This window comes from Pleuronectes platessa, chromosome 1 (genome assembly GCF_947347685.1).
Source record: "Pleuronectes platessa chromosome 1, fPlePla1.1, whole genome shotgun sequence".
NCBI classification, from domain to species: domain Eukaryota; kingdom Metazoa; phylum Chordata; class Actinopteri; order Pleuronectiformes; family Pleuronectidae; genus Pleuronectes; species Pleuronectes platessa.
Window position 1 is genome coordinate 378,572 of NC_070626.1, and position 72,089 is coordinate 450,660.

Below are 72,089 nucleotides of genomic sequence, written 5' to 3' on the forward strand. Positions count from 1 at the left end.
GCGCACATCCTGCTGCGCAGATAAATAAAAAAAATATTAAAAACAAATTACAATTTTTTTTTTTAAATCAAATTAATAAAAAAACTGTCCTTGCACATCCTGTGGGGCGCAAATTCTGTGGGGCGCACATCCTGCGGCGCATATCCTGCTGCGCAAATAAATAAAAATTAAATTAAAAAAAATTTACAATTTTTTTTTTTTTAAATCAAATTAATAAAAAAAATGTGCTTGCATATCCTGTGGAGCGCAAATTCTGTGGGGCGCACATCCTGCGGCGCACATCCTGCTGCGCACATAAATAAAAATAATATTAAAAACAAATTACAATTTTTTTTTTAAATCAAATTAATAAAAAAACTGTCCTTGCACATCCTGTGGGGCGCAAATTCTGTGGGGCGCACATCCTGCGGCAAACATCCTGCTGCGCACATACATAAAAATAATATTAAAACATTTTTACAAAAAAAAATATTTAAATCAAATTAATAAAAAAACTGTGCTTGTACATCCTGTGGGGCGCAAATTCTGTGGGGCGCACATCCTGTGGCGCACATCCAGCTGTGCAAATTAATAAAAATAATATTAAAAACAATTTACAATTATTTTATGTTAAATCAAATTAATAAAAAAACTGTGCTTGTACATCCTGTGGGGCGCAAATTCTGTGGGGCGCACATCCTGCGGCTTACATCCTGCTGCGCACATAAATAAAAATAATATTAAAACATTTTTACAAAAAAAAATATTTAAATCAAATTAATAAAAAAAACTGTGCTTGCATATCCTGTGGGGCGCACATCCTGTGGGGCGCACATCCTGCGGCGCACAGAAATAAAAATAATATTAAAACATTTTTACAAAAAAAAATATTTAAATCAAATTAATAAAAAAACTGTCCTTGCACATCCTGTGGGGCGCAAATTCTCTGGGGCGCACATCCTGCGGCGCACAGAAATAAAAATAATATTAAAACATTTTTACAAAAAAAAATATTTAAATCAAATTAATAAAAAAACTGTCCTTGCACATCCTGTGGGGCGTAAATTCTGTGGGGCGCACATCCTGCGGCGCACATCCTGCTGCGCACATAAATAAAAATAATATTAAAAACAAATTACAATTTTCTTTTTTTTAAATCAAATTAATAAAAAAACTGTCCTTGCACATCCTATTGGGCGTCAATTCTGTGCGGCGCACATCCTGTGGCGCACATCCAGCTGCGCACATAAATAAAAAAATATTAAAAACAAATTACAATTTTTTTTTTTAAATCAAATTAATAAAAAAACTGTCCTTGCACATCCTGTGGGGCGCAAATTCTGTGGGGCGCACATCCTGCGGCGCACATCCTGCTGCGCACATAAATAAAAATAATATTAAAACATTTTTACAAAAAAAATATTTAAATCAAATTAATAAAAAAACTGTCCTTGCACATCCTGTGGGGCGCAAATTCTGTGGGGCGCACATCCTGCGGCGCAAATCCTGCTGCGCACATGAATAAAAATAATATTAAAACATTTTTACAAAAAAAAATATTTAAATCAAATTAATAAAAAAACTGTGCTTGCACATCCTTTGGGGCGCAAATTCTGTGGGGCGCACATCCTGCTGCGCACATAAATAAAAATAATATTAAAACATTTTTACAAAAAAAAATATTTAAATCAAATTAATAAAAAAACTGTGCTTGCACATCCTGTGGGGCGCAAATTATGTGGGGCGCACATCCTGCGGCACACATCCTGCTGCGCACATGAATAAAAATAATATTAAAACATTTTTACAAAAAAAAATATTTAAATAAAATTAATAAAAAAACTGTGCTTGCACATCCTGTGGGGCGCAAATTCTGTGGGGCGCACATCCTGCGGCGCAAATCCTGCTGCGCACATGAATAAAAATAATATTAAAACATTTTTACAAAAAAAAATATTTAAATCAAATTAATAAAAAAACTGTGCTTGCACATCCTTTGGGTTGCAAATTCTGTGGGGCGCACATCCTGCTGCGCACATAAATAAAAATAATATTAAAACATTTTTACAAAAAAAAATATTTAAATCAAATTAATAAAAAAACTGTGCTTGCACATCCTGTGGGGCGCAAATTATGTGGGGCGCACATCCTGCGGCACACATCCTGCTGCGCACATGAATAAAAATAATATTAAAACATTTTTACAAAAAAAAATATTTAAATAAAATTAATAAAAAAACTGTGCTTGCACATCCTGTGGGGCGCAAATTCTGTGGGGCGCACATCCTGCTGCGCACATAAATAAAAATAATATTAAAAACAAATTACAATTTGTTTTTTTTAAATCAAATTAATAAAAAAACTGTGCTTGCACATCCTGTGGGGCGCAAATTCTGTGGGGCGCACATCCTGCGGCGCACATCCTGCTGCGCACATAAATAAAAATAATATTGAAACACATTTTTACAAAAAAAAATATTTAAATCAAATTAATAAAAAAACTGTGCTTGCACATCCTATGGGGCGCAAATTCTGTGGGGCGCACATCCTGCTGCGCACATAAATAAAAATAATATTAAAAACAAATTACAATTTTTTTTTAAATCAAATTAATAAAAAAACTGTCCTTGCACATCCTGTGGGGCGCAAATTCTGTGGGGCGCACATCCTGCGGCGCACATCCTGCTGCGCACATAAATAAAAATAATATTAAAAACAAATTACAATTTTTTTTTTTTAAATCAAATTAATAAAAAAACTGTCCTTGCACATACTGTGGGGCGCAAATTATGTGGGGCGCACATCCTGCGGCGCACATCCTGCTGCGCACATAAATAAAAATAATATTAAAAACAATTTACAATTTTTTTTTTTTAAATCAAATTAATAAAAAAACTGTGCTTGCACATCCTGTGGGGCGCAAATTCTGTGGGGCGCACATCCTGCAGCGCACATCCTGCTGCGCACATAAATCAAAATAATATTAAAACGTTTTTACAAAAAAAAATATTTAAATCAAATTAATAAACAAACTGTGCTTGCACATCCTGTGGGGCGCACATCCTGCGGCGCACATCCTGCTGCGCACATAAATAAAAATAATATTAAAAACAAATTACAATTTTTTTTTTAAATCAAATTAATAAAAAAACTGTCCTTGCACATCCTGTGGGGCGCAAATTCTGTGGGGCGCACATCCTGCGGCGCAAATCCTGCTGCGCACAAGAATAAAAATAATATTAAAACATTTTTACAAAAAAAAATATTTAAATCAAATTAATAAAAAAACTGTGCTTGCACATCCTGTGGGGCGCAAATTCTGTGGGGCGCACATCCTGCGGCGCAAATTCTGCTGCGCACAAGAATAAAAATAATATTAAAACATTTTTACAAAAAAAAATATTTAAATCAAATTAATAAAAAAACTGTGCTTGCACATCCTGTGGGGCGCAAATTCTGTGGGGCGCACATCCTGCGGCGCACATCCTGCTGCGCACATAAATAAAAATAATATTAAAAACAAATTACAATTTGTTTTTTTTAAATCAAATTAATAAAAAAACTGTGCTTGCACATCCTGTGGGGCGCAAATTCTGTGGGGCGCACATCCTGCGGCGCACATCCTGCTGCGCACATAAATAAAAATAATATTGAAACACATTTTTACAAAAAAAAATATTTAAATCAAATTAATAAAAAAACTGTGCTTGCACATCCTATGGGGCGCAAATTCTGTGGGGCGCACATCCTGCGGCGCACATCCTGCTGCGCACATAAATAAAAATAATATTAAAAACAAATTACAATTTTTTTTTAAATCAAATTAATAAAAAAACTGTCCTTGCACATCCTGTGGGGCGCAAATTCTGTGGGGCGCACATCCTGCGGCGCACATCCTGCTGCGCACATAAATAAAAATAATATTAAAAACAAATTACAATTTTTTTTTTTTAAATCAAATTAATAAAAAAACTGTCCTTGCACATACTGTGGGGCGCAAATTATGTGGGGCGCACATCCTGCGGCGCACATCCTGCTGCGCACATAAATAAAAATAATATTAAAAACAATTTACAATTTTTTTTTTTTAAATCAAATTAATAAAAAAACTGTGCTTGCACATCCTGTGGGGCGCAAATTCTGTGGGGCGCACATCCTGCAGCGCACATCCTGCTGCGCACATAAATCAAAATAATATTAAAACGTTTTTACAAAAAAAAATATTTAAATCAAATTAATAAACAAACTGTGCTTGCACATCCTGTGGGGCGCACATCCTGCGGCGCACATCCTGCTGCGCACATAAATAAAAATAATATTAAAAACAAATTACAATTTTTTTTTTAAATCAAATTAATAAAAAAACTGTCCTTGCACATCCTGTGGGGCGCAAATTCTGTGGGGCGCACATCCTGCGGCGCAAATCCTGCTGCGCACAAGAATAAAAATAATATTAAAACATTTTTACAAAAAAAAATATTTAAATCAAATTAATAAAAAAACTGTGCTTGCACATCCTGTGGGGCGCAAATTCTGTGGGGCGCACATCCTGCGGCGCACATCCTGCTGCGCACATAAATAAAAATAATATTAAAAACAAATTACAATTTTTTTTTTAAATCAAATTAATAAAAAAACTGTCCTTGCACATCCTGTGGGGCGCAAATTCTGTGGGGCGCACATCCTGCGGCGCAAATTCTGCTGCGCACAAGAATAAAAATAATATTAAAACATTTTTACAAAAAAAAATATTTAAATCAAATTAATAAAAAAACTGTGCTTGCACATCCTGTGGGGCGCAAATTCTGTGGGGCGCACATCCTGCGGCGCACATCCTGCTGCGCACATAAATAAAAATAATATTAAAAACAAATTACAATTTGTTTTTTTTAAATCAAATTAATAAAAAAACTGTGCTTGCACATCCTGTGGGGCGCAAATTCTGTGGGGCGCACATCCTGCGGCGCACATCCTGCTGCGCACATAAATAAAAATAATATTGAAACATTTTTACAAAAAAAAATGTTTAAATCAAATTAATAAAAAAACTGTGCTTGCACATCCTATGGGGCGCAAATTCTGTGGGGCGCACATCCTGCGGCGCACATCCTGCTGCGCACATAAATAAAAATAATATTAAAAACAAATTACAATTTTTTTTTAAATCAAATTAATAAAAAAACTGTCCTTGCACATCCTGTGGGGCGCAAATTCTGTGGGGCGCACATCCTGCGGCGCACATCCTGCTGCGCACATAAATAAAAATAATATTAAAACATTTTTACAAAAAAATTTTTTTAAATCAAATTAATAAAAAAACTGTGCTTGCACATCCTGTGGGGCGCAAATTCTGTGGGGCGCACATCCTGCTGCGCACATAAATAAAAATAATATTAAAAACAAATTACAATTTTTAATTTTAAATCAAATTAATAAAAAAACTGTCCTTGCACATCCTGTGGGGCGCAAATTCTGTGGGGCGCACATCCTGCTGCGCACATAAATAAAAATAATATTAAAAACAAATTACAATTTTTAATTTTAAATCAAATTAATAAAAAAACTGTCCTTGCACATCCTGTGGGGCGCAAATTCTGTGGGGCGCACATCCTGCGGCGCAAATCCTGCTGCGCACATGAATAAAAATAATATTAAAACATTTTTACAAAAAAAAAAATTTAAATCAAATTAATAAAAAAACTGTGCTTGCACATCCTGTGGGGCGCAAATTCTGTGGGGTGCACATCCTGCGGCGCACATCCTGCTGCGCACATAAATAAAAATAATATTAAAACATTTTTACAAAAAAAAAGCTGTGCTTGCACATCCTGTGGGGCGCAAATTCTGTGGGGCGCACATCCTGCGGCGCACATCCTGCTGCGCACATAAATAAAAATAATATTAAAAACAATTTACAATTTTTTTTTTTTAAATCAAATTAATAAACAAACTGTGCTTGCACATCCTGTGGGGCGCAAATTATGTGGGGCGCACATCCTTTGGCGCACATCCTGCTGCGCACATAAATAAAAAGAATATTAAAAACAAATTACAATTTTTTTTTTTAATCAAATTAATAAAAAAACTGTCCTTGCACATCCTGTGGGGCGCAAATTCTGTGGGGCGCACATCCTGCGGCGCAAATCCTGCTGCGCACATGAATAAAAATAATATTAAAACATTTTTACAAAAAAAAATATTTAAATCAAATTAATAAAAAAACTGTGCTTGCACATCCTGTGGGGCGCAAATTATGTGGGGCGCACATCCTGCGGCACACATCCTGCTGCGCACATGAATAAAAATAATATTAAAACAGTTTTACAAAAAAAAATATTTAAATCAAATTAATAAAAAAACTGTGCTTGCACATCCTGTGGGGCGAAAATTCTGTGGGGCGCACATCCTGCGGCGCACATCCTGCTGCGCACATAAATAAAAATAATATTAAAAACAAATTACAATTTTTTTTTAAATCAAATTAATAAAAAAACTGTCCTTGCACATCCTGTGGGGCGCAAATTCTGTGGGGCGCACATCCTGCGGCACAAATCCTTCTGCGCACAAGAATAAAATAATATTAAAACATTTTTAGAAAAAAAAATATTTAAATCAAATTAATAAAAAAACTGTGCTTGCACATCCTGTGGGGCGCAAATTCTGTGGGGCGCACATCCTGCTGCGCACATGAATAAAAATAATATTAACACATTTTTGCAAAAAAAAATATTTAAATCAAATTAATAAAAAAACTGTGCTTGCACATCCAGTGGGGCTCAAATTCTGTGGGGCGCACATCCTGCGGCGCAAATCCTGCTGCACACAAGAATAAAAATAATATTAAAACATTTTTACAAAAAAAAATATTTAAATCAAATTAATAAAAAAAAAAAGCTTGCACATCCTGTGGGGCGCAAATTATGTGGGGCGCACATCCTGCGGCACACATCCTGCTGCGCACATGAATAAAATCATATTAAAACATTTTTAGAAAAAAAAATATTTAAATCAAATTAATAAAAAAACTGTCCATGCACATCCTGTGGGGCGCAAATTAAGTGGGGCGCACATCCTGCGGCGCACATCCTGCTGCGCACATAAATAAAAATAATATTAAAACATTTTTACAAAAAAAAATATTTAAATCGAATTAATAAAAAAACTGTGCTTGCACATCCTGTGGGGCGCAAATTCTGTGGGGCGCACATCCTGCGGCGCACATCCTGCTGCGCACATAAATGAAAATAATATTAAAACATTTTTACAAAAAAAAATATTTAAATCAAATTAATAAAAAAACTGTGCTTGCATATCCTGTGGGGCGCAAATTCTGTGGGGCGCACATCCTGCGGCGCACATCCTGCTGCGCACATAAATGAAACTAATATTAAAACATTTTTACAAAAAAAATATTTACATCAAATTAATAAAAAAACTGTGCCTGCACATCCTGTGGGGCGCAAATTATGTGGGGCGCACATCCACCAGCGCACATCCTGCTGCGCACATAAATCAAAATAATATTAAAACATTTTTACAACAATTTTTTTTTAAATCAAATTAATAAAAAAACTGTGCTTGCACATCCTGTGGGGCGCAAATTCTGTGGGGCGCACATCCTGCGGCGCACATCCTGCTGCGCACATGAATAAAAATAATATTAAAACATTTTTACAAAAAAATATATTTAAATCAAATTAATAAAAAAACTTTGCTTGCACATCCTGTGGGGCGCAAATTCTGTTGGGCGCACATCCTGCGGCGCACATCCTGCTGCGCACATAAATGAAAATAATATTAAAACATTTTTACAAAAAAAAATATTTAAATCAAATTAATAAAAAAACTGTGCTTGCATATCCTGTGGGGCGCAAATTCTGTGGGGCGCACGTCCTGCGGCGCACATCCTGCTGCGCACATAAATAAAAATAATATTAAAAACAAATTACAATTTTTTTTTTTTAAATCAAATTAATAAAAAAACTGTGCTTGCACATCCTGTGGGGCGCAAATTCTGTGGGGCGCACATTCTGCGGCGCACATCCTGCTGCGCACATGAATAAAAATAATATTAAAACATTTTTACAAAAAAATATATTTAAATCAAATTAATAAAAACACTGTGCTTGCACATCCTGTGGGGCGCAAATTATGTGGGGCGCACATCCACCAGCGCACATCCTGCTGCGCACATAAATCAAAATAATATTAAAACATTTTTACAACAATTTTTTTTTAAATCAAATTAATAAAAAAACTGTGCTTGCACATCCTGTGGGGCGCAAATTATGTGGGGCGCACATCCACCAGCGCACATCCTGCTGCGCACATAAATCAAAATAATATTAAAACATTTTTACAACAATTTTTTTTTAAATCAAATTAATAAAAAAACTGTGCTTGCACATCCTGTGGGGCGCAAATTCTGTGGGGCGCACATCCTGCGGCGCACATCCTGCTGCGCACATGAATAAAAATAATATTAAAACATTTTTACAAAAAAATATATTTAAATCAAATTAATAAAAAAACTTTGCTTGCACATCCTGTGGGGCGCAAATTCTGTTGGGCGCACATCCTGCGGCGCACATCCTGCTGCGCACATAAATGAAAATAATATTAAAACATTTTTACAAAAAAAAATATTTAAATCAAATTAATAAAAAAACTGTGCTTGCATATCCTGTGGGGCGCAAATTCTGTGGGGCGCACGTCCTGCGGCGCACATCCTGCTGCGCACATAAATAAAAATAATATTAAAAACAAATTACAATTTTTTTTTTTTAAATCAAATTAATAAAAAAACTGTGCTTGAACATCCTGTGGGGCACAAATTCTGTGGGGCGCACATCCTGCGGCGCACATCCTGCTGCGCACATAAATAAAAATAATATTAAAAACAAATTACAATTTTTATTTAAAAATCAAATTAATAAACAAACTGTGCTTGCACATCCTGTGGGGCGCATACTCTGTGAGGCGCACATCCTGCGGCGCACATCCTGCTGCGCACATAAATAAAAATAATATTAAAACATTTTTACAAAAAAAAATATTTAAATCAAATTAATAAAAAAACTGTCCTTGCACATCCTGTGGGGCGCAAATTCTGTGGGGTGCACATCCTGCGGCGCAAATCCTGCTGCGCACAAGAATAAAAATAATATTAAAACATTTTTACAAAAAAAAATATTTAAATCAAATTAATAAAAAAAATGTGCTTGCACATCCTGTGGGGCGCAAATTCTGTGGGGCGCATATCCTGCTGCGCACATAAATAAAAATAATATTAAAAACAAATTACAATTTTTTTTTTAAATCAAATTAATAAAAAAACTGTCCTTGCACATCCTTTGGAGCGCAAATTTTGTGGGGCGCACATCCTGCGGCGCAAATCCTGCTGCTCACATGAATAAAAATAATATTAACACATTTTTACAAAAAAAAATATTTAAATCAAATTAATAAAAAAATTGTGCTTGCACATCCTGTGGGGCGCAAATTCTGTGGGGCGCACATCCTGCGGCGCACATCCTGCTGCGCACATAAATAAAAATAATATTAAAAACAAATTACAATTTTTTTTTTTTAAATCAAATTAATAAAAAAACTGTCCTTGCACATCCTGTGGGGCGCACATCCTGCGGCGCACATCCTGCTGCGCACATAAATAAAAATAATATTAAAAAAAATTTACAATTTTTTTTTTTTAAATCAAATTAATAAAAAAACTGTGTTTGCACATCCTGTGGGAAGCAAATTCTGTGGGGCGCAAATCCTGCGGCGCACATCCTGCTGCGCACATGAATAAAAATAATATTGAAACATTTTTACAAAAAAATATATTTACATCAAATTAATAAAAAAACTGTGCTTGCACATCCTGTGGGGCGCAAATTCTGTGGGGCGCACATCCTGCGGCGCACATCCTGCTGCGCACATAAATGAAAATAATATTAAAACATTTTTACAAAAAAAAATATTTAAATCAAATTAATAAAAAAACTGTGCTTGCACATCCTGTGGGGCGCAAATTCTGTGGGGCGCACATCCTGCGGCGCACATCCTGCTGCGCACATAAATAAAAATAATATTAAAAACAAATTACAATTTTTTTTTTTAAATCAAATTAATAAAAAGACTGTGCTTGCACATCCTGTGGGGCGCAAATTCTGTGGGGCGCACATCCTGTGGCGCACATCCTGCTGCGCACATGAATAAAAGTAATATTAAAACATTTTTACAAAAAAATATATTTAAATCAAATTAATAAAAAAACTTTTCTTGCACATCCTGTGGGGCGCAAATTCTGTGGGGCGCACATCCTGCTGCGCACATAAATAAAAATAATATTAAAAACAATTTACAATTTTTTTTTTTAAATCAAATTTATAAAAAAACTGTGCTTGAACATCCTGTGGGGCGCACATCCTGTGGCGCACATCCTGCTGCGCTCATAAATACAAATAATATTAAAAAAGTTTTTACAAAAAAAAATATTTAAATCAAATTATTAAAAAAACTGTGCTTGAACATCCTGTGGGGCACAAATTCTGTGGGGCGCACATCCTGTGGCGCACATCCTGCTGCGCACATAAATAAAAATAATATTAAAAACAAATTACAATTTTTTTTTAAAAATCAAATTAATAAACAAACTGTGCTTGCACATCCTGTGGGGCGCATACTCTGTGAGGCGCACATCCTGCGGCGCACATCCTGCTGCGCACATAAATAAAAATAATATTAAAACATTTTTACAAAAAAAAATATTTAAATCAAATTAATAAAAAAACTGTCCTTGCACATCCTGTGGGGCGCAAATTCTGTGGGGTGCACATCCTGCGGCGCAAATCCTGCTGCGCACAAGAATAAAAATAATATTAAAACATTTTTACAAAAAAAAATATTTAAATCAAATTAATAAAAAAAATGTGCTTGCACATCCTGTGGGGCGCAAATTCTGTGGGGCGCATATCCTGCTGCGCACATAAATAAAAATAATATTAAAAACAAATTACAATTTTTTTTTTAAATCAAATTAATAAAAAAACTGTCCTTGCACATCCTTTGGAGCGCAAATTTTGTGGGGCGCACATCCTGCGGCGCAAATCCTGCTGCTCACATGAATAAAAATAATATTAACACATTTTTACAAAAAAAAATATTTAAATCAAATTAATAAAAAAATTGTGCTTGCACATCCTGTGGGGCGCAAATTCTGTGGGGCGCACATCCTGCGGCGCACATCCTGCTGCGCACATAAATAAAAATAATATTAAAACATTTTTACAAAAAAAATATTTAAATCAAATTAATAAAAAAACTGTGCTTGCACATCCTGTGGGGCGCAAATTCTGTGGGGCGCACATCCTGCGGCGCACATCCTGCTGCGCACATAAATAAAAATAATATTAAAACATTTTTACAAAAAAAATATTTAAATCAAATTAATAAAAAAACTGTCCTTGCACATCCTGTGGGGCGCAAATTCTGTGGGGTGCACATCCTGCGGCGCAAATCCTGCTGCGCACAAGAATAAAAATAATATTAAAACATTTTTACAAAAAAAAATATTTAAATCAAATTAATAAAAAAAATGTGCTTGCACATCCTGTGGGGCGCAAATTCTGTGGGGCGCATATCCTGCTGCGCACATAAATAAAAATAATATTAAAAACAAATTACAATTTTTTTTTTAAATCAAATTAATAAAAAAACTGTCCTTGCACATCCTTTGGAGCGCAAATTTTGTGGGGCGCACATCCTGCGGCGCAAATCCTGCTGCTCACATGAATAAAAATAATATTAACACATTTTTACAAAAAAAAATATTTAAATCAAATTAATAAAAAAATTGTGCTTGCACATCCTGTGGGGCGCAAATTCTGTGGGGCGCACATCCTGCGGCGCACATCCTGCTGCGCACATAAATAAAAATAATATTAAAACATTTTTACAAAAAAAATATTTAAATCAAATTAATAAAAAAACTGTGCTTGCACATCCTGTGGGGCGCAAATTCTGTGGGGCGCACATCCTGCGGTGCACATCCTGCTGCGCACATAAATCAAAATAATATTAAAACATTTTTACAAAAAATTTGTTTTAAATCAAATTAATAAAAAAACTGTGCTTGCATATCCTGTGGGGCGCAAATTCTGTGGGGCGCACATCCTGCGGCGCACATCCTGCTGCGCACATAAATGAAAATAATATTAAAACATTTTTACAAAAAAAATATTTACATCAAATTAATAAAAAAACTGTGCTTGCACATCCTGTGGGGCGCAAATTATGTGGGGTGCACATCATGCGGCGCACATCCTGCTGCGCACATAAATAAAAATAATATTAAAACATTTTTACAGAAAAAAATATTTAAATAAATCCTGTGGGGCGCAAATTATGTGGGGCGCACAGACTGCGGCGCACATCCTGCTGCGCACATAGATAAAAATAATATTAAAACATCTTTACAAAAAAAATATTTAAAACAATTAATAAAAAAACTGTGCTTGCTCATCCTGTGGGGCGCAAATTATGTGGGGCGCACATCCACCAGCGCACATCCTGCTGCGCACATAAATCAAAATAATATTAAAACATTTTTACAACAATTTTTTTTTAAATCAAATTAATAAAAAAACTGTGCTTGCACATCCTGTGGGGCGCAAATTATGTGGGGCGCACATCCACCAGCGCACATCCTGCTGCGCACATAAATCAAAATAATATTAAAACATTTTTACAACAATTTTTTTTTAAATCAAATTAATAAAAAAACTGTGCTTGCACATCCTGTGGGGCGCAAATTCTGTGGGGCGCACATCCTGCGGCGCACATCCTGCTGCGCACATGAATAAAAATAATATTAAAACATTTTTACAAAAAAATATATTTAAATCAAATTAATAAAAAAACTTTGCTTGCACATCCTGTGGGGCGCAAATTCTGTTGGGCGCACATCATGCGGCACACATCCTGCGGTACACATCCTGCTGCGCAAATAAATAAAAATAAAATTAAAAAAAATTTACAATTTTTTTTTTTAAATCAAATTAATAAAAAAACTGTGCTTGCACATCCTGTGGGGCGCAAATTATGTGGGGCGCACATCCTGCGGCGCACATCCTGCTGTGCACATGAATAAAAATAATATTAAAACATTTTTACAGAAAAATATAGTTAAATCAAATTAATAAATAAACTGTGCTTGCACATCCTGTGGGGCGCAAATTATGTAGGGCGCACATCCTGCGGCGCACATCCTGCTGCGCACATAAATAAAAATAATATTAAAACATTTTTACAAAAAAAATATTTAAATATAACTAATAAAAAACCTTGCTTGCACATACCTGTGGGGCGCAAATTATGTGGGGCGCACATTCTGCGGCGCACATCCTGCTGGGCACATAAATAAAAATAATATTAAAAACAATTTACAATTTTTTTTTTAAATCAAATTAATAAAAAAACTGTGCTTGCACATCCTGTGGGGCGCAAATTCTGTGGGGCGCACATGAATAAAAATAATATTAAAACATTTTTACAAAAAAAATATTTAAATCAAATTAATAAAAAAACTGTGCTTGCACATCCTGTGGGGCGCAAATTCTGTGGGGCGCACATCCTGCGGCGCACATCCTGCTGCGCACATAAATAAAAATAATATTAAAAACAAATTACAATTTTTTTAAAAAATCAAATTAATAAAAAAACTGTCCTTGCACATCCTGTGGGGCGCAAATTATGTGGGGCGCACATCCTGCGGCGCACATCCTGCTAAGCACATAAATAAAAATAATATTAAAAACAATTTACAATTTTTTTTTTTTAAATCAAATTAATAAAAAAACTGTGCTTGCACATCCTGTGGGGCGCAAATTCTGTGGGGCGCACATCCTGTGGCGCACATCCTGCTAAGCACATAAATAAAAATAATATTAAAACATTTTTACAAAAAAAAATATTTAAATATAACTAATAAAAAACCTTGCTTGCACATCCTGTGGGGCGCAAATTATTTGGGGCGCACATCCTGCAGCGCACATCCTGCTGCGCAAATAAATAAAAATAAAATTAAAAAAAATTTACAATTTTTTTTTTTTAAATCAAATTAATAAAAAAACTGTCCATGCACATCCTGTGGGGCGCAAATTCTGTGGGGCGCACATCCTGCGGCGCACATCCTGCTGCGCACATAAATCAAAATAATATTAAAACATTTTTACAAAAAAAATATTTACATCAAATTAATAAAAAAACTGTGCTTGCACATCCTGTGGGGCGCAAATTCTGTGGGGCGCACATCCTGCGGCGCACATCCTGCTGCGCACATAAATGAAAATAATATTAAAACATTTTTACAAAAAAAAATATTTAAATCAAATTAATAAAAAAACTGTGCTTGCATATCCTGTGGGGCGCAAATTCTGTGGGGCGCACATCCTGCGGCGCACATCCTGCTGCGCACATAAATAAAAATAATATTAAAAACAAATTACAATTTTTTTTTTTTAAATCAAATTAATAAAAAAACTGTCCTTGCACATCCTGTGGGGCGCACATCCTGCGGCGCACATCCTGCTGCGCACATAAATAAAAATAATATTAAAAACAAATTACAATTTTTTTTTTTTAAATCAAATTAATAAAAAAACTGTCCTTGCACATCCTGTGGGGCGCAAATTCTGTGGGGCGCACATCCTGCGGCGCACATCCTGCTGCGCACATGAATAAAAATAATATTAAAATATTTTTACAAAAAAATATATTTAAATCAAAATAATAAAAAAAATGTGCTTGCACATCCTGTGGGGCGCAAATTCTGTGGGGCGCACATCCTGCGGCGCACATCCTGCTGCGCACATAAATGAAAATAATATTAAAAAAAATTTACAATTTTTTTTTTTTAAATCAAATTAATAAAAAAACTGTGCTTGCACATCCTGTGGGGCGCAAATTCTGTGGGGCGCACATCCTGCTGCGCACATAAATAAAAATAATATTAAAACATTTTTACAATAAAATATATTTAAATCAAATTAATAAAAAAACTTTGCTTGCACATCCTGTGGGGCGCAAATTCTGTGGGGCGCACATCCTGCGGCGCACATCCTGCTGCGCACATAAATGAAAATAATATTAAAACATTTTTACAAAAAAAAATATTTAAATCAAATTAATAAAAAAACTGTGCTTGCACATCCTGTGGGGCGCAAATTCTGTGGGGCGCACATCCTGCGGCGCACATCCTGCTGCGCACATAAATAAAAATAATATTAAAACATTTTTACAAAAAAAAATATTTAAATCAAATTAATAAAAAAACTGTGCTTGCACATCCTGTGGGGCGCAAATTCTGTGGGGCGCACATCCTGCGGCGCACATCCTGCTGCGCACATAAATCAAAATAATATTAAAACATTTTTACAAAAATTTTTTTTTAAATCAAATTAATAAAAAACTGTGCTTGCACATCCTGTGGGGCGCAAATTCTGTGGGGCGCACATCCTGCGGCGCACATCCTGCTGCGCACATAAATAAAAATAATATTAAAAACAAATTACAATTTTTTTTTTTAAATCAAATTAATAAAAAAACTGTCCTTGCACATCCTGTGGGGCGCAAATTCTGTGGGGCGCACATCCTGTGGCGCACATCCTGCTGCGCACATAAATAAAAATAATATTAAAACATTTTTACAAAAAAAAATATTTAAATCAGATTTATAAAAAAACTGTGCTTGCACTTCCTGTGGGGCGCAAATTATGTGGGGCGCACATCCTGCGGCGCACATCCTGCTGCGCACATAAATCAAAATAATATTAAAACATTTTTACAAAAAAAAATATTTAAATCAGATTTATAAAAAAACTGTGCTTGCACTTCCTGTGGGGCGCAAATTATGTGGGGCGCACATCCTGCGGCGCACATCCTGCTGCGCACATAAATCAAAATAATATTAAAACATTTTTACAAAAAAATTTTTTTAAATCAAATTAATAAAAAAACTGTGCTTGCACATCCTGTGGGGCGCAAATTCTGTGGGGCGCACATCCTGCGGCGCAAATCCTGCTGCGCACATAAATAAAAATAATATTAAAAAAAATTTACAATTTTTTTTTTTTAAATCAAATTAATAAAAAAACTGTGCTTGCACATCCTGTGGGGCGCAAATTCTGTGGGGCGCACATCCTGCGGCACACATCCTGCTGCGCACATAAATGAAAATAATATTAAAACATTTTTACAAAAAAAAATATTTAAATCAAATTAATAAAAAAACTGTGCTTGCACATCCTGTGGGGCGCAAATTCTGTGGGGCGCACATCCTGCGGCGCACATCCTGCTGCGCACATAAATAAAAATAATATTAAAAACAAATTACAATTTTTTTTTTTTAAATCAAATTAATAAAAAAACTGTCCTTGCACATCCTGTGGGGCGCACATCCTGCGGCGCACATCCTGCTGCGCACATAAATCAAAATAATATTAAAACATTTTTACAAAAAAAAATATTTAAATCAAATTAATAAAAAAACTGTGCTTGCACATCCTGTGGGGCGCAAATTCTGTTGGGCGCACATCCTGCGGCGCAGATCCTGCTGCGCACATAAATAAAAATAATATTAAAAACAAATTACAATTTTTTTTTTTTAAATCAAATTAATAAAAAAACTGTGCTTGCACATCCTGTGGGGCGCAAATTCTGTGGGGCGCACATCCTGCGGCAGACATCCTGCTGCGCACATAAATCAAAATAATATTAAAACATTTTTACAAAAATTTTTTTTTAAATCAAATTAATAAAAAAACTGTGCTTGCACATCCTGTGGGGCGCAAATTCTGTGGGGCGCACATCCTGTGGCGCACATCCTGCTAAGCACATAAATAAAAATAATATTAAAACATTTTTACAAAAAAAAATATTTAAATATAACTAATAAAAAACCTTGCTTGCACATCCTGTGGGGCGCAAATTATTTGGGGCGCACATCCTGCAGCGCACATCCTGCTGCGCAAATAAATAAAAATAAAATTAAAAAAAATTTACAATTTTTTTTTTTTAAATCAAATTAATAAAAAAACTGTGCTTGCACATCCTGTGGGGCGCAAATTCTGCGGGGCGCACATCCTGCTGCGCACATGAATAAAAATAATATTAAAAACAAATTACAATTTTTTTTTTAAAATCGAATTAATAAAAAAACTGTCCTTGCACATCCTGTGGGGCGCAAATTCTGTGGGGCGCACATCCTGCTGCGCACATAAATAAAAATAATATTAAAACATTTTTACAAAAAAAAATATTTAAATCAAATTAATAAAAAAACTGTGCTTGCACATCCTGTGGGGCGAAAATTCTGTGGGGCGCACATCCTGCGGCACACATCCTGCTGCGCACATAAATAAAAATAATATTGAAACAAATTTACAAGTTTTTTTTTTTAAATCAAATTAATAAAAAAACTGTGCTTGCACATCCTGTGGGGCGCAAATTATGTGGGGCGCACATCCTGCGGCGCACATCCTGCTGTGCACATGAATAAAAATAATATTAAAACATTTTTACAGAAAAATATAGTTAAATCAAATTAATAAAAAAACTGTGCTTGCATATCCTGTGGGGCGCAAATTCTGTGGGGCGCACATCCTGCGGCGCACATCCTGCTGCGCACATAAATAAAAATAATATTAAAAACAAATTACAATTTTTTTTTTTTAAATCAAATTAATAAAAAAACTGTGCTTGCACATCCTGTGGGGCGCAAATTCTGTGGGGCGCACATCCTGCGGCGCACATCCTGCTGCGCACATGAATAAAAGTAATATTAAAACATTTTTACAAAAAAATATATTTAAATCAAATTAATAAAAAAACTTTGCTTGCACATCCTGTGGGGCGCAAATTCTGTGGGGCGCACATCCTGCGGCGCACATCCTGCTGCGCACATAAATAAAAATAATATTGAAAACAAATTACAATTTTTTTTTTTTAAATCAAATTAATAAAAAAACTGTGCTTGCACATCCTGTGGGGCACAAATTCTGTGGGGCGCACATCCTGCGGCGCACATCCTGCTGCGCACATAAATAAAAATAATATTAAAAACAAATTACAATTTTTTTTTTTTAAATCAAATTAATAAAAAAACTGTGCTTGCACATCCTGTGGGGCGCAAATTCTGTTGGGCGCACATCCTGCGGCGCACATCCTGCTGCGCACATAAATAAAAATAATATTAAAAACAAATTACAATTTTTTTTTTTTAAATCAAATTAATAAAAAAACTGTGCTTGCACATCCTGTGGGGCGCAAATTTTGTGGGCTGCACATCCTGCGGCAGACATCCTGCTGCGCACATAAATCAAAATAATATTAAAAACAAATTACAATTTTTTTTTTTTAAATCAAATTAATAAAAAAACTGTGCTTGCACATCCTGTGGGGCGCAAATTCTGTGGGGCGCACATCCTGCTGCGCACATAAATAAAAATAATATTAAAACATTTTTACAACAATTTTTTTTTAAATCAAATTAATAAAAAAACTGTGCTTGCACATCCTGTGGGGCGCAAATTCTGTGGGGCGCACATCCTGCGGCGCACATCCTGCTGCGCACATAAATAAAAGTAATATTAAAAAAAAATTACAATTTTTTTTTTTAAATCAAATTAATAAAAAAACTGTCCTTGCACATCCTGTGGGGCGCACATCCTGCGGCGCACATCCTGCTGCGCACATAAATAAAAATAATATTAAAACATTTTTACAAAAAAAAATATTTAAATCAAATTAATAAAAAAACTGTGCTTGCATATCCTGTGGGGCGCAAATTCTGTGGGGCGCACATCCTGCGGCGCACATCCTGCTGCGCACATAAATAAAAATAATATTAAAAACAAATTACAATTTTTTTTTTTAAATCAAATTAATAAAAAAACTGTCCTTGCACATCCTGTGGGGCGCAAATCCTGCGGCGCACATCCTGCTGCGCACATAAATCAAAATAATATTAAAACATTTTTACAAAAAAAAATATTTAAATCAAATTAATAAAAAAACTGTGCTTGCACATCCTGTGGGGCGCAAATTCTGTGGGGCGCACATCCTGCGGCGCACATCCTGCTGCGCACATAAATCAAAATAATATTAAAACATTTTTACAAAAAATTTGTTTTAAAACTAAATCAATAAAAAAACTGTGCTTGCACATCCTGTGAGCGCAAATTCTGTGGGGCGCACATCCTGCGGCGCACATCCTGCTGCGCACATGAATAAAAGTAATATTAAAACATTTTTACAAAAAAATATATTTAAATCAAATTAATAAAAAAACTTTGCTTGCACATCCTGTGGGGCGCAAATTCTGTGGGGCGCACATCCTGCGGCGCACATCCTGCTGCGCACATAAATAAAAATAATATTAAAAACAAATTACAATTTTTTTTTTTAAATCAAATTAATAAAAAAACTGTCCTTGCACATCCTGTGGGGCGCAAATTCTGTGGGGCGCACATCCTGCGGCAGACATCCTGCTGCGCACATAAATCAAAATAATATTAAAACATTTTTACAAAAAATTTTTTTTAAATCAAATTAATAAAAAAACTGTGCTTGCACATCCTGTGTGGCGCAAATTCTGTTGGGTGCACATCCTGCGGCGCACATCCTGCTGCGCACATAAATGAAAATAATATTAAAACATTTTTACAAAAAAAAATATTTAAATCAAATTAATAAAAAAACTGTGCTTGCATATCCTGTGGGGCGCAAATTCTGTGGGGCGCACATCCTGCGGCGCACATCCTGCTGCGCACATAAATAAAAATAATATTAAAAACAAATTACAATTTTTTTTTTTTAAATCAAATTAATAAAAAAACTGTGCTTGCACATCCTGTGGGGCGCAAATTTTGTGGGCTGCACATCCTGCGGCAGACATCCTGCTGCGCACATAAATCAAAATAATATTAAAACATTTTTACAAAAAATTTTTTTTAAATCAAATTAATAAAAAAACTGTGCTTGCACATCCTGTGGGGCGCAAATTCTGTGGGGCGCACATCCTGCTGCGCACATAAATAAAAATAATATTAAAACATTTTTACAACAATTTTTTTTAAATCAAATTAATAAAAAAACTGTGCTTGCACATCCTGTTGGGCGCAAATTCTGTGGGGCGCACATCCTGCGGCGCACATCCTGCTGCGCACATAAATAAAAGTAATATTAAAAAAAAATTACAATTTTTTTTTTTAAATCAAATTAATAAAAAAACTGTCCTTGCACATCCTGTGGGGCGCACATCCTGCGGCGCACATCCTGCTGCGCACATAAATCAAAATAACATTAAAACATTTTTACAAAAAATTTGTTTTAAAACTAAATCAATAAAAAAACTGTGCTTGCACATCCTGTGAGCGCAAATTCTGTGGGGCGCACATCCTGCGGCGCACATCCTGCTGCGCACATGAATAAAAGTAATATTAAAACATTTTTACAAAAAAATATATTTAAATCAAATTAATAAAAAAACTTTGCTTGCACATCCTGTGGGGCGCAAATTCTGTGGGGCGCACATCCTGCGGCGCACATCCTGCTGCGCACATAAATAAAAATAATATTAAAAACAAATTACAATTTTTTTTTTTAAATCAAATTAATAAAAAAACTGTCCTTGCACATCCTGTGGGGCGCAAATTCTGTGGGGCGCACATCCTGCGGCGCAAATCCTGCTGCGCACATAAATAAAAATAATACTAAAACATTTTTTTCAAAAAAAAATATTTAAATCAAATTAATAAAAAAACTGTGCTTGCACATTCTGTGGGGCGCAAATTCTGTGGGGCACACATCCTGCGGCGCACATCCTGCTGCGCACATAAATCAAAATAATATTAAAACATTTTTACAAAAAATTTTTTTTAAATCAAATTAATAAAAAAACTGTGCTTGCACATCCTGTGGGGCGCAAATTCTGTGGGGCGCACATCCTGCGGCGCACATCCTGCTGCGCACATGAATAAAAATAATATTAAAACATTTTTACAAAAAAATATATTTAAATCAAATTAATAAAAAAACTGTGCTTGCACATCCTGTGGGGCGCAAATTCTGTGGGGCGCACATCCTGCGGCGCACATCCTGCTGCGCACATAAATGAAAATAATATTAAAACATTTTTACAAAAAAAAATGTTTAAATCAAATTAATAAAAAAACTGTGCTTGCACATCCTGTGGGGCGCAAATTCTGTGGGGCGCACATCCTGCGGCGCACATCCTGCTGCGCACATAAGTCAAAATAATATTAAAACATTTTTACAAAAAAATTTTTTTAAATCAAATTAATAAAAAAACTGTGCTTGCACATCCTGTGGGGCGCAAATTCTGTGGGGCGCACATCCTGCGGCGCCCATAAATAAAAATAATATTAAAAACAAATTACAATTTTTTTTTTTAAATCAAATTAATAAAAAAACTGTGCTTGCACATCCTGTGGGGCGCAAATTCTGTGGGGCGCACATCCTGCGGCGCACATCCTGCTGCGCAAATAATTAAAAATAATATTAAAACATTTTTACAAAAAAAAATATTTAAATCAAATTAATAAAAAAACTGTGCTTGCACATCCTGTGGGGCGCAAATTCTGTGGGGCGCACATCCTGCGGCGCACATCCTGCTGCGCACATGAATAAAAATAATATTAAAACATTTTTACAAAAAAATATATTTAAATCAAACTAATTAAAAAAACTGTGCTTGCAAATCCTGTGGGGCGCAAATTCTGTGGGGCGCACATCCTGCGGCGCACATCCTGCTGCGCACATAAATAAAAATAATATTAAAACATTTTTACAAAAAAAAATATTTAAATCAAATTAATAAAAAAACTGTGCTTGCACATCCTGTGGGGCGCAAATTCTGTGGGGCGCACATCCTGCGGCGCATATCCTGCTGCGCACATGAATAAAAATAATAATAAAACATTTTTACAAAAAAATATATTTAAATCAAATTAATAAAAAAACTGTGCTTGCACATCCTGTGGGGCGCAAATTCTGTGGGGCGCACATCCTGCTGCGCACATAAATAAAAATAATATTAAAAACAAATTACAATTTTTTTTTTAAATCAAATTAATAAAAAAACTGTGCTTGCACATCCTGTGGGGCGCAAATTATGTGCGGCGCACATCCTGCTGTGCACATGAATAAAAATGATATTAAAAACAAATTACAATTTTTTTTTTTAAATCAAATTAATAAAAAAACTGTCCTTGCACATCCTGTGGGGCGCAAATTCGGTGGGGCGCACATCCTGCGGCACACATCCTGCTGCGCACATAAATAAAAATAATATTGAAACAAATTTACAAGTTTTTTTTTTTAAATCAAATTAATAAAAAAACTGTGCTTGCACATCCTGTGGGGCGCAAATTATGTGCGGCGCACATCCTGCTGTGCACATGAATAAAAATAATATTAAAACATTTTTACAAAAAAATATATTTAAATCAAATTAATAAAAAAACTGTGCTTGCACATTCTGTGGGGCGCAAATTCTGTGGGGCGCACATCCTGCGGCGCACATCCTGCTGCGCACATGAATAAAAATAATATTAAAACATTTTTACAAAAAAATATATTTAAATCAAATTAATAAAAAAACTGTGCTTGCACATCCTGTGGGGCGCAAATTCTGTGGGGCGCACATCCTGCGGCGCACATCCTGCTGCGCACATGAATAAAAATAATATTAAAACATTTTTACAAAAAAAAATATTTAAATCAAATTAATAAAAAAACTGTGCTTGCACATCCTGTGGGGCGCAAATTCTGTGGGGCGCACATCCTGCGGCACACATCCTGCTGCACACATAAATAAAAATAATATTGAAACAAATTTACAAGTTTTTTTTTTTAAATCAAATTAATAAAAAAACTGTGCTTGCACATCCTGTGGGGCGCAAATTCTGTGGGGCGCACATCCTGCGGCGCACATCCTGCTGCGCACATAATTAAAAATAATATTAAAACATTTTTACAAAAAAAAATATTTAAATCAAATTAATAAAAAAACTGTGCTTGCACATCCTGTGGGGCGCAAATTCTGTGGGGCGCACATCCTGTGGCGCACATCCTGCTGCGCACATAAATAAAAATAATATTGAAACAAATTTACAAGTTTTTTTTTTAAATAAAATTAATAAAAAAACTGTGCTTGCACATCCTGTGGGGCGCAAATTCTGTGGGGCGCACATCCTGCTGTGCACATAAATAAAAATAATATTAAAAACAAATTACAATTTTTTTTTTTTAAGTCAAATTAATAAAAAAACTGTCCTTGCACATCCTGTGGGGCGCAAATTATGTGGGGCGCACATCCTGCGGCGCACATCCTGCTGCGCACATAAATAAAAATAATATTAAAAACAATTAACAATTTTTTTTTTTTAAATCAAATTAATAAAAAAACTGTGCTTGCACATCCTGTGGGGCGCAAATTCTGTGGGGCGCACATCCAGCTGCGCTCATTAATACAAATAATATTAAAACATTTTTACAAAAAAAAATATTTAAATCAAATTAATAAAAAAATTGTCCTTGCACATCCTGTGGGGCGCAAATTCTGTGGGGCGCACATCCTGCGGCGCACATCCAGCTGCGCTCATTAATACAAATAATATTAAAACATTTTTACAAAAAAAAATTTTTAAATCAAATTAATAAAAAAACTGTGCTTGCACATCCTGTGGGGCGCAAATTATGTGCGGCGCACATCCTGCTGTGCACATGAATAAAAATAATATTAAAACATTTTTACAAAAAAATATATTTAAATCAAATTAATAAAAAAACTGTGCTTGCACATTCTGTGGGGCGCAAATTCTGTGGGGCGCACATCCTGCGGCGCACATCCTGCTGCGCACATGAATAAAAATAATATTAAAACATTTTTACAAAAAAATATATTTAAATCAAATTAATAAAAAAACTGTGCTTGCACATCCTGTGGGGCGCAAATTCTGTGGGGCGCACATCCTGCGGCGCACATCCTGCTGCGCACATGAATAAAAATAATATTAAAACATTTTTACAAAAAAAAATATTTAAATCAAATTAATAAAAAAACTGTGCTTGCACATCCTGTGGGGCGCAAATTCTGTGGGGCGCACATCCTGCGGCACACATCCTGCTGCACACATAAATAAAAATAATATTGAAACAAATTTACAAGTTTTTTTTTTTAAATCAAATTAATAAAAAAACTGTGCTTGCACATCCTGTGGGGCGCAAATTCTGTGGGGCGCACATCCTGCGGCGCACATCCTGCTGCGCACATAATTAAAAATAATATTAAAACATTTTTACAAAAAAAAATATTTAAATCAAATTAATAAAAAAACTGTGCTTGCACATCCTGTGGGGCGCAAATTCTGTGGGGCGCACATCCTGTGGCGCACATCCTGCTGCGCACATAAATAAAAATAATATTGAAACAAATTTACAAGTTTTTTTTTTAAATAAAATTAATAAAAAAACTGTGCTTGCACATCCTGTGGGGCGCAAATTCTGTGGGGCGCACATCCTGCTGTGCACATAAATAAAAATAATATTAAAAACAAATTACAATTTTTTTTTTTTAAGTCAAATTAATAAAAAAACTGTCCTTGCACATCCTGTGGGGCGCAAATTATGTGGGGCGCACATCCTGCGGCGCACATCCTGCTGCGCACATAAATAAAAATAATATTAAAAACAATTAACAATTTTTTTTTTTTAAATCAAATTAATAAAAAAACTGTGCTTGCACATCCTGTGGGGCGCAAATTCTGTGGGGCGCACATCCAGCTGCGCTCATTAATACAAATAATATTAAAACATTTTTACAAAAAAAAATATTTAAATCAAATTAATAAAAAAATTGTCCTTGCACATCCTGTGGGGCGCAAATTCTGTGGGGCGCACATCCTGCGGCGCACATCCTGCTGAGCACATAAATAAAAATAATATTAAAAACAATTTACAATTTTTTTTTTTAAATCAAATTAATAAAAAAACTGTGCTTGTACATCCTGTGGGGCGCAAATTCTGTGGGGCGCACATCCAGCTGCGCTCATTAATACAAATAATATTAAAACATTTTTACAAAAAAAAATATTTAAATCAAATTAATAAAAAAACTGTGCTTGTACATCCTGTAGGGCGCAAATTCTGTGGGGCGCACATCCTGCGGCACACATCCTGCTGCGCACAGAAATAAAAATAAAATTGAAACAAATTTACAAGTTTTTTTTTTTAAATCAAATTAATAAAAAAACTGTGCTTGCACATCCTGTGGGGCGCAAATTATGTGGGGCGCACATCCTGCGGCGCACATCCTGCTGTGCACATGAATAAAAATAATATTAAAACATTTTTACAAAAAAATATATTTAAATCAGATTAATAAAAAAACTGTGCTTGCACATCCTGTGGGGCGCAAATTCTGTGGGGCGCACATCCTGTGGAGCACATCCTGCTGCGCATATAAATAAAAATAATGTTAAAACATTTTTACAAAAAAAAATATTTAAATCAAATTAATAAAAAAACTGTGCTTGCACATCCTGTGGGGCGCAAATCCTGCGGCGCAAATCCTGCTGCGCACATGAATAAAAATAATATTAAAACATTTTTACAAAAAAAATTATTTAAATCAAATTAATAAAAAAACTGTGCTTGCACATCCTGTGGGGCGTAAATTCTGTGGGGCGCACATCCTGCGGCGCACTTCCTGCTGCGCACATAAATAAAAATAATATTAAAACATTTTTACAAAAAAAAATATTTAAATCAAATTAATAAAAAAACTGTGCTTGCACATCCTGTGGGGCGCAAATTCTGTGGGGCGCACATCCTGCGGCGCACATCCTGCTGTGCACATGAATAAAAATAATATTAAAACATTTTTACAAAAAAATATATTTAAATCAGATTAATAAAAAAACTGTGCTTGCACATCCTGTGGGGCGCAAATTCTGTGGGGCGCACATCCTGCTGCGCACATAAATAAAAATAATATTAAAAACAAATTACAATTTTTTTTTTAAATCAAATTAATAAAAAAACTGTGCTTGCACATCCTGTGGGGCGCAAATTATGTGCGGCGCACATCCTGCTGTGCACATGAATAAAAATGATATTAAAAACAAATTACAATTTTTTTTTTTAAATCAAATTAATAAAAAAACTGTCCTTGCACATCCTGTGGGGCGCAAATTCTGTGGGTCGCACATCCTGCGGCACACATCCTGCTGCGCACATAAATAAAAATAATATTGAAACAAATTTACAAGTTTTTTTTTTTAAATCAAATTAATAAAAAAACTGTGCTTGCACATCCTGTGGGGCGCAAATTATGTGCGGCGCACATCCTGCTGTGCACATGAATAAAAATAATATTAAAACATTTTTACAAAAAAATATATTTAAATCAAATTAATAAAAAAACTGTGCTTGCACATTCTGTGGGGCGCAAATTCTGTGGGGCGCACATCCTGCGGCACACATCCTGCTGCACACATAAATAAAAATAATATTGAAACAAATTTACAAGTTTTTTTTTTTAAATCAAATTAATAAAAAAACTGTGCTAGCACATCCTGTGGGGCGCAAATTCTGTGGGGCGCACATCCTGCGGCGCACATCCTGCTGCGCATCATGAATAAAAATAATATTAAAACATTTTTACAAAAAAAAATATTTAAATCAAATTAATAAAAAAACTGTGCTTGCACATCCTGTGGGGCGCAAATTCTGTGGGGCGCACATCCTGCGGCACACATCCTGCTGCGCACATAAATAAAAATAATATTGAAACAAATTTACAAGTTTTTTTTTTTAAATCAAATTAATAAAAAAACTGTGCTTGCACATCCTGTGGGGCGCAAATTATGTGGGGCGCACATCCTGTGGCGCCCATAAATAAAAATAATATTAAAAACAAATTACAATTTTTTTTTTTAAATCAAATTAATAAAAAAACTGTGCTTGCACATCCTGTGGGGCGCAAATTCTGTGGGGCGCACATCCTGCGGCGCACATCCTGCTGCGCACATAATTAAAAATAATATTAAAACATTTTTACAAAAAAAAATATTTAAATCAAATTAATAAAAAAACTGTGCTTGCACATCCTGTGGGGCGCACATCCTGCGGCGCACATCCTGCTGTGCACATAAATAAAAATAATATTAAAACATTTTTACAAAAAAATATATTTAAATTAAATTAATAAAAAAACTGTGCTTGCACATCCTGTGGGGCGCAAATTCTGTGGGGCGCACATCCTGCGGCGCACATCCTGCTGCGCACATAAATACAAATAATATTAAAACATTTTTACAAAAAAAATATTTAAATCAAATTAATAAAAAAACTGTCCTTGCACATCCTGTGGGGCGCAAATTCTGTGGGGCGCACATCCTGCGGCGCACATCCTGCTGCACACATAAATAAAAATAATATTAAAAACAAATTACAATTTTATTTTTAAATCAAATTAATAAAAAAAATGTGCTTGCACATCCTGTGGGGCGCAAATTATGTGGGGCGCACATCCTGCGGCACACATCCTGCTGCGCACATAAATAAAAATAATATTGAAACAAATTTACAAGTTTTTTTTTTTAAATCAAATTAATAAAAAAACTGTGCTTGCACATCCTGTGGGGCGCAAATTATGTGCGGCGCACATCCTGCTGTGCACATGAATAAAAATAATATTAAAACATTTTTACAAAAAAATATATTTAAATCAAATTAATAAAAAAACTGTGCTTGCACATTCTGTGGGGCGCAAATTCTGTGGGGCGCACATCCTGCGGCGCACATCCTGCTGCGCACATGAATAAAAATAATATTAAAACATTTTTACAAAAAAATATATTTAAATCAAATTAATAAAAAAACTGTGCTTGCACATCCTGTGGGGCGCAAATTCTGTGGGGCGCACATCCTGCGGCGCACATCCTGCTGCGCACATGAATAAAAATAATATTAAAACATTTTTACAAAAAAAAATATTTAAATCAAATTAATAAAAAAACTGTGCTTGCACATCCTGTGGGGCGCAAATTCTGTGGGGCGCACATCCTGCGGCACACATCCTGCTGCACACATAAATAAAAATAATATTGAAACAAATTTACAAGTTTTTTTTTTTAAATCAAATTAATAAAAAAACTGTGCTTGCACATCCTGTGGGGCGCAAATTCTGTGGGGCGCACATCCTGCGGCGCACATCCTGCTGCGCACATGAATAAAAATAATATTAAAACATTTTTACAAAAAAAAATATTTAAATCAAATTAATAAAAAAACTGTGCTTGCACATCCTGTGGGGCGCAAATTCTGTGGGGCGCACATCCTGCGGCACACATCCTGCTGCGCACATAAATAAAAATAATATTGAAACAAATTTACAAGTTTTTTTTTTTAAATCAAATTAATAAAAAAACTGTGCTTGCACATCCTGTGGGGCGCAAATTATGTGGGGCGCACATCCTGCGGCGCACATCCTGCTGTGCACATGAATAAAAATAATATCAAAACATTTTTACAAAAAAATATATTTAAATCAAATTAATAAAAAAACTGTGCTTGCACATCCTGTGGGGCGCAAATTCTGTGGGGCGCACATCCTGCGGCACACATCCTGCTGCGCACATAAATGAAAATAATATTAAAACATTTTTACAAAAAAAAATATTTAAATCAAATTAATAAAAAAACTGTGCTTGCACATCCTGTGGGGCGCAAATTCTGTGGGGCGCACATCCTGCGGCGCACATCCTGCTGCGCACATAAATAAAAATAATATTAAAAACAAATTACAATTTTTTTTTTTTAAATCAAATTAATAAAAAAACTGTCCTTGCACATCCTGTGGGGCGCACATCCTGCGGCGCACATCCTGCTGCGCACATAAATCAAAATAATATTAAAACATTTTTACAAAAAAAAATATTTAAATCAAATTAATAAAAAAACTGTGCTTGCACATCCTGTGGGGCGCAAATTCTGTTGGGCGCACATCCTGCGGCGCACATCCTGCTGCGCACATAAATAAAAATAATATTAAAAACAAATTACAATTTTTTTTTTTTAAATCAAATTAATAAAAAAACTGTGCTTGCACATCCTGTGGGGCGCAAATTCTGTGGGGCGCACATCCTGCGGCAGACATCCTGCTGCGCACATAAATCAAAATAATATTAAAACATTTTTACAAAAAAAAATATTTAAATCAAATTAATAAAAAAACTGTGCTTGCATATCCTGTGGGGCGCAAATTCTGTGGGGCGCACATCCTGCGGCGCACATCCTGCTGCGCACATAAATAAAAATAATATTGAAAACAAATTACAATTTTTTTTTTTTAAATCAAATTAATAAAAAAACTGTGCTTGCACATCCTGTGGGGCACAAATTCTGTGGGGCGCACATCCTGCGGCGCACATCCTGCTGCGCACATGAATAAAAGTAATATTAAAACATTTTTACAAAAAAATATATTTAAATCAAATTAATAAAAAAACTTTGCTTGCACATCCTGTGGGGCGCAAATTCTGTGGGGCGCACATCCTGCGGCGCACATCCTGCTGCGCACATAAATGAAAATAATATTAAAACATTTTTACAAAAAAAAATATTTAAATCAAATTAATAAAAAAACTGTGCTTGCACATCCTGTGGGGCGCAAATTCTGTTGGGCGCACATCCTGCGGCGCACATCCTGCTGCGCACATAAATAAAAATAATATTAAAAACAAATTACAATTTTTTTTTTTTAAATCAAATTAATAAAAAAACTGTGCTTGCACATCCTGTGGGGCGCAAATTCTGTGGGGCGCACATCCTGCTGCGCACATAAATAAAAATAATATTAAAACATTTTTACATAAAAAAATATTTAAATCAAATTAATAAAAAAACTTTGCTTGCACATCCTGTGGGGCGTAAATTATGTGGGGCGCACATCCTGCGGTGCACATCCTGCTGCGCACATAAATAAAAATAATATTAAAAACAAATTACAATTTTTTTTTTTAAATAAAATTAAAAAAAAAACTGTCCTTGCACATCCTGTGGGGCGCAAATTCTGTGGGGCGCACATCCTGCGGCGCACATCCTGCTGCGCACATGAATAAAAATAATATTAAAACATTTTTACAAAAAAATATATTTAAATCAAATTAATAAAAAAACTGTGCTTGCACATCCTGTGGGGCGCAAATTCTGTGGGGCGCACATCCTGCTGCGCACATAAATCAAAATAATATTAAAACATTTTTACAAAAAATTTTTTTTAAATCAAATTAATAAAAAAACTGTGTTTGCACATCCTGTGGGGGACAAATTCTGTGGGGCGCACATCCTGCAGCACACATCCTGCTGCGCACATAAGTAAAAATAATATTAAAAACAAACTACAATTTTTTTTTTTTTAAATCAAATTAATAAAAAAACTGTCCTTGCACTTCCTGTGGGCCGCACATCCTGCGGCGCACATCCTGCTGCGCACATAAGTAAAAATAATATTAAAAACAAACTACAAAAAATCTTTTTTAAATCAAATTAATAAAAAAACTGTGCTTGCACATCCTGTGGGATGCAAATTCTGTGGGGCGCACATCCTGCGGCACACATCCTGCTGCGCATATAAATAAAAATAATATTGAAACAAATTTACAAGTTTTTTTTTTTAAATCAAATTAATAAAAAAATTGTGCTTGCACATCCTGTGGGGCGCAAATTCTGTGGGGCGCACATCCTGCGGCGCACATCCTGCTGCGCACATAAATAAAAATAATATTAAAACATTTTTACAAAAAAAAATATTTAAATCAAATTAATAAAAAAACTGTGCTTGCACATCCTGTGGGGCGCAAATTCTGTGGGGCGCACATCCTGCTGTGCACATAAATAAAAATAATATTAAAAACAAATTACAATGTTTTTTTTTTAAGTCAAATTAATAAAAAAACTGTCCTTGCACATCCTGTGGGGCGCAAATTATGTGGGGCGCACATCCTGCGGCGCACATCCTGCTGCGCACATAAATAAAAATAATATTAAAAACAATTAACAATTTTTTTTTTTTAAATCAAATTAATAAAAAAACTGTGCTTGCACATCCTGTGGGGCGCAAATTCTGTGGGGCGCACATCCAGCTGCGCTCATTAATACAAATAATATTAAAACATTTTTACAAAAAAAAATATTTAAATCAAATTAATAAAAAAACTGTCCTTGCACATCCTGTGGGGCGCAGATTCTGTGGGGCGCAAATTCTGTGGGGCGCACATCCTGCGGCGCACATCCTGCTAAGCACATAAATAAAAATAATATTAAAACGTTTTTACAAAAAAAATATTTAAATCAAATTAATAAAAAAACTGTCCTTGCACATCCTGTGGGGCGCAAATTCTGTGGGGCGCACATCCTGCAGCACACATCCTGCTGCGCACATAAATAAAAATAATATTAAAAACAAATTACAATTTTTTTTTTTAAATCAAATTAATAAAAAAACTGTGCTTGCACATCCTGTGGGGCGCAAATTATGTGGGGCGCACATCCACCAGCGCACATCCTGCTGTGCACATACATAAAAAAATATTAAAACATTTAAAAAAAAAAAAGATTAAAATCAAATTAATAAAAAAACTGTGCTTGCACATCCTGTGGGGCGCAAATTCTGTGGGGCGCACATCCTGCGGCGCACATCCAGCTGCGCACATAAATACAAATAATATTAAAACATTTTTACAAAAAAAATATTTAAATCAAAATAATAAAAAAACTGTCCTTGCACATCCAGTGGGGCGCAAATTCTGTGGGGCATACATCCTGCGGCGCACATCCTGCTGCGCACATAAATAAAAATAATATTAAAACATTTTTACAAAAAAAATATTTAAATCAAATTAATAAAAAAACTGTGCTTGCACATCCTGTGGGGCGCAAATTCTGTGGGGCGCACATCCTGCGGCGCACATCCTGCTGCGCACAGAAATAAAAATAAAATTGAAACAAATTTACAAGTTTTTTTTTTTAAATCAAATTAATAAAAAAACTGTGCTTGCACATCCTGTGGGGCGCAAATTATGTGGGGCGCACATCCTGCGGCGCACATCCTGCTGTGCACATGAATAAAAATAATATTAAAACATTTTTACAAAAAAATATATTTAAATCAGATTAATAAAAAAACTGTGCTTGCACATCCTGTGGGGCGCAAATTCTGTGGGGCGCACATCCTGCGGCGCACATCCTGCTGCGCACATAAATAAAAATAATATTAAAACATTTTTACAAAAAAAAATATTTAAATCAAATTAATAAAAAAACTGTGCTTGCACATCCTGTGGGGCGCAAATTCTGTGGGGCGCACATCCTGCTGTGCACATAAATAAAAATAATATTAAAAACAAATTACAATTTTTTTTTTTTAAGTCAAATTAATAAAAAAACTGTCCTTGCACATCCTGTGGGGCGCAAATTATGTGGGGCGCACATCCAGCTGCGCTCATTAATACAAATAATATTAAAACATTTTTACAAAAAAAAATATTTAAATCAAATTAATAAAAAAACTGTGCTTGAACATCCTGTAGGGCGCAAATTCTGTGGGGCGCACATCCTGCGGCACACATCCTGCTGCGCACAGAAATAAAAATAAAATTGAAACAAATTTACAAGTTTTTTTTTTTAAATCAAATTAATAAAAAAACTGTGCTTGCACATCCTGTGGGGCGCAAATTCTGCTGTGCACTTGAATAAAAATAATATTAAAACATTTTTACAAAAAAAAATATTTAAATCAAATTATTAAAAAAACTGTGCTTGCACATCCTGTGGGGCGTAAATTCTGTGGGGCGCACATCCTGCGGCGCACTTCCTGCTGCGCACATAAATAAAAATAAAATTGAAACAAATTTACAAGTTTTTTTTTTAAATCAAATTAATAAAAAAACTGTGCTTGCACATCCTGTGGGGCGCAAATTCTGTGGGGCGCACATCCTGCGGCACACATCCTGCTGCGCACATAAATAAAAATAATATTAAAACATTTTTACAAAAAAAATATTTAAATCAAATTAATAAAAAAACTGTGCTTGCACATCCTGTGGGTTGCAAATTCTGTGGGGCGCACATCCTGCGGCGCACATCCTGCTGCGCACATAAATAAAAATAATATTAAAAACAAATTACAATTTTTTTTTTTAAATCAAATTAATAAAAAAGCTGTCCTTGCACATCCTGTGGGGCGCAATTTCTGTGGGGCGCAAATTCTGTGGGGCGCAAATTCTGTGGGGCGCACATCCTGCGGCGCACATCCTGCTGTGCACATAAATAAAAATAATATTAAAACATTTTTACAAAAAAAATATTTAAATCAAATTAATAAAAAAACTGTGCTTGCACATTCTGTGGGGCGCACATCCTGCGGCGCACATCCTGCTGCGCACATAAATAAAAATAATATTAAAAACAAATTACAATTTTTTTTTTTAAATCAAATTAATAAAAAAGCTGTCCTTGCACATCCTGTGGGGCGCAATTTCTGTGGGGCGCAAATTCTGTGGGGCGCAAATTCTGTGGGGCGCACATCCTGCGGCGCACATCCTGCTGTGCACATAAATAAAAATAATATTAAAACATTTTTACAAAAAAAATATTTAAATCAAATTAATAAAAAAACTGTGCTTGCACATTCTGTGGGGCGCACATCCTGCGGCGCACATCCTGCTGCGCACATAAATAAAAATAATATTAAAAACAAATTACAATTTTTTTTTTTAAATCAAATTAATAAAAAAGCTGTCCTTGCACATCCTGTGGGGCGCAATTTCTGTGGGGCGCAAATTCTGTGGGGCGCAAATTCTGTGGGGCGCACATCCTGCGGCGCACATCCTGCTGTGCACATAAATAAAAATAATATTAAAACATTCTTACAAAAAAAATATTTAAATCAAATTAATAAAAAAAATGTGCTTGCACATCCTGTGGGGCGCAAATTATGTGGGGGGCATATTCTTCAGCGCACATCCTGCTGCGCACATTAATAAAAATAATATTAAAACAAATTTACAAGTTTTTTTTTTTAAATCAAATTAATAAAAAAACCGTCCTTACACATCCTGTGGGGCGCAAATTCTGTGGGGCGCACAACCTGCGGCGCACATGAATAAAAATAATATTAAACCATTTTTACAAAAAAAATATTTAAATCAAATTAATAAAAAAACTGTGCTTGAACATCCTGTGGGGCGCAAATTCTGTGGGGTGCACATCCTGCAGCGCACATCCTGCTGCGCACATAAATAAAAATAATATTAAAAACAAATTACAATTTTCTTTTTTTTAAATCAAATTAATAAAAAAACTGTTCTTGCACATCCTGTGGGGCGCAACATATGTGGGGCGCACATCCTGCGGCGCACATCCTGCTGCGCACATAAATAAAAATAATATTAAAAACAAATTACAATTTTCTTTTTTTTAAATCAAATTAATAAAAAAACTGTCCTTGCACATCCTATTGGGCGTCAATTCTGTGCGGCACACATCCTGTGGCGCACATAAATAAAAATAGTATTAAAAACAATTTACAATTTTTTTTTTTTAAATCAAATTAATAAAAAAACTGTGCTTGCACATCCTGTGGGGTGCAAATTCTGTGGGGCGCACATCCTGCTGCGCACATGAATAAAAATAATATTGAAACAAATTTACAAAAAAAATATTTAAATCAAATTAATAAAAAAACTGTGTTTGCACATCCTGTGGGGGCCAAATTCTGTGGGGCGCACATCCTGCGGCGCACATCCTGCTGCGCACATAAGTAAAAATAATATTAAAAACAAACTACAAAAAATCTTTTTTAAATCAAATTAATAAAAAAACTGTGCTTGCACATCCTGTGGGGCGCAAATTATGTGGGGCGCACATCCACCAGCGCACATCCTGCTGCGCACATAAATCAAAATAATATTAAAACATTTTTACAACAATTTTTTTTTAAATCAAATTAATAAAAAAACTGTGCTTGCACATCCTGTGGGGCGCACATCCTGCGGCGCACATCCTGCTGCGCATATGAATAAAAATAATATTAAAACATTTTTACAAAAAAAAATATTTAAATCAAATTATTAAAAAAACTGTCCTTGCACATCCTGTGGGGCGCAAATTCTGTGGGGCGCACATGAATAAAAATAATATTAAAACATTTTTACAAAAAAAATATTTAAATCAAATTAATAAAAAAACTGTGCTTGCACATCCTGTGGGGCGCAAATTCTGTGGGGCGCACATCCTGCGGCGCACATCCTGCTGCGCACATAAATAAAAATAATATTAAAAACAAATTACAATTTTTTTAAAAAATCAAATTAATAAAAAAACTGTCCTTGCACATCCTGTGGGGCGCAAATTATGTGGGGCGCACATCCTGCGGCGCACATCCTGCTAAGCACATAAATAAAAATAATATTAAAAACAATTTACAATTTTTTTTTTTTAAATCAAATTAATAAAAAAACTGTGCTTGCACATCCTGTGGGGCGCAAATTCTGTGGGGCGCACATCCTGTGGCGCACATCCTGCTAAGCACATAAATAAAAATAATATTAAAACATTTTTACAAAAAAAAATATTTAAATATAACTAATAAAAAACCTTGCTTGCACATCCTGTGGGGCGCAAATTATTTGGGGCGCACATCCTGCAGCGCACATCCTGCTGCGCAAATAAATAAAAATAAAATTAAAAAAAATTTACAATTTTTTTTTTTTAAATCAAATTAATAAAAAAACTGTGCTTGCACTTCCTGTGGGGCGCAAATTCTGTGGGGCGCACATCCTGTGGCGCACTTAAATAAAAATAATATTAAAACATTTTTACAAAAAAATATATTAAAATCAAATTAATAAAAAAACTGTGCTTGCACATCCTGTGGGGCGCAAATTCTGTGGGGCGCACATCCAGCTGCGCTCATTAATACAAATAATATTAAAACATTTTTACAAAAAAAAATATTTAAATCAAATTAATAAAAAAACTGTGCTTGAACATCCTGTAGGGCGCAAATTCTGTGGGGCGCACATCCTGCGGCACACATCCTGCTGCGCACAGAAATAAAAATAAAATTGAAACAAATTTACAAGTTTTTTTTTTTAAATCAAATTAATAAAAAAACTGTGCTTGCACATCCTGTGGGGCGCAAATTCTGCTGTGCACTTGAATAAAAATAATATTAAAACATTTTTACAAAAAAAAATATTTAAATCAAATTATTAAAAAAACTGTGCTTGCACATCCTGTGGGGCGTAAATTCTGTGGGGCGCACATCCTGCGGCGCACTTCCTGCTGCGCACATAAATAAAAATAAAATTGAAACAAATTTACAAGTTTTTTTTTTAAATCAAATTAATAAAAAAACTGTGCTTGCACATCCTGTGGGGCGCAAATTCTGTGGGGCGCACATCCTGCGGCACACATCCTGCTGCGCACATAAATAAAAATAATATTAAAACATTTTTACAAAACAAATATTTAAATCAAATTAATAAAAAAACTGTGCTTGCACATCCTGTGGGTTGCAAATTCTGTGGGGCGCACATCCTGCGGCGCACATCCTGCTGCGCACATAAATAAAAATAATATTAAAAACAAATTACAATTTTTTTTTTTTAAATCAAATTAATAAAAAAGCTGTCCTTGCACATCCTGTGGGGCGCAATTTCTGTGGGGCGCAAATTCTGTGGGGCGCAAATTCTGTGGGGCGCACATCCTGCGGCGCACATCCTGCTGTGCACATAAATAAAAATAATATTAAAACATTTTTACAAAAAAAATATTTAAATCAAATTAATAAAAAAACTGTGCTTGCACATTCTGTGGGGCGCACATCCTGCGGCGCACATCCTGCTGCGCACATAAATAAAAATAATATTAAAAACAAATTACAATTTTTTTTTTTAAATCAAATTAATAAAAAAGCTGTCCTTGCACATCCTGTGGGGCGCAATTTCTGTGGGGCGCAAATTCTGTGGGGCGCAAATTCTGTGGGGCGCACATCCTGCGGCGCACATCCTGCTGTGCACATAAATAAAAATAATATTAAAACATTCTTACAAAAAAAATATTTAAATCAAATTAATAAAAAAAATGTGCTTGCACATCCTGTGGGGCGCAAATTATGTGGGGGGCATATTCTTCAGCGCACATCCTGCTGCGCACATTAATAAAAATAATATTAAAACAAATTTACAAGTTTTTTTTTTTAAATCAAATTAATAAAAAAACCGTCCTTGCACATCCTGTGGGGCGCAAATTCTGTGGGGCGCACAACCTGCGGCGCACATGAATAAAAATAATATTAAACCATTTTTACAAAAAAAATATTTAAATCAAATTAATAAAAAAACTGTGCTTGAACATCCTGTGGGGCGCAAATTCTGTGGGGTGCACATCCTGCAGCGCACATCCTGCTGCGCACATAAATAAAAATAATATTAAAAACAAATTACAATTTTCTTTTTTTTAAATCAAATTAATAAAAAAACTGTTCTTGCACATCCTGTGGGGCGCAACATATGTGGGGCGCACATCCTGCGGCGCACATCCTGCTGCGCACATAAATAAAAATAATATTAAAACATTTTTACAAAAAAAATATTTAAATCAAATTAATAAAAAAACTGTCCTTGCACATCCTATTGGGCGTCAATTCTGTGCGGCACACATCCTGTGGCGCACATAAATAAAAATAGTATTAAAAACAATTTACAATTTTTTTTTTTTAAATCAAATTAATAAAAAAACTGTGCTTGCACATCCTGTGGGGTGCAAATTCTGTGGGGCGCACATCCTGCTGCGCACATGAATAAAAATAATATTGAAACAAATTTACAAAAAAAATATTTAAATCAAATTAATAAAAAAACTGTGTTTGCACATCCTGTGGGGGCCAAATTCTGTGGGGCGCACATCCTGCGGCGCACATCCTGCTGCGCACATAAGTAAAAATAATATTAAAAACAAACTACAAAAAATCTTTTTTAAATCAAATTAATAAAAAAACTGTGCTTGCACATCCTGTGGGGCGCAAATTATGTGGGGCGCACATCCACCAGCGCACATCCTGCTGCGCACATAAATCAAAATAATATTAAAACATTTTTACAACAATTTTTTTTTAAATCAAATTAATAAAAAAACTGTGCTTGCACATCCTGTGGGGCGCACATCCTGCGGCGCACATCCTGCTGCGCATATGAATAAAAATAATATTAAAACATTTTTACAAAAAAAAATATTTAAATCAAATTATTAAAAAAACTGTCCTTGCACATCCTGTGGGGCGCAAATTCTGTGGGGCGCACATGAATAAAAATAATATTAAAACATTTTTACAAAAAAAATATTTAAATCAAATTAATAAAAAAACTGTCCTTGCACATCCTGTGGGGCGCAAATTATGTGGGGCGCACATCCTGCGGCGCACATCCTGCTAAGCACATAAATAAAAATAATATTAAAAACAATTTACAATTTTTTTTTTTTAAATCAAATTAATAAAAAAACTGTGCTTGCACATCCTGTGGGGCGCAAATTCTGTGGGGCGCACATCCTGTGGCGCACATCCTGCTAAGCACATAAATAAAAATAATATTAAAACATTTTTACAAAAAAAAATATTTAAATATAACTAATAAAAAACCTTGCTTGCACATCCTGTGGGGCGCAAATTATTTGGGGCGCACATCCTGCAGCGCACATCCTGCTGCGCAAATAAATAAAAATAAAATTAAAAAAAATTTACAATTTTTTTTTTTTAAATCAAATTAATAAAAAAACTGTGCTTGCACTTCCTGTGGGGCGCAAATTCTGTGGGGCGCACATCCTGTGGCGCACTTAAATAAAAATAATATTAAAACATTTTTACAAAAAAATATATTAAAATCAAATTAATAAAAAAACTGTGCTTGCACATTCTGTGGGGCGCAAATCCTGCGGCGCACATCCTGCTGCGCATATAAATAAAAATAATGTTAAAACATTTTTACAAAAAAAAATATTTAAATCAAATTAACAAAAAAACTGTGCTTGCACATCCTGTGGGGCGCAAATTCTGTGGGGCGCACATCTTGCGGTGCACATCCTGCTGCGCACATAAATAAAAATAATATTAAAAACAAATTACAATTTTTTTTTTTAAATCAAATTAATAAAAAAACTGTCCTTGCACATCCTGTGGGGCGCAAATTCTGTGGGGCGCACATCCTGCGGCGCACATCCTGCTGCGCACATAAATAAAAATAATATTAAAACATTTTTACAAAAAAAAATATTTAAATCAAATTAATAAAAAAACTGTGCTTGCACATCCTGTGGGGCGCAAATTATGTGGGGCGCACATCCTGCTGCGCACATAAATAAAAATAATATTAAAAACAAATTACAATTTGTATTTTTAAATCAAATTAATAAAAAAACTGTCCATGCACATCCTGTGGGGCGCAAATTCTGTGGGGCGCACATCCTGCTGCGCACATAAATAAAAATAATATTAAAAACAAATTACAATTTTTTTTTTTAAATCAAATTATTAAAAAAACTGTCCTTGCACATCCTGTGGGGCGCAAATTCTGTGGGGCGCACATCCTGCGGCGCACATCCTGCTGCGCACATAAATAAAAATAATATTAAAAACAAATTACAATTTTTTTTTTTAAATCAAATTAATAAAAAAACTGTCCTTGCACATCCTGTGGGGCGCAAATTCTGTGGGGCGCACATGAATAAAAATAATATTAAAACATTTTTACAAAAAAAAATATTTAAATCAAATTAATAAAAAAACTGTCCTTGCACATCCTGTGGGGCGCAGATTCTGTGGGGCGCAAATTCTGTGGGGCGCACATCCTGCGGCGCACATCCTGCTAAGCACATAAATAAAAATAATATTAAAACGTTTTTACAAAAAAAATATTTAAATCAAATTAATAAAAAAACTGTCCTTGCACATCCTGTGGGGCGCAAATTCTGTGGGGCGCACATCCTGCAGCACACATCCTGCTGCGCACATAAATAAAAATAATATTAAAAACAAATTACAATTTTTTTTTTTAAATCAAATTAATAAAAAAACTGTGCTTGCACATCCTGTGGGGCGCAAATTATGTGGGGCGCACATCCACCAGCGCACATCCTGCTGTGCACATACATAAAAAAATATTAAAACATTTAAAAAAAAAAAAGATTAAAATCAAATTAATAAAAAAACTGTGCTTGCACATCCTGTGGGGCGCAAATTCTGTGGGGCGCACATCCTGCGGCGCACATCCAGCTGCGCACATTAATACAAATAATATTAAAACATTTTTACAAAAAAAATATTTAAATCAAAATAATAAAAAAACTGTCCTTGCACATCCAGTGGGGCGCAAATTCTGTGGGGCATACATCCTGCGGCGCACATCCTGCTGCGCACATAAATAAAAATAATATTAAAACATTTTTACAAAAAAAATATTTAAATCAAATTAATAAAAAAACTGTGCTTGCACATCCTGTGGGGCGCAAATTCTGTGGGGCGCACATCCAGCTGCGCTCATTAATACAAATAATATTAAAACATTTTTACAAAAAAAAATATTTAAATCAAATTAATAAAAAAACTGTGCTTGAACATCCTGTAGGGCGCAAATTCTGTGGGGCGCACATCCTGCGGCACACATCCTGCTGCGCACAGAAATAAAAATAAAATTGAAACAAATTTACAAGTTTTTTTTTTTAAATCAAATTAATAAAAAAACTGTGCTTGCACATCCTGTGGGGCGCAAATTATGTGGGGCGCACATCCTGCGGCGCACATCCTGCTGTGCACATGAATAAAAATAATATTAAAACATTTTTACAAAAAAATATATTTAAATCAGATTAATAAAAAAACTGTCCTTGCACATCCTGTGGGGCGCAAATTCTGCTGTGCACTTGAATAAAAATAATATTAAAACATTTTTACAAAAAAAAATATTTAAATCAAATTATTAAAAAAACTGTGCTTGCACATCCTGTGGGGCGTAAATTCTGTGGGGCGCACATCCTGCTGCGCACATAAATAAAAATAAAATTGAAACAAATTTACAAGTTTTTTTTTTAAATCAAATTAATAAAAAAACTGTGTTTGCACATCCTGTGGGGCGCAAATTCTGTGGGGCGCACATCCTGCGGCGCACTTCCTGCTGCGCACATAAATAAAAATAATATTAAAACATTTTTACAAAAAAAAATATTTAAATCAAATTAATAAAAAAACTGTGCTTGCACATCCTGTGGGGCGCAAATTCTGTGGGGCGCACATCCTGCGGCGCACATCCTGCTGTGCACATGAATAAAAATAATATTAAATCATTTTTACAAAAAAATATATTTAAATCAAATTAATAAAAAAACTCTGCTTGCACATCCTGTGGGGCGCAAATTATGTGGGGCGCACATCCTGCGGCGCACATCCTGCTGTGCACATGAATAAAAATAATATTAAAACATTTTTACAAAAAAATATATTTAAATCAGATTAATACAAAAACTGTGCTTGCACATCCTGTGGGGCGCAAACTCTGTGGGGCGCACATCCTGCTGCGCACATAAATAAAAATAATATTAAAACATTTTTACAAAAAAAAATATTTAAATCAAATTAATAAAAAAACTGTGCTTGCACATCCTGTGGGGCGCAAATTCTGTGGGGCGCACATCCTGCGGCACATATCCTGCTGCGCGCATAAATAAAAATAAAATTGAAACAAATTTACAAGTTTTTTTTTTTAAATCAAATTAATAAAAAAACTGTGCTTGCACATCCTGTGGGGCGCAAATTCTGTGGGGCGCACATCCTGCGGCACACATCCTGCTGCGCACATAAATAAAAATAAAATTAAAACAAATTTACAAGTTTTTTTTTTTAAATCAAATTAATAAAAAAACTGTGCTTGCACATCCTGTGGGGCGCAAATTATGTGGGGCGCACATCCTGCGGCGCACATCCTGCTGCGCATATAAATAAAAATAATGTTAAAACATTTTTACAAAAAAAAATATTTAAATCAAATTAATAAAAAAACTGTGCTTGCACATCCTGTGGGGCGCAAACTCTGTGGGGCGCACATCCTGCTGCGCACATAAATAAAAATAATATTAAAAACAAATTACAATTTTTTTTTTTAAATCAAATTAATAAAAAAACTGCTTGCACATCCTGTGGGACGCAAATTCTGTAGGGCGCAAATTCTGTGGGGCGCACATCCTGCGGCGCACATCCTGCTGCGCACATAAATAAAAATAATATTAAAACATTTTTACAAAAAAATATATTTAAATCAGATTAATAAAAAAACTGTGCTTGCACATCCTGTGGGGCGCAAATTCTGTGGGGCGCACATCCTGCGGCACACATCCTGCTGCGCACAGAAATAAAAATAAAATTGAAACAAATTTACAAGTTTTTTTTTTTAAATCAAATTAATAAAAAAACTGTGCTTGCACATCCTGTGGGGCGCAAATTATGTGGGGCGCACATCCTGCGGCGCACATCCTGCTGTGCACATGAATACAAATAATATTAAAACATTTTTACAAAAAAATATATTTAAATCAGATTAATAAAAAAACTGTCCTTGCACATCCTGTGGGGCGCAAATTCTGCTGTGCACTTGAATAAAAATAATATTAAAACATTTTTACAAAAAAAAATATTTAAATCAAATTATTAAAAAAACTGTGCTTGCACATCCAGTGGGGCGTAAATTCTGTGGGGCGCACATCCTGCTGCGCACATAAATAAAAATAAAATTGAAACAAATTTACAAGTTTTTTTTTTAAATCAAATTAATAAAAAAACTGTGTTTGCACATCCTGTGGGGCGCAAATTCTGTGGGGCGCACATCCTGCGGCACACATCCTGCTGCGCACATAAATAAAAATAATATTAAAACATTTTTACAAAAAAAATATTTAAATCAAATTAATAAAAAAACTGTGCTTGCACATCCTGTGGGTTGCGAATTCTGTGGGGCGCACATCCTGCGGCGCACATCCTGCTGCGCACATAAATAAAAATAATATTAAAAACAAATTACAATTTTTTTTTTTAAATCAAATTAATAAAAAAGCTGTCCTTGCACATCCTGTGGGGCGCAATTTCTGTGGGGCGCAAATTCTGTGGGGCGCAAATTCTGTGGGGCGCACATCCTGCGGCGCACATCCTGCTGTGCACATGAATAAAAATAATATTAAAACATTTTTACAAAAAAAAATATTTAAATCAAATTAATAAAAAAACTGTGCTTGCACATCCTGTGGGGCGCAAATTGTTTGGGGCGCACATCCTGCAGCGCACATCCTGCTGCGCAAATAAATAAAAATTAAATTAAAAAAAATGTACAATTTTTTTTTTTTAAATCAAATTAATAAAAAAACTGTGCTTGCACATCCTGTGGGGCGCAAATTATGTGGGGCGCACATCCTGCTGCGCACATAAATAAAAATAATATTAAAACATTTTTACAAAAAAAAATATTTAAATCAAATTAATAAAAAAACTGTGCTTGCACATCCTGTGGGGCGCAAATTCTGTGGGGCGCACATCCTGCGGCGCAAATCCTGCTGCGCACATGAATAAAAATAATATTAAAAACATTTTTACAAAAAAAAATATTTAAATCAAATTAATAAAAAAACTGTGCTTGCACATCCTGTGGGGCGTAAATTCTGTGGGGCACACATCCTGCTGCGCACATAAATAAAAATAATATTAAAAACAATTTACAATTTTTTTTTTTTAAATCAAATTAATAAAAAAACTGTCCTTGCACATCCTGTGGGGCGCAAATTCTGTGGGGCGCACATCCTGCGGCGCAAATCCTGCTGCGCACATGAATAAAAATAATATTAAAACATGTTTACAAAAAAAAATATTTAAATCAAATTAATAAAAAAACTGTGCTTGCACATCCTGTGGGGCGAAAATTCTGTGGGGCGCAAATCCTGCGGCGCACATCCTGCTGTGCATATAAATAAAAATAATGTTAAAACATTTTTACAAAAAAAAATATTTAAATCAAATTAATAAAAAAACTGTGCTTGCACATCCTGTGGGGCGCAAATTCTGTCGGGCGCACATCCTGCGGCGCACATCCTGCTGCGCACATAAATAAAAATAATATTAAAACATTTTTACAAAAAAAAATATTTAAATCAAATTAATAAAAAAACTGTGCTTGCACATCCTGTGGGGCGCAAATTCTGTGGGGCGCATATCCTGTGGCGCACATCCTGCTGCGCACATAAATAAAAATAATATTGAAACAAATTTACAAGTTTTTTTTTTTAAATAAAATTAATAAAAAAACTGTGCTTGCACATCCTGTGGGGCGCACATCCTGCGGCGCACATCCTGCTGTGCACATAAATAAAAATAATATTAAAACATTTTTACAAAAAAATATATTTAAATTAAATTAATAAAAAAACTGTGCTTGCACATCCTGTGGGGCGTAAATTCTGTGGGGCGCACATCCTGCTGCGCACATAAATAAAAATAAAATTGAAACAAATTTACAAGTTTTTTTTTTAAATCAAATTAATAAAAAAACTGTGTTTGCACATCCTGTGGGGCGCAAATTCTGTGGGGCGCACATCCTGCGGCACACATCCTGCTGCGCACATAAATAAAAATAATATTAAAACATTTTTACAAAAAAATATTTAAATCAAATTAATAAAAAAACTGTGCTTGCACATCCTGTGGGTTGCAAATTCTGTGGGGCGCACATCCTGCGGCGCACATCCTGCTGCGCACATAAATAAAAATAATATTAAAAACAAATTACAATTTTTTTTTTTAAATCAAATTAATAAAAAAGCTGTCCTTGCACATCCTGTGGGGCGCAATTTCTGTGGGGCGCAAATTCTGTGGGGCGCAAATTCTGTGGGGCGCACATCCTGCGGCGCACATCCTGCTGTGCACATAAATAAAAATAATATTAAAACATTTTTACAAAAAAAATATTTAAATCAAATTAATAAAAAAGCTGTCCTTGCACATCCTGTGGGGCGCAATTTCTGTGGGGCGCAAATTCTGTGGGGCGCAAATTCTGTGGGGCGCACAACCTGCGGCGCACATGAATAAAAATAATATTAAACCATTTTTACAAAAAAAATATTTAAATCAAATTAATAAAAAAACTGTGCTTGAACATCCTGTGGGGCGCAAATTCTGTGGGGTGCACATCCTGCAGCGCACATCCTGCTGCGCACATAAATAAAAATAATATTAAAAACAAATTACAATTTTCTTTTTTTTAAATCAAATTAATAAAAAAACTGTTCTTGCACATCCTGTGGGGCGCAACATATGTGGGGCGCACATCCTGCGGCGCACATCCTGCTGTGCACATGAATAAAAATAATATTAAAACATTTTTACAAAAAAATGTATTTAAATCAAATTAATAAAAAAACTGTGCTTGCACATCCTGTGGGGCGCAAATTGTTTGGGGCGCACATCCTGCAGCGCACATCCTGCTGCGCAAATAAATAAAAATTAAATTAAAAAAAATGTACAATTTTTTTTTTTTAAATCAAATTAATAAAAAAACTGTGCTTGCACATCCTGTGGGGCGCAAATTATGTGGGGCGCACATCCTGCTGCGCACATAAATAAAAATAATATTAAAACATTTTTACAAAAAAAAATATTTAAATCAAATTAATAAAAAAACTGTGCTTGCACATCCTGTGGGGCGTAAATTCTGTGGGGCACACATCCTGCTGCGCACATAAATAAAAATAATATTAAAAACAATTTACAATTTTTTTTTTTTAAATCAAATTAATAAAAAAACTGTCCTTGCACATCCTGTGGGGCGCAAATTCTGTGGGGCGCACATCCTGCGGCGCAAATCCTGCTGCGCACATGAATAAAAATAATATTAAAACATGTTTACAAAAAAAAATATTTAAATCAAATTAATAAAAAAACTGTGCTTGCACATCCTGTGGGGCGAAAATTCTGTGGGGCGCAAATCCTGCGGCGCACATCCTGCTGCGCATATAAATAAAAATAATGTTAAAACATTTTTACAAAAAAAAATATTTAAATCAAATTAATAAAAAAACTGTGCTTGCACATCCTGTGGGGCGCAAATTCTGTGGTCCGCAAATCCTGCGGCGCATATCCTGCTGCGCACATAAATAAAAATAATATTAAAACATTTTTACAAAAAAAAAATTTAAAGCAAATTAATAAAAAAACTGTGCTTGCACATCCTGTGGGGCGCAAATTCTGTGGTCCGCAAATCCTGCGGCGCATATCCTGCTGCGCACATAAATAAATATAATATTAAAACATTTTTACAAAAAAAAAATTTAAAGCAAATTAATAAAAAAACTGTGCTTGCACATCCTGTGGGGCGCAAATTCTGTGGGGCGCACATCCTGCTGCTCACATGAATAAAAATAATATTAAAACATTTTTACAAAAAAAATATTTAAATCAAATTAATAAAAAAACTGGCCTTGCACATCCTGTGGGGCGCAAATTCTGTGGGCGCACATCCTGCGGCGCACATCCTGCTGCGCACATGAATAAAAATAATATTAAAAACAAATTACAATTTTTTTTTTTTAAATCAAATTAATAAAAAAACTGTCCTTGCACATCCTGTGGGGCGCAAATTCTGTGGGGCGCACATCCTGCGGCGCACATCCTGCTGCGCACATAAATAAAAATAATATTAAAACATTTTTACAAAAAAATATATTAAAATCAAATTAATAAAAAAACTGTGCTTGCACATTCTGTGGGGCGCAAATTCTGTGGGGCGCACATCCTGTGGCGCACATCCTGCTGCGCACATAAATAAAAATAATATTGAAACAAATTTACAAGTTTTTTTTTTTAAATAAAATTAATAAAAAAACTGTGCTTGCACATCCTGTGGGGCGCACATCCTGCGGCGCACATCCTGCTGTGCACATAAATAAAAATAATATTAAAACATTTTTACAAAAAAATATATTTAAATTAAATTAATAAAAAAACTGTGCTTGCACATCCTGTGGGGCGCAAATTATGTGGGGCGCACATCCTGCGGCGCACATCCTGCTGCGCACATAAATAAAAAGAATATTAAAAACAATTTACAAATTTTTTTTTTTAAATCAAATTAATAAAAAAACTGTGCTTGCACATCCTGTGGGGCGCACATCCTGTGGGGCGCAAATTATGTGGGGCGCACATCCTGCGGCGCACATCCTGCTGTGCACATGAATAAAAATAATATTAAAACATTTTTACAAAAAAATATATTTAAATCAGATTAATAAAAAAACTGTGCTTGCACATCCTGTGGGGCGCAAATTCTGTGGGGCGCACATCCTGCAGCACACATCCTGCTGCGCACATAAATAAAAATAATATTAAAAACAAATTACAATTTTTTTTTTTAAATCAAATTAATAAAAAAACTGTGCTTGCACATCCTGTGGGGCGCAAATTATGTGGGGCGCACATCCACCAGCGCACATCCTGCTGTGCACATACATAAAAAAATATTAAAACATTTAAAAAAAAAAAAGATTAAAATCAAATTAATAAAAAAACTGTGCTTGCACATCCTGTGGGGCGCAAATTCTGTGGGGCGCACATCCTGCGGCGCACATCCAGCTGCGCACATTAATACAAATAATATTAAAACATTTTTACAAAAAAAATATTTAAATCAAATTAATAAAAAAACTGTGCTTGCACATCCTGTGGGATGCAAATTCTGTGGGGCGCACATCCTGCGGCACACATCCTGCTGCGCATATAAATAAAAATAATATTGAAACAAATTTACAAGTTTTTTTTTTTAAATCAAATTAATAAAAAAACTGTGCTTGCACATCCTGTGGGGCGCAAATTCTGTGGGAGGCACATCCTGCGGCGCACATCCTGCTGCGCACATAAATAAAAATAATATTAAAACATTTTTACAAAAAAAAATATTTAAATCAAATTAATAAAAAAACTGTGCTTGCACATCCTGTGGGGCGCAAATTCTGTGGGGCGCACATCCTGCTGTGCACATAAATAAAAATAATATTAAAAACAAATTACAATTTTTTTTTTTTAAGTCAAATTAATAAAAAAACTGTCCTTGCACATCCTGTGGGGCGCAAATTATGTGGGGCGCACATCCTGCGGCGCACATCCTGCTGCGCACATAAATAAAAATAATATTAAAAACAATTAACAATTTTTTTTTTTTAAATCAAATTAATAAAAAAACTGTGCTTGCACATCCTGTGGGGCGCAAATTCTGTGGGGCGCACATCCAGCTGCGCTCATTAATACAAATAATATTAAAACATTTTTACAAAAAAAAATATTTAAATCAAATTAATAAAAAAACTGTGCTTGCACATCCTGTGGGGCGTAAATTCTGTGGGGCGCACATCCTGCGGCGCACATCCTGCTGTGCACATGAATAAAAATAATATTAAAACATTTTTACAAAAAAATATATTTAAATCAGATTAATAAAAAAACTGTGCTTGCACATCCTGTGGGGCGCAAATTCTGTGGGGCGCACATCCTGCAGCACACATCCTGCTGCGCACATAAATAAAAATAATATTAAAAACAAATTACAATTTTTTTTTTTAAATCAAATTAATAAAAAAACTGTGCTTGCACATCCTGTGGGGCGCAAATTATGTGGGGCGCACATCCAGCTGCGCTCATTAATACAAATAATATTAAAACATTTTTACAAAAAAAAATATTTAAATCAAATTAATAAAAAAACTGTGCTTGCACATCCTGTGGGGCGTAAATTCTGTGGGGCGCACATCCTGCGGCGCACATCCTGCTGTGCACATGAATAAAAATAATATTAAATCATTTTTACAAAAAAATATATTTAAATCAGATTAATACAAAAACTGTGCTTGCACATCCTGTGGGGCGCAAACTCTGTGGGGCGCACATCCTGCTGCGCACATAAATAAAAATAATATTAAAACATTTTTACAAAAAAAAATATTTAAATCAAATTAATAAAAAAACTGTGCTTGCACATCCTGTGGGGCGCAAATTCTGTGGGGCGCACATCCTGCGGCACATATCCTGCTGCGCGCATAAATAAAAATAAAATTGAAACAAATTTACAAGTTTTTTTTTTTAAATCAAATTAATAAAAAAACTGTGCTTGCACATCCTGTGGGGCGCAAATTCTGTGGGGCGCACATCCTGCGGCACACATCCTGCTGCGCACATAAATAAAAATAAAATTAAAACAAATTTACAAGTTTTTTTTTTTAAATCAAATTAATAAAAAAACTGTGCTTGCACATCCTGTGGGGCGCAAATTCTGTGGGGCGCACATCCTGCGGCGCACATCCTGCTGCGCACATAAATAAAAATAATATTAAAACATTTTTACAAAAAAAAATATTTAAATCAAATTAATAAAAAAACTGTGCTTGCACATCCTGTGGGGCGCAAATTCTGTGGGGCGCACATCCTGCGGCACATATCCTGCTGCGCGCATAAATAAAAATAAAATTGAAACAAATTTACAAGTTTTTTTTTTTAAATCAAATTAATAAAAAAACTGTGCTTGCACATCCTGTGGGGCGCAAATTCTGTGGGGCGCACATCCTGCGGCACACATCCTGCTGCGCACATAAATAAAAATAAAATTAAAACAAATTTACAAGTTTTTTTTTTTAAATCAAATTAATAAAAAAACTGTGCTTGCACATCCTGTGGGGCGCAAATTCTGTGGGGCGCACATCCTGCGGCGCACATCCTGCTGCGCACATAAATAAAAATAATATTAAAACATTTTTACAAAAAAAAATATTTAAATCAAATTAATAAAAAAACTGTGCTTGCACATCCTGTGGGGCGCAAATTCTGTGGGGCGCACATCCTGCTGTGCACACAAATAAAAATAATATTAAAAACAAATTACAATTTTTTTTTTTTAAGTCAAATTAATAAAAAAACTGTCCTTGCACATCCTGTGGGGCGCAAATTATGTGGGGCGCACATCCTGCGGCGCACATCCTGCTGCGCACATAAATAAAAATAATATTAAAAACAATTAACAATTTTTTTTTTTTAAATCAAATTAATAAAAAAACTGTGCTTGCACATCCTGTGGGGCGCAAATTCTGTGGGGCGCACATCCACCAGCGCACATCCTGCTGTGCACATACATAAAAAAATATTAAAACATTTAAAAAAAAAAAGATTAAAATCAAATTAATAAAAAAACTGTGCTTGCACATCCTGTGGGGCGCAAATTCTGTGGGGCGCACATCCTGCGGCGCACATCCAGCTGCGCACATTAATACAAATAATATTAAAACATTTTTACAAAAAAAATATTTAAATCAAATTAATAAAAAAACTGTGCTTGCACATCCTGTGGGATGCAAATTCTGTGGGGCGCACATCCTGCGGCACACATCCTGCTGCGCATATAAATAAAAATAAAATTGAAACAAATTTACAAGTTTTTTTTTTTAAATCAAATTAATAAAAAAACTGTGCTTGCACATCCTGTGGGGCGCAAATTCTGTGGGGCGCACATCCTGCGGCACACATCCTGCTGCGCACATAAATAAAAATAAAATTAAAACAAATTTACAAGTTTTTTTTTTTAAATCAAATTAATAAAAAAAATGTGCTTGCACATCCTGTGGGGCGCAAATTCTGTGGGGCGCACATCCTGCGGCGCACATCCTGCTGCGCACATAAATAAAAATAATATTAAAACATTTTTACAAAAAAAAATATTTAAATCAAATTAATAAAAAAACTGTGCTTGCACATCCTGTGGGGCGCAAATTCTGTGGGGCGCACATCCTGCTGTGCACATAAATAAAAATAATATTAAAAACAAATTACAATTTTTTTTTTTTAAGTCAAATTAATAAAAAAACTGTGCTTGCACATCCTGTGGGGCGCAAATTCTGTGGGGCGCACATCCAGCTGCGCTCATTAATACAAATAATATTAAAACATTTTTACAAAAAAAAATATTTAAATCAAATTAATAAAAAAACTGTCCTTGCACATCCTGTGGGGCGCAAATTCTGTGGGGCGCACATCCTGCGGCGCACATCCTGCTGCGCACATAAATAAAAATAATATTAAAAACAATTTACAATTTTTTTTTTTTAAATCAAATTAATAAAAAAACTGTGCTTGCACATCCTGTAGGGCGCAAATTCTGTGGGGCGCACATCCTGCGGCACACATCCTGCTGCGCACAGAAATAAAAATAAAATTGAAACAAATTTACAAGTTTTTTTTTTTAAATCAAATTAATAAAAAAACTGTGCTTGCACATCCTGTGGGGCGCAAATTATGTGGGGCGCACATCCTGCGGCGCACATCCTGCTGTGCACATGAATAAAAATAATATTAAAACATTTTTACAAAAAAATATATTTAAATCAGATTAATAAAAAAACTGTGCTTGCACATCCTGTGGGGCGCAAATTCTGTGGGGCGCACATCCTGCAGCACACATCCTGCTGCGCACATAAATAAAAATAATATTAAAAACAAATTACAATTTTTTTTTTTAAATCAAATTAATAAAAAAACTGTGCTTGCACATCCTGTGGGGCGCAAATAATGTGGGGCGCACATCCACCAGCGCACATCCTGCTGTGCACATACATAAAAAAATATTAAAACATTTAAAAAAAAAAAGATTAAAATCAAATTAATAAAAAAACTGTGCTTGCACATCCTGTGGGGCGCAAATTCTGTGGGGCGCACATCCTGCGGCGCACATCCAGCTGCGCACATTAATACAAATAATATTAAAACATTTTTACAAAAAAAATATTTAAATCAAATTAATAAAAAAACTGTGCTTGCACATCCTGTGGGATGCAAATTCTGTGGGGCGCACATCCTGCGGCACACATCCTGCTGCGCATATAAATAAAAATAATATTGAAACAAATTTACAAGTTTTTTTTTTTAAATCAAATTAATAAAAAAACTGTGCTTGCACATCCTGTGGGGCGCAAATTCTGTGGGAGGCACATCCTGCGGCGCACATCCTGCTGCGCACATAAATAAAAATAATATTAAAACATTTTTACAAAAAAAAATATTTAAATCAAATTAATAAAAAAACTGTGCTTGCACATCCTGTGGGGCGCAAATTCTGTGGGGCGCACATCCTGCTGTGCACATAAATAAAAATAATATTAAAAACAAATTACAATTTTTTTTTTTTAAGTCAAATTAATAAAAAAACTGTCCTTGCACATCCTGTGGGGCGCAAATTATGTGGGGCGCACATCCTGCGGCGCACATCCTGCTGCGCACATAAATGAAAAATAATATTAAAAACAATTAACAATTTTTTTTTTTTAAATCAAATTAATAAAAAAACTGTGCTTGCACATCCTGTGGGGCGCAAATTCTGTGGGGCGCACATCCAGCTGCGCTCATTAATACAAATAATATTAAAACATTTTTACAAAAAAAAATATTTAAATCAAATTAATAAAAAAACTGTGCTTGCACATCCTGTGGGGCGTAAATTCTGTGGGGCGCACATCCTGCGGCGCACATCCTGCTGCGCATATAAATAAAAATAATGTTAAAACATTTTTACAAAAAAAAATATTTAAATCAAATTAATAAAAAAACTGTGCTTGCACATCCTGTGGGGCGCAAACTCTGTGGGGCGCACATCCTGCTGCGCACATAAATAAAAATAATATTAAAAACAAATTACAATTTTTTTTTTTAAATCAAATTAATAAAAAAACTGCTTGCACATCCTGTGGGACGCAAATTCTGTAGGGCGCAAATTCTGTGGGGCGCACATCCTGCGGCGCACATCCTGCTGCGCACATAAATAAAAATAATATTAAAACATTTTTACAAAAAAATATATTTAAATCAGATTAATAAAAAAACTGTGCTTGCACATCCTGTGGGGCGCAAATTCTGTGGGGCGCACATCCTGCGGCACACATCCTGCTGCGCACAGAAATAAAAATAAAATTGAAACAAATTTACAAGTTTTTTTTTTTAAATCAAATTAATAAAAAAACTGTGCTTGCACATCCTGTGGGGCGCAAATTATGTGGGGCGCACATCCTGCGGTGCACATCCTGCTGTGCACATGAATAAAAATAATATTAAAACATTTTTACAAAAAAATATATTTAAATCAGATTAATAAAAAAACTGTCCTTGCACATCCTGTGGGGCGCAAATTCTGCTGTGCACTTGAATAAAAATAATATTAAAACATTTTTACAAAAAAAAATATTTAAATCAAATTATTAAAAAAACTGTGCTTGCACATCCTGTGGGGCGTAAATTCTGTGGGGCGCACATCCTGCGGCGCACTTCCTGCTGCGCACATAAATAAAAATAAAATTGAAACAAATTTACAAGTTTTTTTTTTAAATCAAATTAATAAAAAAACTATGCTTGCACATCCTGTGGGGCGCAAATTCTGTGGGGCGCAAATTCTGTGGGGCGCACATCCTGCGGCGCAAATCCTGCTGCGCATATAAATAAAAATAATGTTAAAACATTTTTACAAAAAAAAATATTTAAATCAAATTAATAAAAAAACTGGCCTTGCACATCCTGTGGGGCGCAAATTCTGTGGGCGCACATCCTGCGGCGCACATCCTGCTGCGCACATGAATAAAAATAATATTAAAAACAAATTACAATTTTTTTTTTTTAAATCAAATTAATAAAAAAACTGTCCTTGCACATCCTGTGGGGCGCAAATTATGTGGGGCGCACATCCTGCGGCGCACATCCTGCTGCGCACATAAATAAAAATAATATTAAAACATTTTTACAAAAAAAAATATTTAAATCAAATTAATAAAAAAACTGTGCTTGCACATCCTGTGGGGCGCACATCCTGCGGCGCACTTCCTGCTGTGCACATAAATAAAAATAATATTAAAACATTTTTACAAAAAAATATATTTAAATTAAATTAATAAAAAAACTGTGCTTGCACATCCTGTGGGGCGCAAATTCTGTGGGGCGCACATCCTGCGGCGCACATCCTGCTGCGCACATGAATAAAAATAATATTAAAACATTTTTACAAAAAAAATATTTAAATATAATTAATAAAAAAACTGTGCTTGCACATCCTGTGGGGCGCAAATTCTGTGGGGCGCACATCCTGCGGCGCACATCCTGCTGCGCCCATAAATAAAAATAATATTAAAAACAAATTACAATTTTTTTTTTTAAATCAAATTAATAAAAAAACTGTCCTTGCACATCCTGTGGGGCGCAAATTCTGTGGGGCGCACATCCTGCGGCGCACATCCTGCTGCGCACATAAATAAAAATAATATTAAAACATTTTTACAAAAAAAAATATTTAAATCAAATTAATAAAAAAACTGTGCTTGCACATCCTGTGGGGCGCAAATTCTGTGGGGCGCATATCCTGTGGCGCACATCCTGCTGCGCACATAAATAAAAATAATATTGAAACAAATTTACAAGTTTTTTTTTTTAAATAAAATTAATAAAAAAACTGTGCTTGCACATCCTGTGGGGCGCACATCCTGCGGCGCACATCCTGCTGTGCACATAAATAAAAATAATATTAAAACATTTTTACAAAAAAATATATTTAAATTAAATTAATAAAAAAACTGTGCTTGCAAATCCTGTGGGGCGCAAATTCTGTGGGGAGCACATCCTGCGGCGCACATCCTGCTGCGCACATGAATAAAAATAATATCAAAACATTTTTACAAAAAAATATATTTAAATCAAATTAATAAAAAAACTGTGCTTGCACATCCTGTGGGGCGCAAATTCTGTGGGGCGCACATCCTGCGGCACAAATCCTGCTGCGCACATAAATGAAAATAATATTGAAACAAATTTACAAGTTTTTTTTTTTAAATCAAATTAATAAAAAAACTGTGCTTGCACATCCTGTGGGGCGCAAATTATGTGGGGCGCACATCCTGCGGCGCACATCCTGCTGCGCACATAAATAAAAATAATATTAAAACATTTTTACAAAAAAAAATATTTAAATCAAATTAATAAAAAAACTGTGCTTGCACATCCTGTGGGGCGCAAATTCTGTGGGGCGCACATCCTGTGGCGCACATCCTGCTGCGCACATAAATAAAAATTATATTAAAACATTTTTACAAAAAAATATATTTAAATCAAATTAATAAAAAAACTGTGCTTGCACATTCTGTGGGGCGCAAATTCTGTGGGGCGCACATCCTGCGGCGCACATCCTGCTGCGCACATAAATAAAAATTATATTAAAACATTTTTACAAAAAAATATATTTAAATCAAATTAATAAAAAAACTGTGCTTGCACATCCTGTGGGGCGCAAATTCTGTGGGGCGCACATCCTGCTGCGCACATAAATAAAAATAATATAAAAAACAAATTACAATTTTTTTTTTAAATCAAATTCATAAAAAAACTGTCCTTGCATATCCTGTGGGGCGCAAATTATGTGGGGCGCACATCCTGCGGCGCACATCCTGCTGCTCACATAAATAAAAATAATATTAAAACATTTTTACATAAAAATATATTTAAATTAAATTAATAAAAAAACTGTGCTTGCACATCCTGTGGGGCGCAAATTCTGTGGGGCGCACATCCTGCGGCGCACATCCTGCTGCGCACATAAATAAAAATAATATTAAAACATTTTTACAAAAAAATATATTTAAATCAAATTAATAAAAAAACTGTGCTTGCACATCCTGTGGGGCGCAAATTATGTGGGGCGCACATCCTGCTGCGCACATGAATAAAAATAATATTAAAACATTTTTACAAAAAAATATATTTAAATCAAATTAATAAAAAAACTGTGCTTGCACATCCTGTGGGGCGCAAATTCTGTGGCGCGCACATCCTGCTGCGCACATAAATAAAAATAATATTAAAAACAAATTACAATTTTTTTTTTAAATCAAATTAATAAAAAAACTGTCCTTGCACATCCTGTGGGGCGCAAATTCTGTGGGGCGCACATCCTGCGGCGCACATCCTGCTGCGCACATAAATAAAAATAATATTAAAACATTTTTACAAAAAAAATATTTAAATCAAATTAATAAAAAAACTGTCCTTGCACATCCTGTGGTGCGCAAATTCTGTGGGGCGCACATCCTGCGGCACACATCCTGCTGCGCACATAAATAAAAATAATATTGAAACAAATTTACAAGTTATTTTTTTTAAATCAAATTAATAAAAAAACTGTGCTTGCACATCCTGTGGGGCGCAAATTATGTGCGGCGCACATCCTGCTGTGCACATGAATAAAAATGATATTAAAAACAAATTACAATTTTTTTTTTTAAATCAAATTAATAAAAAAACTGTCCTTGCACATCCTGTGGGGCGCAAATTCTGTGGGGCGCACATCCTGCGGCACACATCCTGCTGCGCACATAAATAAAAATAATATTGAAACAAATTTACAAGTTATTTTTTTTAAATCAAATTAATAAAAAAACTGTGCTTGCACATCCTGTGGGGCGCAAATTCTGTGGGGCGCACATCCTGCGGCACAAATCCTGCTGCGCACATAAATGAAAATAATATTGAAACAAATTTACAAGTTTTTTTTTTTAAATCAAATTAATAAAAAAACTGTGCTTGCACATCCTGTGGGGCGCAAATTATGTGGGGCGCACATCCTGCGGCACAAATCCTGCTGCGCACATAAATGAAAATAATATTGAAACAAATTTACAAGTTTTTTTTTTTAAATCAAATTAATAAAAAAACTGTGCTTGCACATCCTGTGGGGCGCAAATTATGTGCGGCGCACATCCTGCTGTGCACATGAATAAAAATAATATTAAAACAAAATCAAATTAATAAAAAAACTGTGCTTGCACATCCTGTGGGGCGCAAATTATGTGGGGCGCACATCCTGCGGCGCACATCCTGCTGCGCACATAAATAAAAATAATATTAAAACATTTTTACAAAAAAAAATATTTAAATCAAATTAATAAAAAAACTGTGCTTGCACATCCTGTGGGGCGCAAATTCTGTGGGGCGCACATCCTGTGGCGCACATCCTGCTGCGCACATAAATAAAAATTATATTAAAACATTTTTACAAAAAAATATATTTAAATCAAATTAATAAAAAAACTGTGCTTGCACATTCTGTGGGGCGCAAATTCTGTGGGGCGCACATCCTGCGGCGCACATCCTGCTGCGCACATGAATAAAAATAATATTAAAACATTTTTACAAAAAAATATATTTAAATCAAATTAATAAAAAAACTGTGCTTGCACATCCTGTGGGGCGCAAATTCTGTGGGGCGCACATCCTGCTGCGCACATAAATAAAAATAATATAAAAAACAAATTACAATTTTTTTTTTAAATCAAATTCATAAAAAAACTGTCCTTGCATATCCTGTGGGGCGCAAATTATGTGGGGCGCACATCCTGCGGCGCACATCCTGCTGCTCACATAAATAAAAATAATATTAAAACATTTTTACATAAAAATATATTTAAATTAAATTAATAAAAAAACTGTGCTTGCACATCCTGTGGGGCGCAAATTCTGTGGGGCGCACATCCTGCGGCGCACATCCTGCTGCGCACATAAATAAAAATAATATTAAAACATTTTTACAAAAAAATATATTTAAATCAAATTAATAAAAAAACTGTGCTTGCACATCCTGTGGGGCGCAAATTATGTGGGGCGCACATCCTGCTGCGCACATGAATAAAAATAATATTAAAACATTTTTACAAAAAAATATATTTAAATCAAATTAATAAAAAAACTGTGCTTGCACATCCTGTGGGGCGCAAATTCTGTGGCGCGCACATCCTGCTGCGCACATAAATAAAAATAATATTAAAAACAAATTACAATTTTTTTTTTAAATCAAATTAATAAAAAAACTGTCCTTGCACATCCTGTGGGGCGCAAATTCTGTGGGGCGCACATCCTGCGGCGCACATCCTGCTGCGCACATAAATAAAAATAATATTAAAACATTTTTACAAAAAAAATATTTAAATCAAATTAATAAAAAAACTGTCCTTGCACATCCTGTGGTGCGCAAATTCTGTGGGGCGCACATCCTGCGGCACACATCCTGCTGCGCACATAAATAAAAATAATATTGAAACAAATTTACAAGCTTTTTTTTTTAAATCAAATTAATAAAAAAACTGTGCTTGCACATCCTGTGGGGCGCAAATTATGTGCGGCGCACATCCTGCTGTGCACATGAATAAAAATGATATTAAAAACAAATTACAATTTTTTTTTTTAAATCAAATTAATAAAAAAACTGTCCTTGCACATCCTGTGGGGCGCAAATTCTGTGGGGCGCACATCCTGCGGCACACATCCTGCTGCGCACATAAATAAAAATAATATTGAAACAAATTTACAAGTTTTTTTTTTAAAATCAAATTAATAAAAAAACTGTGCTTGCACATCCTGTGGGGCGCAAATTATGTGCGGCGCACATCCTGCTGTGCACATGAATAAAAATAATATTAAAACATTTTTACAAAAAAATATATTTAAATCAAATTAATAAAAAAACTGTGCTTGCACATCCTGTGGGGCGCAAATTCTGTGGCGCGCACATCCTGCTGCGCACATTAATAAAAATAATATTAAAAACAAATTACAATTTTTTTTTTAAATCAAATTAATAAAAAAACTGTCCTTGCACATCCTGTGGGGCGCAAATTATGTGGGGCGCACATCCTGCGGCGCACATCCTGCTGCGCACATTAATAAAAATGATATTAAAACATTTTTACAAAAAAATATATTTAAATCAAATTAATAAAAAAACTGTCCTTGCACATCCTGTGGGGCGCAAATTATGTGGGGCGCACATCCTGCGGCGCAAATCCTGCTGCGCACATGAATAAAAATAATATTAAAACATTTTTACAAAAAAAAATATTTAAATCAAATTAATAAAAAAACTGTGCTTGCACATCCTGTGGGGCGCAAATTCTGTGGGGCGCACATCCTGCGGCGCACATCCTGCTGCGCCTATAAATAAAAATAATATTAAAAACAAATTACAATTTTTTTTTTAAATCAAATTAATAAAAAAACTGTCCTTGCACATCCTGTGGGGCGCAAATTCTGTGGGGCGCACATCCTGCGGCGCATATCCTGCTGCGCACATGAATAAAAATAATATTAAAACATTTTTACAAAAAAAAATATTTAAATCAAATTAATAAAAAAACTGTGCTTGCACATCCTGTGGGGCGCAAATTCTGTGGGGCGCACATCCTGCGGCGCACATCCTGCTGCGCCTATAAATAAAAATAATATTAAAAACAAATTACAATTTTTTTTTTAAATCAAATTAATAAAAAAACTGTGCTTGCACATCCTGTGGGGCGCAAATTATGTGCGGCGCACATCCTGCTGTGCACATGAATAAAAATGATATTAAAAACAAATTACAATTTTTTTTTTAAATCAAATTAATAAAAAAACTGTGCTTGCACATCCTGTGGGGCGCAAACTATGTGGGGCGCACATCCTGCGGCGCACATCCTGCTGCGCACATTAATAAAAATGATATTAAAACATTTTTACAAAAAAAAATATTTAAATCAAATTAATAAAAAAACTGTGCTTGCACATCCTGTGGGGCGCAAACTATGTGGGGCGCACATCCTGCGGCGCACATCCTGCTGCGCACATTAATAAAAATGATATTAAAACATTTTTACAAAAAAAAATATTTAAATCAAATTAATAAAAAAACTGTGCTTGCACATCCTGTGGGGCGCAAATTCTGTGGGGCGCACATCCTGCGGCGCACATCCTGCTGCGCCTATAAATAAAAATAATATTAAAAACAAATTACAATTTTTTTTTTAAATCAAATTAATAAAAAAACTGTGCTTGCACATCCTGTGGGGCGCAAATTCTGTGGGGCGCACATCCTGCGGCGCACATCCTGCTGTGCACATAAATAAAAATATTATTAAAACATTTTTACAAAAAAAATATTTAAATCAAATTAATAAAAAAACTGTCCTTGCACATCCTGTGGGGCGCAAATTCTGTGGGGCGCACATCCTGCGGCGCACATCCTGCTGCACACATAAATAAAAATAATATTAAAAACAAATTACAATTTTATTTTTAAATCAAATTAATAAAAAAACTGTGCTTGCACATCCTGTGGGGCGCAAATTATGTGGGGCGCACATCCTGCGGCGCACATCCTGCTGTGCACATGAATAAAAATAATATCAAAACATTTTTACAAAAAAATATATTTAAATCAAATTAATAAAAAAACTGTGCTTGCACATCCTGTGGGGCGCAAATTCTGTGGGGCGCACATCCTGCGGCACACATCCTGCTGCGCACATAAATAAAAATTATATTAAAACATTTTTACAAAAAAATATATTTAAATCAAATTAATAAAAAACTGTGCTTGCACATTCTGTGGGGCGCAAATTCTGTGGGGCGCACATCCTGCGGCGCACATTCTGCTGCGCACATGAATAAAAATAATATTAAAACATTTTTACAAAAAAATATATTTAAATCAAATTAATAAAAAAACTGTGCTTGCACATCCTGTGGGGCGCAAATTCTGTGGGGCGCACATCCTGCTGCGCACATAAATAAAAATAATATAAAAAACAAATTACAAATTTTTTTTTAAATCAAATTCATAAAAAAACTGTCCTTGCATATCCTGTGGGGCGCAAATTATGTGGGGCGCACATCCTGCGGCGCACATCCTGCTGCTCACATAAATAAAAATAATATTAAAACATTTTTACATAAAAATATATTTAAATTAAATTAATAAAAAAACTGTGCTTGCACATCCTGTGGGGCGCAAATTCTGTGGGGCGCACATCCTGCGGCGCACATCCTGCTGCGCACATAAATAAAAATAATATTAAAACATTTTTACAAAAAAATTATTTAAATCAAATTAATAAAAAAACTGTCCTTGCACATCCTGTGGGGCGCAAATTCTGTGGGGCGCACATCCTGCGGCGCACATCCTGCTGCACACATAAATAAAAATAATATTAAAAACAAATTACAATTTTATTTTTAAATCAAATTAATAAAAAAACTGTGCTTGCACATCCTGTGGGGCGCAAATTATGTGCGGCGCACATCCTGCTGTGCAAATGAATAAAAATAATATTAAAACATTTTTACAAAAAAATATATTTAAAACCAAATTAATAAAAAAACTGTGCTTGCACATCCTGTGGGGCGCAAATTCTGTGGGGCGCACATCCTGTGGCGCACATCCTGCTGCGCCTATAAATAAAAATAATATTAAAAACAAATTACAATTTTTTTTTAATCAAATTAATAAAAAAACTGTCCTTGCACATCCTGTGGGGCGCAAATTCTGTGGGGCGCACATCCTGCGGCGCATATCCTGCTGCGCACATGAATAAAAATAATATTAAAACATTTTTAAAAAAAATATTTAAATCAAATTAATAAAAAAACTGTGCTTGCACATCCTGTGGGGCGCAAATTATGTGCGGCGCACATCCTGCTGTGCACATGAATAAAAATGATATTAAAACATTTTTACAAAAAAATATATTTAAATCAAATTAATAAAAAAACTGTGCTTGCACATCCTGTGGGGCGCAAATTATGTGGGGCGCACATCCTGCGGCGCACATCCTGCTGCGCACATTAATAAAAATGATATTAAAACATTTTTACAAAAAAATATATTTAAATCAAATTAATAAAAAAACTGTCCTTGCACATCCTGTGGGGCGCAAATTCTGTGGGGCGCACATCCTGCGGCGCAAATCCTGCTGCGCACATGAATAAAAATAATATTAAAACATTTTTACAAAAAAAAATATTTAAATCAAATTAATAAAAAAACTGTGCTTGCACATCCTGTGGGGCGCAAATTCTGTGGGGCGCACATCCTGCGGCGCACATCCTGCTGCGCACATAAATAAAAATAATATTAAAAACAAATTACAATTTTTTTTTTAAAATCAAATTAATAAAAAAACTGTCCTTGCACATCCTGTGGGGCGCAGATTCTGTGGGGCGCAAATTCTGTGGGGCGCACATCCTGCGGCGCACATCCTGCTAAGCACATAAATAAAAATAATATTAAAACGTTTTTACAAAAAAAAAATTTAAATCAAATTAATAAAAAAACTGTCCTTGCACATCCTGTGGGGCGCAAATTCTGTGGGGCGCACATCCTGCAGCACACATCCTGCTGCGCACATAAATAAAAATAATATTAAAAACAAATTACAATTTTTTTTTTTAAATCAAATTAATAAAAAAACTGTGCTTGCACATCCTGTGGGGCGCAAATTATGTGGGGCGCACATCCACCAGCGCACATCCTGCTGTGCACATACATAAAAAAATATTAAAACATTTAAAAAAAAAAAAGATTAAAATCAAATTAATAAAAAAACTGTGCTTGCACATCCTGTGGGGCGCAAATTCTGTGGGGCGCACATCCTGCGGCGCACATCCAGCTGCGCACATTAATACAAATAATATTAAAACATTTTTACAAAAAAAATATTTAAATCAAAATAATAAAAAAACTGTCCTTGCACATCCAGTGGGGCGCAAATTCTGTGGGGCATACATCCTGCGGCGCACATCCTGCTGCGCACATAAATAAAAATAATATTAAAACATTTTTACAAAAAAAATATTTAAATCAAATTAATAAAAAAACTGTGCTTGCACATCCTGTGGGGCGCAAATTCTGTGGGGCGCACATCCTGCGGCGCACATCCTGCTGCGCACATAAATAAAAATGATATTAAAACATTTTTACAAAAAAAATATTTAAATCAAAATAATAAAAAAACTGTCCTTGCACATCCAGTGGGGCGCAAATTCTGTGGGGCGCACATCCTGCGGCGCACATCCTGCTGCGCACATAAATAAAAATAATATTAAAACATTTTTACAAAAAAAAATATTTAAATCAAATTAATAAAAAAACTGTGCTTGCACATCCTGTAGGGCGCAAATTCTGTGGGGCGCACATCCTGCGGCACACATCCTGCTGCGCACAGAAATAAAAATAAAATTGAAACAAATTTACAAGTTTTTTTTTTTAAATCAAATTAATAAAAAAACTGTGCTTGCACATCCTGTGGGGCGCAAATTATGTGGGGCGCACATCCTGCGGCGCACATCCTGCTGTGCACATGAATAAAAATAATATTAAAACATTTTTACAAAAAAATATATTTAAATCAGATTAATAAAAAAACTGTGCTTGCACATCCTGTGGGGCGCAAATTCTGTGGGGCGCACATCCTGCAGCACACATCCTGCTGCGCACATAAATAAAAATAAAATTAAAAACAAATTACAATTTTTTTTTTTAAATCAAATTAATAAAAAAACTGTGCTTGCACATCCTGTGGGGCGCAAATTATGTGGGGCGCACATCCACCAGCACACATCCTGCTGTGCACATACATAAAAAAATATTAAAACATTTAAAAAAAAAAAAGATTAAAATCAAATTAATAAAAAAACTGTGCTTGCACATCCTGTGGGGCGCAAATTCTGTGGGGCGCACATCCTGCGGCGCACATCCTGCTGCGCACATAAATAAAAATAATATTAAAACATTTTTACAAAAAAAAATATTTAAATCAAATTAATAAAAAAACTGTGCTTGCACATCCTGTGGGGCGCAAATTCTGTGGGGCGCACTTCCTGCTGTGCACATAAATAAAAATAATATTAAAAACAAATTACAATTTTTTTTTTTTAAGTCAAATTAATAAAAAAACTGTCCTTGCACATCCTGTGGGGCGCAAATTATGTGGGGCGCACATCCTGCGGCGCACATCCTGCTGCGCACATAAATAAAAATAATATTAAAAACAATTAACAATTTTTTTTTTTTAAATCAAATTAATAAAAAAACTGTGCTTGCACATCCTGTGGGGCGCAAATTCTGTGGGGCGCACATCCAGCTGCGCTCATTAATACAAATAATATTAAAACATTTTTACAAAAAAAAATATTTAAATCAAATTAATAAAAAAACTGTGCTTGAACATCCTGTAGGGCGCAAATTCTGTGGGGCGCACATCCTGCGGCACACATCCTGCTGCGCACAGAAATAAAAATAAAATTGAAACAAATTTACAAGTTTTTTTTTTTAAATCAAATTAATAAAAAAACTGTGCTTGCACATCCTGTGGGGCGCAAATTATGTGGGGCGCACATCCTGCGGCGCACATCCTGCTGTGCACATGAATAAAAATAATATTAAAACATTTTTACAAAAAAATATATTTAAATCAGATTAATAAAAAAACTGTGCTTGCACATCCTGTGGGGCGCAAATTCTGTGGGGCGCACATCCTGTGGAGCACATCCTGCTGCGCATATAAATAAAAATAATGTTAAAACATTTTTACAAAAAAAAATATTTAAATCAAATTAATAAAAAAACTGTGCTTGCACATCCTGTGGGGCGCAAATCCTGCGGCGCAAATCCTGCTGCGCACATGAATAAAAATAATATTAAAACATTTTTACAAAAAAAAATATTTAAATCAAATTAATAAAAAAACTGTGCTTGCACATCCTGTGGGGCGCAAATTCTGTGGGGCGCACATCCTGCGGCGCACATCCTGCTGTGCACATGAATAAAAATAATATTAAATCATTTTTACAAAAAAATATATTTAAATCAAATTAATAAAAAAACTCTGCTTGCACATCCTGTGGGGCGCAAATTATGTGGGGCGCACATCCTGCGGCGCACATCCTGCTGTGCACATGAATAAAAAAAAATTAAAACATTTTTACAAAAAAATATATTTAAATCAGATTAATACAAAAACTGTGCTTGCACATCCTGTGGGGCGCAAACTCTGTGGGGCGCACATCCTGCTGCGCACATAAATAAAAATAATATTAAAACATTTTTACAAAAAAAAATATTTAAATCAAATTAATAAAAAAACTGTGCTTGCACATCCTGTGGGGCGCAAATTCTGTGGGGCGCACATCCTGCGGCACACATCCTGCTGCGCACATGAATAAAAATAAAATTAAAACAAATTTACAAGTTTTTTTTTTTAAATCAAATTAATAAAAAAACTGTGCTTGCACATCCTGTGGGGCGCAAATTATGTGGGGCGCACATCCTGCGGCGCACATCCTGCTGCGCACATAAATAAAAATAATATTAAAAACAAATTACAATTTTTTTTTTAAAATCAAATTAATAAAAAAACTGTCCTTGCACATCCTGTGGGGCGCAAATTCTGTGGGGCGCACATCCTGCAGCACACATCCTGCTGCGCACATAAATAAAAATAATATTAAAAACAAATTACAATTTTTTTTTTTAAATCAAATTAATAAAAAAACTGTGCTTGCACATCCTGTGGGGCGCAAATTATGTGGGGCGCACATCCACCAGCGCACATCCTGCTGTGCACATACATAAAAAAATATTAAAACATTTAAAAAAAAAAAAGATTAAAATCAAATTAATAAAAAAACTGTGCTTGCACATCCTGTGGGGCGCAAATTCTGTGGGGCGCACATCCTGCGGCGCACATCCAGCTGCGCACATTAATACAAATAATATTAAAACATTTTTACAAAAAAAATATTTAAATCAAAATAATAAAAAAACTGTCCTTGCACATCCAGTGGGGCGCAAATTCTGTGGGGCATACATCCTGCGGCGCACATCCTGCTGCGCACATAAATAAAAATAATATTAAAACATTTTTACAAAAAAAATATTTAAATCAAATTAATAAAAAAACTGTGCTTGCACATCCTGTGGGGCGCAAATTCTGTGGGGCGCACATCCTGCGGCGCACATCCTGCTGCGCACAGAAATAAAAATAAAATTGAAACAAATTTACAAGTTTTTTTTTTTAAATCAAATTAATAAAAAAACTGTGCTTGCACATCCTGTGGGGCGCAAATTATGTGGGGCGCACATCCTGCGGCGCACATCCTGCTGTGCACATGAATAAAAATAATATTAAAACATTTTTACAAAAAAATATATTTAAATCAGATTAATAAAAAAACTGTGCTTGCACATCCTGTGGGGCGCAAATTCTGTGGGGCGCACATCCTGCGGCGCACATCCTGCTGCGCACATAAATAAAAATAATATTAAAAACAAATTACAATTTTTTTTTTTTAAGTCAAATTAATAAAAAAACTGTCCTTGCACATCCTGTGGGGCGCAAATTCTGTGGGGCGCACATCCTGCTGTGCACATAAATAAAAATAATATTAAAAACAAATTACAATTTTTTTTTTTTAAGTCAAATTAATAAAAAAACTGTCCTTGCACATCCTGTGGGGCGCAAATTATGTGGGGCGCACATCCTGCGGCGCACATCCTGCTGCGCACATAAATAAAAATAATATTAAAAACAATTAACAATTTTTTTTTTTTAAATCAAATTAATAAAAAAACTGTGCTTGCACATCCTGTGGGGCGCAAATTCTGTGGGGCGCACATCCAGCTGCGCTCATTAATACAAATAATATTAAAACATTTTTACAAAAAAAAATATTTAAATCAAATTAATAAAAAAACTGTGCTTGAACATCCTGTAGGGCGCAAATTCTGTGGGGCGCACATCCTGCGGCACACATCCTGCTGCGCACAGAAATAAAAATAAAATTGAAACAAATTTACAAGTTTTTTTTTTTAAATCAAATTAATAAAAAAACTGTGCTTGCACATCCTGTGGGGCGCAAATTCTGCTGTGCACTTGAATAAAAATAATATTAAAACATTTTTACAAAAAAAAATATTTAAATCAAATTATTAAAAAAACTATGCTTGCACATCCTGTGGGGCGTAAATTCTGTGGGGCGCACATCCTGCGGCGCACTTCCTGCTGCGCACATAAATAAAAATAAAATTGAAACAAATTTACAAGTTTTTTTTTTAAATCAAATTAATAAAAAAACTGTGCTTGCACATCCTGTGGGGCGCAAATTCTGTGGGGCGCACATCCTGCGGCACACATCCTGCTGCGCACATAAATAAAAATAATATTAAAACATTTTTACAAAAAAAATATTTAAATCAAATTAATAAAAAAACTGTGCTTGCACATCCTGTGGGTTGCAAATTCTGTGGGGCGCACATCCTGCGGCGCACATCCTGCTGCGCACATAAATAAAAATAATATTAAAAACAAATTACAATTTTTTTTTTTAAATCAAATTAATAAAAAAGCTGTCCTTGCACATCCTGTGGGGCGCAATTTCTGTGGGGCGCAAATTCTGTGGGGCGCAAATTCTGTGGGGCGCACATCCTGCGGCGCACATCCTGCTGTGCACATAAATAAAAATAATATTAAAACATTTTTACAAAAAAAATATTTAAATCAAATTAATAAAAAAACTGTGCTTGCACATTCTGTGGGGCGCACATCCTGCGGCGCACATCCTGCTGCGCACATAAATAAAAATAATATTAAAAACAAATTACAATTTTTTTTTTTAAATCAAATTAATAAAAAAGCTGTCCTTGCACATCCTGTGGGGCGCAATTTCTGTGGGGCGCAAATTCTGTGGGGCGCAAATTCTGTGGGGCGCACATCCTGCGGCGCACATCCTGCTGTGCACATAAATAAAAATAATATTAAAACATTCTTACAAAAAAAATATTTAAATCAAATTAATAAAAAAAATGTGCTTGCACATCCTGTGGGGCGCAAATTATGTGGGGGGCATATTCTTCAGCGCACATCCTGCTGCGCACATTAATAAAAATAATATTAAAACAAATTTACAAGTTTTTTTTTTTAAATCAAATTAATAAAAAAACCGTCCTTGCACATCCTGTGGGGCGCAAATTCTGTGGGGCGCACAACCTGCGGCGCACATGAATAAAAATAATATTAAACCATTTTTACAAAAAAAATATTTAAATCAAATTAATAAAAAAACTGTGCTTGAACATCCTGTGGGGCGCAAATTCTGTGGGGTGCACATCCTGCAGCGCACATCCTGCTGCGCACATAAATAAAAATAATATTAAAAACAAATTACAATTTTCTTTTTTTTAAATCAAATTAATAAAAAAACTGTTCTTGCACATCCTGTGGGGCGCAACATATGTGGGGCGCACATCCTGCGGCGCACATCCTGCTGCGCACATAAATAAAAATAATATTAAAAACAAATTACAATTTTCTTTTTTTTAAATCAAATTAATAAAAAAACTGTCCTTGCACATCCTATTGGGCGTCAATTCTGTGCGGCACACATCCTGTGGCGCACATAAATAAAAATAGTATTAAAAACAATTTACAATTTTTTTTTTTTAAATCAAATTAATAAAAAAACTGTGCTTGCACATCCTGTGGGGTGCAAATTCTGTGGGGCGCACATCCTGCTGCGCACATGAATAAAAATAATATTGAAACAAATTTACAAAAAAAATATTTAAATCAAATTAATAAAAAAACTGTGTTTGCACATCCTGTGGGGGCCAAATTCTGTGGGGCGCACATCCTGCGGCGCACATCCTGCTGCGCACATAAGTAAAAATAATATTAAAAACAAACTACAAAAAATCTTTTTTAAATCAAATTAATAAAAAAACTGTGCTTGCACATCCTGTGGGGCGCAAATTATGTGGGGCGCACATCCACCAGCGCACATCCTGCTGCGCACATAAATCAAAATAATATTAAAACATTTTTACAACAATTTTTTTTTAAATCAAATTAATAAAAAAACTGTGCTTGCACATCCTGTGGGGCGCACATCCTGCGGCGCACATCCTGCTGCGCATATGAATAAAAATAATATTAAAACATTTTTACAAAAAAAAATATTTAAATCAAATTATTAAAAAAACTGTCCTTGCACATCCTGTGGGGCGCAAATTCTGTGGGGCGCACATGAATAAAAATAATATTAAAACATTTTTACAAAAAAAATATTTAAATCAAATTAATAAAAAAACTGTGCTTGCACATCCTGTGGGGCGCAAATTCTGTGGGGCGCACATCCTGCGGCGCACATCCTGCTGCGCACATAAATAAAAATAATATTAAAAACAAATTACAATTTTTTTAAAAAATCAAATTAATAAAAAAACTGTCCTTGCACATCCTGTGGGGCGCAAATTATGTGGGGCGCACATCCTGCGGCGCACATCCTGCTAAGCACATAAATAAAAATAATATTAAAAACAATTTACAATTTTTTTTTTTTAAATCAAATTAATAAAAAAACTGTGCTTGCACATCCTGTGGGGCGCAAATTCTGTGGGGCGCACATCCTGTGGCGCACATCCTGCTAAGCACATAAATAAAAATAATATTAAAACATTTTTACAAAAAAAAATATTTAAATATAACTAATAAAAAACCTTGCTTGCACATCCTGTGGGGCGCAAATTATTTGGGGCGCACATCCTGCAGCGCACATCCTGCTGCGCAAATAAATAAAAATAAAATTAAAAAAAATTTACAATTTTTTTTTTTTAAATCAAATTAATAAAAAAACTGTGCTTGCACTTCCTGTGGGGCGCAAATTCTGTGGGGCGCACATCCTGTGGCGCACTTAAATAAAAATAATATTAAAACATTTTTACAAAAAAATATATTAAAATCAAATTAATAAAAAAACTGTGCTTGCACATCCTGTGGGGCGCAAATTCTGTGGGGCGCACATCCAGCTGCGCTCATTAATACAAATAATATTAAAACATTTTTACAAAAAAAAATATTTAAATCAAATTAATAAAAAAACTGTGCTTGAACATCCTGTAGGGCGCAAATTCTGTGGGGCGCACATCCTGCGGCACACATCCTGCTGCGCACAGAAATAAAAATAAAATTGAAACAAATTTACAAGTTTTTTTTTTTAAATCAAATTAATAAAAAAACTGTGCTTGCACATCCTGTGGGGCGCAAATTCTGCTGTGCACTTGAATAAAAATAATATTAAAACATTTTTACAAAAAAAAATATTTAAATCAAATTATTAAAAAAACTGTGCTTGCACATCCTGTGGGGCGTAAATTCTGTGGGGCGCACATCCTGCGGCGCACTTCCTGCTGCGCACATAAATAAAAATAAAATTGAAACAAATTTACAAGTTTTTTTTTTAAATCAAATTAATAAAAAAACTGTGCTTGCACATCCTGTGGGGCGCAAATTCTGTGGGGCGCACATCCTGCGGCACACATCCTGCTGCGCACATAAATAAAAATAATATTAAAACATTTTTACAAAAAAAATATTTAAATCAAATTAATAAAAAAACTGTGCTTGCACATCCTGTGGGTTGCAAATTCTGTGGGGCGCACATCCTGCGGCGCACATCCTGCTGCGCACATAAATAAAAATAATATTAAAAACAAATTACAATTTTTTTTTTTAAATCAAATTAATAAAAAAGCTGTCCTTGCACATCCTGTGGGGCGCAATTTCTGTGGGGCGCAAATTCTGTGGGGCGCAAATTCTGTGGGGCGCACATCCTGCGGCGCACATCCTGCTGTGCACATAAATAAAAATAATATTAAAACATTTTTACAAAAAAAATATTTAAATCAAATTAATAAAAAAACTGTGCTTGCACATTCTGTGGGGCGCACATCCTGCGGCGCACATCCTGCTGCGCACATAAGTAAAAATAATATTAAAAACAAACTACAAAAAATCTTTTTTAAATCAAATTAATAAAAAAACTGTGCTTGCACATCCTGTGGGGCGCAAATTATGTGGGGTGCACATCCACCAGCGCACATCCTGCTGCGCACATAAATCAAAATAATATTAAAACATTTTTACAACAATTTTTTTTTAAATCAAATTAATAAAAAAACTGTGCTTGCACATCCTGTGGGGCGCACATCCTGCGGCGCACATCCTGCTGCGCATATGAATAAAAATAATATTAAAACATTTTTACAAAAAAAAATATTTAAATCAAATTATTAAAAAAACTGTCCTTGCACATCCTGTGGGGCGCAAATTCTGTGGGGCGCACATGAATAAAAATAATATTAAAACATTTTTACAAAAAAAATATTTAAATCAAATTAATAAAAAAACTGTGCTTGCACATCCTGTGGGGCGCAAATTCTGTGGGGCGCACATCCTGCGGCGCACATCCTGCTGCGCACATAAATAAAAATAATATTAAAAACAAATTACAATTTTTTTAAAAAATCAAATTAATAAAAAAACTGTCCTTGCACATCCTGTGGGGCGCAAATTATGTGGGGCGCACATCCTGCGGCGCACATCCTGCTAAGCACATAAATAAAAATAATATTAAAAACAATTTACAATTTTTTTTTTTTAAATCAAATTAATAAAAAAACTGTGCTTGCACATCCTGTGGGGCGCAAATTCTGTGGGGCGCACATCCTGTGGCGCACATCCTGCTAAGCACATAAATAAAAATAATATTAAAACATTTTTACAAAAAAAAATATTTAAATATAACTAATAAAAAACCTTGCTTGCACATCCTGTGGGGCGCAAATTATTTGGGGCGCACATCCTGCAGCGCACATCCTGCTGCGCAAATAAATAAAAATAAAATTAAAAAAAATTTACAATTTTTTTTTTTTAAATCAAATTAATAAAAAAACTGTGCTTGCACTTCCTGTGGGGCGCAAATTCTGTGGGGCGCACATCCTGTGGCGCACTTAAATAAAAATAATATTAAAACATTTTTACAAAAAAATATATTAAAATCAAATTAATAAAAAAACTGTGCTTGCACATCCTGTGGGGCGCAAATTCTGTGGGGCGCACATCCAGCTGCGCTCATTAATACAAATAATATTAAAACATTTTTACAAAAAAAAATATTTAAATCAAATTAATAAAAAAACTGTGCTTGAACATCCTGTAGGGCGCAAATTCTGTGGGGCGCA